Below are 72,089 nucleotides of genomic sequence, written 5' to 3' on the forward strand. Positions count from 1 at the left end.
ACAGATCAGGGAACTGAGGCCTAGAGAAGTGAAGTGACTTACCGAAGGTCACACAGCGGACAAGTGCAAGAGTCTGGATTAGAACCCATAACCTTTTGACTCCCAAGCCCAAGCATGGTGTGGTAGATAGAGCACAGGCCTGGGAGTCAGGTCATGGTTTGTAATTCTGCCTCCACCACCTGTCTGTTGTGTTGCCTTGGGCAAATCTGTTCACTTTTTGGACTACAGTTCTCTCATCTGTAAAATGGGGATAATTGAGACTGTGAACTGGACATGGGACAGGGACTATGTCCAACTCAATTTGCTTGTGTCAACCCCAGTACTTAATACAGTATCTGGTACACAGTAAGCACTTAACAAATACCATCATTATTATTATTATCATTATCCATTAGATCATACAGCTTCTCCAGCACTTAAATCTGTGCCTGACACATAGCAGCGTGGCTGAGAAGCAGCGTGGCTCAGTGGAAAGAGCACGGGCTTTGGAGTCAGGGGTCATGAGTTTGAATCCCAGCTCTGCCACTTGACAGCTGTGTGACTGTGGGCAAGTCACTTAACTTCTCTGTGCCTCAGTTACCTCATCTGTAAAATGGGGATTAAGGCTGTGAGCCCCATGTGGGACAACCTGACTCCCCTGTGTCTACCCCAGTGCTTAGAACAGTGCTTGGCACATAGTAAGCGCTTAACACATACCAGCATTATTAAACGCTTAAAAAATACCATCATTATTAATATGAAGGACAACGTGTCATCAATCAATTGTATTTATTGAGCATTGTTGTGTCCAGTGCTCTGTACTATGTCCTTGGAAGAATACAACCATAGCAGAGTTGTGTTAGGCCCCTTCTCTGTCTATAATGGCCATCAGTTACAATAATAATCATCTTCATTATTCTAATAATTTAAATTTATAGAAGACCTTTCTTCAGAATTCAGGCAGGTTAAAATCTGCAAATTACTAAATCCATTATAATACAGTTGAGACATTATCATTTTAACTCACTTTAGCATAGGGGCTTAGTTATGTGACTCCAATGAAAATTTATTCTTAAAAGGAGAAACACACATGGAAATCTTTAGGCAGTGTAAAATATCCATCGATTCTGACATGATTTTTATATTTTGAAATGCACTGAACAATAATAAAATATGTTTGTGGGGTTGGGGAGGCGATAGTGACTTACACTTAAAGAGTTACACTTTAACCCCCAGGTTTGGCTGGTGTTTTGTTTTTTTTTTGTAAAGATGTTTTTTAAGGACTTACAATGTGCCAGGCTCTCTACTGAGCACTGGGGTACAGTATAATTGTGTTGGACACAGTCCCTGTCCCACATTGGGCTCACAGTCTTAATTTCCATTTTACAGGTGAAATCATGGAGGCACAGAGAAGTTAAGTGATTTGCCTAAGGTCATACGGCAGATAAGGATGACCGAGGCAGGATTAGAACGCATGTCCTCTGACTCTCCGACCCACGCTTTTTCTACTAGGCCATACTGCTTTTCAGCTATTGCTTTGAAGAGGCTGTATCCCCAAATTATGTAGGTTGACAATACTTCCTAGAATAAGAAAGGAGTTTACTTACTGGAGAGGCCTCAATTATAACTCTCATTATTGGGCAGGGATTTTCTCTCTGTGGCCGAATTGTACATTCCAAGCACTTAGTACAGTGCTCTGCACATAATAAGCACTCAATAAATACTATTGAATGAATGAATAACTCTTTAAAGTTACCCTTAACTTTTCTGATAACAGGGAATTATAAACTCTTATAATTGAGTTCCCTGGGGAATGTTAATGAACTACTCATACAGTCACAGAAAAATACAATGGAATCCAGTGGTAGAGATAGCTGCCGCTCAGAGCACAACTATTTTGGAACAGGCTCAGAATGCCTTTGTGCATGTTTGTTTCCATAAACCTTGAATTTAAAGAAGGTTTGGAATCTGAAGTCTGAAACCCCCTTTATTTTATAATTCTTTGGTCTCACCTAACCTGGGTTTAGCAGCTGCAGATATTTTAAGGATGCGAAATGCCAGTTATTGGCAAACAAATTTGTAATTTTACATGTTTTGCATCATAGTCATCAACACCATCACCTAAAACACTTACTGCATATCTACTACAATGTCTACTCATTATCCTAATATTGTTATATTGCACCCTCCCAAGCACTTAGTGCAGTACTCTGCACAGAGTAAGCACTCTATAAATAAGATTGATTAAATACTTGGAAACATTTAACAGAAATAAAAGACAAAGTCTCTGCCTTCAGGTAACTAACAATCCATTATTGAAATATTTTATTTTATTGGAACATAAATATTTTATGTGATGTTCTTTTGAGCACTTCCCATGAAGGCCTTTCTGATTAAGCAGCATGGCCTAGTGGATAGAGTACAGGCCTGGGAGTCAGAAGGATCGGGGTTCTAATCCTGGCTCTGCCACTTGTCTACTGTGTGACCTTGGGCAAGTTATTTTACTTCTCTGGGCCTCAGTTGCCTCATCCATAGCCCCGTGTGGGAGATAGAGTCCAACGTGATGAGCTTGTATCTACCTCAGCTAAGCTTGTATCTACCTCAGCTATTATCACAGTGCCTGGCATGTAGTAAGCACGTAATACATAAAAGAAATCAATCAATCATATCTGTTGAATCTTACTGGATACAAAGCAAGTGTATTAAGCCTCTGGGAAAGTACAATATTATACAATTTATTTTTTTTTCTATGTTTGAGGACTTTTTTAGACTGATAGAAGTGATCCCTGCCCATAAGGGATCTGTGGGGAGACAGACATTATATTAAATCACAGATAGGGGAAATAGTAAAGTATAAGGACATAGACCTGAGTGCTGTGGGGTTGAGGTGAGTATCAAAATGCTTAAGGGGAACACGGCCAATTGTATAATCAACAGTGAGGGGACAGAAGATATGGGGAAATGAAGATTTAGTCTGGAAAGGCCTCTTGGAAGAGATTCAATTTTAGAAAGGGTTTTGAATGTGGGGAATGCGGCGACCTGTAGGATCTGAAATGGGAAGGAGTTCCAGGCTAGAGGCAGGATGTGGCTAGGGATTCCCGCAGCAGGATAGAAATTCAAAATAATTTCTATGAAGATCGTTTTCAAGGTAAAAATGTAAGTTAGACTCTACTAGATTCTGACCCTTTTCCAGGAAACACCCAATGATCTACACCTATGAAAACAGAATTGGACCACAAATTAGGAGCTATTGAGTCACATTTTTAGACTTGCATTAGAAAAGGTGGTAGCATTAGTAGAAATAGTAATAATAATGATGGCATTTGTTAAGCGCTTACTATGTGCGAAGCACTGTTCTAAGCACTGGGGGGATACAAGGTGATCAGGTTGTCCCACATGGGGCTCACAATCTTCATCCCCATTTTCCCGATGAGGTACCTGAGGTACAGAGAAGTAAAGTGACTAGCCCAAAGTCACACAGCAGACAAGTGGTAGAGCCGAGAGTGGAACCCATGACCTCTGACTCCCAAGACCAAGCTCTTTCCACTGAACCAGGCTGTTTCTCCATGCAGTAATAGTAATAATAATAGTATTTGTAAGAGTGATGACATTTATTAAGCACTTAGAAGGTGCAGGGTGCTAGACTAGACTCTAGGTAGAAAACCAGTGACATGCAATTCAATTCCTACAGGGAACTTACAGTATAGGGAGGGATTCCCATTATTCAGGGAAATAAAATGGTGAAAAACTTTCCATTCAACTCTAAGAACAAAATAAAGCAGCCGATTACTGCTCGGTGAGAAGAGCTTTTCTGGTTCCTCACTGGTCCTGGCATTGGGCTCTTCAAAGCTTTATAGCCTTCCCGATATTTGATTGGTACCTCAGGCTCCATGTCCCTTTCCCCTTTCTGCCCTCACCCATCCTCCAGAAGAGTGACCAGGCAGCCTACCCAGATTTATGGGGAGAAATCCTTTCGTTTGGCAGATTCCCTGAAGATGGACCATTTTAAAGGAGGGTTCACAAAGCAATTATTCCCTTTCCAACTAAGGCTCGATTTCAGGCCTGCTAATGAAGAAGAGAGAGGTCAGGTGGAGAAGGAGGCAGGGAGGGACTCACTGAATAAGCGGATCAGAGGTGGAGGCTCGGGGGGCTAAGAATGGTGTACCCCACATTTCCTAGCTGCTTAACTTGTAGGTCTGCTTCTCTCGATCATATTTATTGAGTGCTTACTGTGTGCAGAGCTCTGTACTGAGCTCTTGGGGAGTACACTACACAAGGAACAGACACATTCCCTTCCCACAATGAGCTTACAATGTAGAGGGGGGAGAGAGATATCAATGCAAATAAATTAGTTACAGATATTTATTTAAGTGCAGTAGGGCTGGGAGTTATGGAAGAACAAAGGGAGCACATCAAAATGATGCAGAAGGGAATGGGAAAAGAGGAAAGTAGGGGCTTAATCTGGGAAGGCCTCTTGGAGGAGATATGCGCTCAATAGGGCTTTGAAAGGGAGGAGAGTAATTGTCAGATTTGAGAAGGGAGGGCGTTCCAGGCCAGAGGCAGAATGTGAGCTAGGAGTCGGCAAGGAGATAAGCGAGGTTGAGGCGCTGTGAGAAGGTTGACATTAGAGGAGAGAAGTGTGCAGATTGGGTTGTAGCAGGAGAGTAGTGAGGTGAGGTAGCGGGAGACAACGTGATGGAGATCTTAAAAGTCAACGGTGAGGAGTTTTTGTTTGATACAGAGGTGGATAGGCAAGCACTGGAGATTTTTGAGGAGGGGGGTGCGTGGCTCAGTGGAAAGAGCACGGGCTTTGGAGTCAGAGGTCATGGGTTCGAATCCCAGCTCGGCCACTTGTCAGCTGCGTGACTTTGGGCAAGTCACTTAACTTCTCAGTGCCTCAGTTCCCTCATCTGTAAAATGGGGATGAAGACTGTGAGCGCCACGTGGGACAACCTGATTCCAATTTGTCTACTCCAGCGCTTAGAACAGTGCTTGGCACATAGTAAGCGCTTAACAAATACCAACATTATTATGTCCTGAACGTTTTTGTAGAAAGAAGTTCCGGGCAGTGGAGTGAAGTACAGATTGAAGTCGGGAGAGACAGGAGGTTGGGAGGTCAGTAAGGAGGTTCATGGAGTAATCCAGTCGGGATAGGATAAGTTATTGGATGGTCTAGTTGACAGCGGCTAGATCGTGGGTCTGGGAGTCAGAAGTACCAGGGTTCTAAATCCCTACTCTGCCATATGTCTGCTGTGTGACTTTGGATGTCACTCAACTTCTCTATGCCTCAGTTACCTCATATGGAATATTGAGATCAATATAGCTTGTTGTCAAACTTGTAATTGTGTATATAGCTTCTATCTACCCCAGAGCTTAGAATGATGCTTGACACGTAGAAAGCATTTAAGAAATTTCATCATCCTCATGTCTGGAGGAGTCTGCATAGGCCTTGTGAAATGAAGGGAAACCCCCTGGGTCCAGGATTCTCTCCTCTCCCCTTCGGCAGCATCACCAGGCTGGAGACAGAGCAAGGGAAATGGGCTGGGTTAGGAAGAGTAGAAGGTTGCCCTGTGGGAAGGACAAAGGAAGTTCAGGGGGGCCCTCAGTTGAGTTATGACTTTTATTATTGTTAGTAACAATAATAATTAGTATTATTACAATTATAATTTTTTGGTATTTGTTAAGTGCTTACTATATGCCAGGCACTGTATTCATTCAATAGTATTTATTGAGTGCTTACTATGTGCAGAGCACTGTACTAAGCGCTTGGAATGAACAAGTCAGCAACAGATAGAGACAGTCCCTGCCATTTGACAGGCTAAGCTCTGGGGTAGATACAAGGTAATCAGGATGAACACAGTTCCTGTCCCACATTCATTCATTCATTCATTCATTCATTCATTCATTCATTCAATTGTATTTATTAAGTGCTTACTGTGTGCAGAGCACTGTACTAAGCTCTTGGAAAGTTCAATTTGGCAACAGATTGAGACAATTCCTACCCAACAGTGGGCTCACAGTCTAAAAGGGGGAGACTGACAAGAAAACAAAACAAATAGACAGGTATCAATAGCATCAAAATATATAAATAGAATTATAGATAAGTACACATCATTAATAAAATGAATAGAATAATAAATATGTACAAATATACACAAGTGCTGTGGGGTGGGTAAGGGGGTAGAGCAGAGGGTGAGAGTAGGGGCAATGTGGAGGGGAGGAGAAGCAGAGGAAAAGGAGGGTTCAGTCTGGGAAGGCCTCCTGGAGGAGGTGAGCTCTCAGTAGGGCTTTGAAGTGGGGAAGTATGCTAGTTTGGTAGATGTGAGGAGGGAGGGCATTCCAGGCCAGTGGTAGGATGTGGGCCAGGGGTCGTCAGCGGGATAGGTGAGAACGAGGCCCAGTGAGGAGGTTCAGCGGCAGAGGAGCGGAGTGTATGGGCTGGGCTGCAGAAGGAGAAATGGGAGGTGAGGTAGGACAGAGCAAGGTGATGGAGCTTTAAAGCCAAGAGTGAGGAGTTTTTGCTTCATGCAAAGGTTGATAGGCAAGCACTGGGGATTTTTGAGGATGGGGGTGACATGCCCAGAGTGTTTCAGTAGAACCAAAATCTGGGCAGCAGAGTGAAGTATAGACTGAAGTGGGGATAGCTGGAAAGATGGGAGATCAGAAAGGAGGCTGATGCATACAGCTCACAGTCTCAATATCCATTTTTCAGATGAGGTAACTGAAGCCCAGGGAAGTTATATGACTTGGCCAAGGTCACATAACAGACAAGTGGCAGAGATGAGATTAGAACCTTGGACCTCCTGACTCCCAAGCCCGTGCTCTATCCATTAGGCGACACTGCTTCTCACACTACTTTTACTGCTACTTTTCTAGAGTCCTCAAACCCTATACTCTCCTTGACTTTCCCGTCACTTTGGATGGCACTAATAATAATAATAATGTTGGTATTTATTAATCGCTTACCATGTGCAGAGCATCGTTCTAAGCGCTGGGGGAGATACAGGGTCATCAGGTTGTCCCACGTGAGGCTCACAGTTAATCCCCATTTTACAGATGAGGTAACTGAGGCACAGAAAAGTTAAGTGACTTGCCCACAGTCACACAGCTGACAAGTGGTAGAGTCGGAATTCGAACCCATGACCTCTGACTCCGAAGCCCAGGCTCTTTCCACTGAGCCACACTGCTTCTAACTACTATCCTTCCTGTCTCACAAGCCTGCAACCTTGCTGTCATTCTTAAATGCTTAGTACAGTGCTCTGCCCTCAGTTAGCGCTCAATAAATACAATTGAATTAATAAATTATTGACTTAGCTCTCTCATTCACCCCAAATATCCAACTCATCACCCAAACCTGCTGGTCTCACCTTCATAACATTGCCAAGATTCGCCCTTTCCTCTCCATCCAAACTGCTTGCTACCTTGTTACTACAATCACTCATCCTAGACCGACTGGATTATTACATCAGTCTCCTCTCTGATCCCCCACCCTCCTGTCTTTCCCCACTTCAGTCTATACTTCATTCCGCTGCCCAGATTATCTTCCTACAGAAAGGCTCTGGGCATGTCACCCCCCTCCTCAAAAATCTCCAGGGTTGCCTATTAACCTCTGTATGAAGCAAAATCTCACTATTGGCTTCAAAGCTCTCCATCATCTTGCCCCCTCCTACTTCACCTCACTTCTCTCCTTCTCTCCTTCTATAGCTCAGCCCAAAGACTTCACTCCTCTGCCACTGCTAATCTCCTCACTGTGCCTCGTTCTACCCAGTCCCACGGTCTACCCCTGGCCCACGTCCTGCGTCTGTCCTGGAATGCCCTCCCTCCTCACATCCACCAAACTAACTGTCTTCCCCTCTTCAAAGCCCTACTGAAATATCTCCTCCTCCAGGAGGCCTTCTTAAACTAAGCCCCTTTTTTCCTCTGCTCCTTCTTCCCTCCCCATCGCCCCTACTCCCTCCCTGTGCTCTACTCCCCCCCCCCCAACCCTACAGCACTTGTGCATATATGTACATATTTATTATTCTATTTATTTTATTAACCATGTGTATATATTTATAATTCTATTTATTTACATTGATGCTATCGGTGTCTATCCACTTTCTTTGTTTTGTTTTGTTGTCTGTCATCCCCCTTCTTGAGCTCATTGGTAGGGATTGTCTCTGTTGCCAAAGTATACTTTCCAAGCACTTAGTATAGTGCTCTGCACACAGTAAGCGCTCGATAAATACAATTGAATGAGTGAATGAATGAATGAATGAATGAATGAATGATTGAATGAATGAATGAATGAAAAGCTGTGCAAGGCCCTTCCCACTCTGGTACCTCTCGGACAAGCGGCAGTGGGATTTGCCTCAGATACCATCCTGGTCCACACAAACTGCCCGCCTCTCCCCACCTCTCACAGTTTGCCATATCCCCATTTCCAAAGTTTGTGGATTTTACTCTGGGAAGGGCACAGAACTGGAAGCAAGGAGGCAAGAAAGACAGGGTGTCTGCTGCCATGAGAAGCAAGACTTCCCAGAAGTTCTTCATATGTCTTGAGAGTGTTAGATTAGTAAGTGCTTAATTCCCCTCCCCCCCCCCAGTCTATTCTTCATTCCGCTGCCTGGCTCATCTTCCTGCAGAAACGCTCTGAGCATGTCATTCCCCTTCTTAAAAACCTCCAGTGGTTGCCTATCAACCTCCGCATGAAACAAAAACCTCTCACTCTAGGCTTCAAGGCTGTCCATCACCTTGCCCCCTCCTACCTCTCCTCCCTTCTCTCTTTCTACTGCCCACCCTGTACACTCTGCTCCTCTGCCACCCACCTCCTCACCGTCCCCCATTCTCACCTATCCCGCCGTCGACCCCTGGGCCACATCCCAAGGTGAAGCAGCTTGGCGCAGTGGAAAGAGCATGGGCTTTGGAGTCAGGGCTCATGAGTTCGAATCCCAGCTCTGTCATTTGTCAGCTGTGTGACTGTGGGCAAGTCACTTAACTTCTCTGTGCCCCAGTTCCCTCATCTGTAAAATGGGGATTAAGACTGTGAGCCCCACGTGGGACAACCTGATTCCCCTGTGTCTACCCCAGCGCTTAGAAAAGTGCTCTGCACATAGTAAGCGCTTAACAAATACCATTATTATTATTATTATTATTATTAGATTGGGAGGTTGCAAACTTATTGTGTACCCATCTGCAGAAGTAGTGTGGCCTTTTGGATAGAGCAAGGGCCTGGGAGACAGAAGGAACTAGGTTCTAATCTTGGCTCCGCTACTTGTCTGTGTGACCTAGGGCAAGTCACTTAACTTCTTTGTGCTTAGAACAGTTAATGGCAGATAGGTAGCACATAACAAATACCATTAAAAAAAGAAAAGTTATGCGGAGGAGAATGTTTTCTCTTAGCTGCTGTGGAAGTGAAAGTATTCTGGCTATTAAGAGAAAAATCATTTCAAACTACATAATATAAATGGGTTCAAATTCTGGTTCTGCCTTCTTGCCTGCTGCTTGACCTTGGGTAAGTCAGTTAATTTATTTGTGGCTCAGTTACCTCATCTTTAAAATAGCAATTAGGACTGAGTCTTATATGGGACACAGACTGTGTCCAACCCAGTTATTTTGTATTTACTCTAGTGCCTGGCACATAGTAAGCCCTTTACAAATACCATTAAGAAATGGTGACGATATGGGGACCTTCATATATATCACTTTCAGTTAGAAAAGTGCAATAGAGTATATCACTGCTCATCAATCAAGTATATCAATTAATCAATCAATCAATAATGACTCTAGAGCCCCCACTAGACTGCAAGCTCAGTGTGGGCAAGAAACCTGTCTACCAACCCTCTTGTACTGTACTCTCCTAATCACTTAGGAGAGTGTTCTGCACCCAGTAAGTGCTCAATAAATTTGATTGATTGAGTACTTAGTGAGTGCAGAGCTCTGTCCTAAGCAACTGAAAGAGTATTCATTCATTCAATTGCATTCATGGCTCAGTGGAAAGAGCACGGGCTTCAGAGTCAGAGGTCATGGGTTCGAATCCCGGCTCTGCCACTTGTCAGCTGTGTGACTTTTGGAAAGTAACTTAACTTCTCTGTGCCTCAGTTACCTCATCTGCAAAATGGGGATTAAGACTGTGAGCCTCACATGGGACAACCTGATTACCCTGCATCTACCCCAGTGCTTAGAACAGTGCTCTGCACATAGCACTTAGCAAATACCAACTTTATTATTTGCCATAGACTATATAACTATTCATACCCAAATATATAAACCCGACAATCAGTGGTATTTATTGAATTCTGACTGTGGACAGAGAATTTAATAGATGTGAAAATTAAAAATAACAAAGCCCTCCTTTCCTCTTCTCCCACTCCCTTCTGCATCACCCTGACTTGCTCCCTTTGTTTTTCCCCCCTCCTAGCCCCACAGCACTTATTTACATATCTGCTTTTTATTAATTTATATTAATATGTCTTCCCCCTGACTCCAGACTGTAAGCTCACTGTGGGCAGTGAATGTGTCTGTTTATTGTTGTATTATACAAGTGCTTAGTACAGTGCTATACACACAGTAAGCGCTCAGTAAATATGATTGAATGAATAAATATATATCACATCTTTTTTATAATCTTTTAATGCTGTTGTGAAAGGTATAATACTTGGTGAACAGAACAGTTATCTCCAAATGACAATTTTATAATAATGATAGTGTTTGTTAAGCTTTAAGGTGACTTTAAAAATCTTCCTTGAACAAGAGCACTCTGCTAAGAACTTTACACACCCCTATATTTGAACTCTTATGAACTAATACTTGTTTAAAGGGAATCTCTGCACATTTTTCGAGTCAGGTACTCTTGTTAAATATAAAAAGAAACACACCAGTGGTTGAAGAAGCACTTTCTTATAGTAGTTTTTCGGTGCTGAAACAACTCATTTATGCCTCTAGGGTTATTCTGCACACGAGAAGTGCTCAATAAATTCCAATGATTTATTGATTGATATGTAGAATGATTACAAATTTTAGGCTATGAAAATTTAGGCTGTGAAGAAGGAGCCTGAGGGCCAAAAGGTCCCAAAGTATCTTCCACAAAGCATGTGGTTGAGATTTGACTTCAAAACTAAATACTACGCATATTGCCAAAAGCCATAAAGTATGCAATAGAATGCCTGTTTGTGGACAGGGATCCTGCCTGCCAACTCTGTTGTACTATGCTCCCTCAAGCACTTAATACAGAACTCTCCACACAATAAACACTCAATATATACCATGGATTGAGTGAGTTTCAGTCTTCAAAAGAAAAACATGGCCTAATGCTTAGAGCATGGGCATGGGAATCAGAAAGACCTGGGTTCTAATCCTAGCTCTGCCAGTTATCTGCTACGTGACCTTGGGGAAATCATTTAACTTCTCTGTTCTTGTTACCTCATTTGTAAAAATAAGGATTAAGACTGTGAACGACCTGAATATGTCCAACCTGATTAGCTTTTATCTACACCAGTGCTTAGTACAGTGCTCATAGTAAGGGCTTAGCAAACACCATTTAAAAATATTATAAAAAATACCATAAAAATGCCATAATACCACAAAAATACAATGAAAATACCATAAGAAAAGTTAACTTTTGCATTGGGAAGAATTATCCCACTCATTTGTGAGTTTTGGCAGAGAGAGGGTTCAGAAGGCAGCTACCCCCAGGTGTGCTCATGCCGTGAATGCTACTGGCTGTTGCAAGCTGATCCGGTACCACAGGGTTGCTGCTGTGTTCTTTGTACTTTTACTAATTGCTCCCCATTTTAGGGACCCTGTCAGCTGTTTTGTCGAATTAAAATGTGAGGCAAAATAAACAGCCTTCATTCTTCCCAGAAGGATATTGTTTGGGGCAAATTTCAACACCAGGAAAAGGAGTTTTGTTCTTGTGGATATTTCTTTCCAAGCCAGCCTCTCTGGGAGCTGATGCAGAGAATTTTCTCCTGCATCAGTCATTCAGTGTGTTTCTTTGTTATATTGTACTATCCCAAGCACTTACTACAGAGTTTTGCACACAGTAAGTGTTCAACTGTTTGTGTGGTATTTGTTAAGTGCTTACTGAGTGCCAAGCACTGTTCTAAGTGCTGGGGTAGATACAGGGTAATCAGGTTATCCCATGTGGGGCTCACACTTTTAATCCCCATTTTACAGTTGAGGTAACTCAGGCACAGAGAAGTTAAGTCACTTGCCCAAGGTCACACAGCAGACAAGTGGCAGAGGAAGGATTAGAACCCACATCCTCTGACTTCTAAGCTCATGCTGTTTCCACTAAGTCACACTACTTCCCTAATAAAGATGATTGAATGAATGAATGAATTTAATCACTGGTATTTATTGAAAACTAACCTTGTGCATTCATTCATTCAATCGTATTTATTGAGTGCTTACTATGTGCAGAGCACTGTACTAAGCACTGTGAGAAGCAGCGTGGCTCAGTGGAAAGAGCATGGGCTTGGGAGTCAGAGGTCATGAGTTTGAATCCCAGCTCTGCCACTTGTTAGCTGTGTGACTGTGGGCAAGTCACTTAACTTCTCTCTGCCTCAGTTACCTCATCTGTAAAATGGGGATTAAGACTGTGATCCTCACGTGGGACAACCTGATCACCCTGTATCTACCCCAGCACTTAGAACAGTGCTCTGCACATAGTAAGCGCTTAACAAATACCAGCATTATTACCAAGTGTTTAGGAAAGTAGAACAGAGTACAACATTACTAATGTATTAATCAATCATCTATGATATCTACCGAACTCATAGAGAAGCAGTGTGGTCCAGTGGATAGAGCTCGGGCTTGGGAGGCAGAAGAACCTGGGTTCCAATCCAGGTTCTACCACTCATCTGCTATGTGACCTTGATCATGTCACTTTATTTCCCTATGCTTTGATTACCTTATTTGTAATGATGATGATAATAATTATGGTGCTTGTTAAGTGCTTACTGTGGTGAGCCCACAACAAGGTGCCTTGTTACAGAATGGATGTGATCCTGTGAACAACAACAAGGGAGAGACTTTGCTAAAACACTGATGGGCTGTACCTGGGACAGGTGATTGCTGGTCTGTGGAGGTGGGACATGGAGGGAGGCGGGGCTTTCTCTCCCTGTTCTACCTGGTAATAGGCCTGGACTAATCAATGACTGCCACACAGGCCCACAGCTCTGCCATTTAAGGCAGATAAAAGGCAGTTGTGGTGAATCACAAAAGGGCATATTAAGGTACACACAAAAGACATGTGGAGAGAAGCTGCAGGTATGCAGAGGAGCAGGAGAGTAGCACTGGAAAGCAGCAGCACTTGGAAGCAGGAAGAAGCAGGATGGGCAAAATGGGCTTCTCTGCCAACAGAATGGTTTTGGACTCTTGGTAAAGTAAGTGTGTGAATGTGTCACTCCCTTGCATGTTGGTTAAACTAAGTAAAAAATTTTCCACAGTAACCTTGGTGATGAGAAGTGTGGCTTGGATTCTCCTATGTGTCACTGGGGTTCCCCCAGTTCACGAAGGTCCAGGTTGGTATGAACTGGAAAGGGGCCTTGTGACAGTTAGTATGTCCTAAGCACTGTTCTAATCACTGGAGTAGATATAAATTAATCAGGTTGGACACAATCCCTGTACCACATGGGGCTCAAATTCTTTTTAATCCACATTTTACAGGCAACGTAGCTGAGGCCCAGAAAAACTAAAGGACTTGCCTAAGGTCACCTGGGAGCAGAGCCAGAGAAGAACCCAGGTGCTTTGGACTGCCAGGCTTGGACTTTTTCCACTAAAATATGCTATGGGGCTTAAGACTGTGAATCCCATGTGGGACAGGAACTGTGTCCAAATGGATTATCTTGTATCTACCACAGCTCTTAGTACAGTGTCTGGAACATAATAGGAGCCATTAGTTTTAGTGGGTGCAGAGCACTGTACTAACCCCTTGGAAGAGTGCAGTATAGGAGAGCAGGAACAAACAATCTCTACTCACAAAGAGCTTTCAGTCTAGAGAGGGAGGCAGGCATTAAATTACAAATGTATATAAGTGCTATGGGGCTGGGGTAGGGGTGAATATCAAAGTGTTTAGGGACAACCTACCTAAGTGCTTAATTTGACAGAGATCATAAGGGCTTAGATGCGGAAGTGAAGATGTAGTCGGTGAAGGACTCTTGGACCAGAGAATTTCTTGGCAACCTGTGGCTTTACCATTTTTCTCACACATTTCTACATGATCACCCCATAAACCCTTTCACATCTTCTACACTTGTTGTCAGTGGCTGTTTCTATCTGTATCTTTGAACTTTAACCCTGCCGAAAACTTTAGACTGCATTGTTTCTCAGAGCACCACATGGTCAAAAACCTCCAGAGGAAGAAACATCATATTAAAATAATAACGATGATATTTAAGTGATCATTCATTCATTCAATAGTATTTATTGAGCACTTACTATGTGCAGAGCACTGTACTAAGCGCTTGGGATGACCAAGTCGGCAACAGATAGAGACAGTCCCTGCCGTTTGACAGGCTTACAGTCTAATCGGGGGAGATGGACAGACAAGAACAATGGCAATAAATAGAGTCAAGATTACTATGTTCCAGGCACTGTACTAAGTGCTGGGATGGATACTAGCAGATTGGGTTGGACACAGTCCCTGTCCCTTGTGGGACTTAGTCTCAAATCCCCATTTTACAAATGTGGTAACTGAGGAATGGAAAAATAAAATGACTTGTCCAAGGTCACACAGCAGAAAAGTGGTAGAGTCAGGATTGAAACCATGGCCTTCTGACTCCCAGGCCCGTGATCTAGCCGCTATGCATAATGGTACAGCACTCTGTCCCCTGGCCCCACCCTCTGTGCAAAAAACAAAAATAAAAAAAATACAACAACAAAAATCCTCCAACCCTTTGTGAACACTTAAGGAAGCGGGATAGGGATGACCTAGTGGAAAGAGCACGGTACTGGCAGAAGACCTGCCTCTGCCACTTGCCTATTACGTGACCTTGGACAAGTCACTTACCTACTCTATGCCTCTGTTAACTCATCAGAAAACAGGCATTCAATACCTATTCTCTTTTGACAGTGAGACTGTGTGGTACAGGGATTGTGTCCGATCTAGTTTGCACATAGTAAGTGCTGAATAAATACCCTAATTATTCGACATCCAGTGACTTTCAGCAGTCTGAAAGGTCAATTTGTATGACCTGCCAATAGCTGTGTGCATAGAGGGAACAGAGAAGGAGTTACAGGATTGACTAACTTTGCAGCTGAGGGCAAGGGAGGAAATGAAAAGACAACTCAGATTTCTCCCTTTTGGCATGTTTATGTTCCCAGCTTTAGTCAGGGTAGCCAAAGACACTGAATGTGTGTGTGGTGTGTATGTAGGTGTGTGTGTGTGTATACACACACATTCATATATCTAAAATTCCATTCATCACACAACGATGTAAATGTTTTCCTGAGTCATTTATTAGAGAGCAGTCCTGATTCCAATAACCAGATGATGTCTTCAGAGGTTATGCTCTCCAATACTTGAGTTAAGGTTTTTAAAAAAATTCAATTACATTGACTTTATGAAGTAGCAAATTAAGGTTCAGTCAGTAAAAGTGACCCATGGCACCCAGGGCAAGGGATGTGAGGTGACCTTGGAGGAAGATGACATGTCCTGAGGGTAAATTAGCTGTTAAGGAAACAATAGCTGCAAATTACTTTTGGCCTTAGTGACTGCTTGGAGATTAGCTCCACTCTGTCAGCATCTCAATGCAATGAAGTGCTAAAGACACCATGGAGACTCCCCTGGAGGGGAAAAAAGAGGAGCAGAGTAGCCTAGTGGATAGAGCACGGGCCCGGGAGTCAGAAGGACTTTTATTCTAATCTGGGCTCTGCCACTTGTCCGCTGTGGGATCCTGGGCAAGTCACTTCACTTAATAATAATGATGATGATATTTGTTAAGCACTTACTATGTGCAAAGCTCTGTTCTAAGCTCTGGGGTAGATACAAGGTTACCGGGTTGCCCCATGTGGGGCTCACAAGTCTTCGTCCCCATTTTACAGACGAGGTAACTGAGGCACAGAGAAGTGAAGTGACTTGCCCAAAGTCACACAGGGAACAAGTGGCAGAGCCAGGATTCAAACTCATGAACTCTGCCTCCCAAGCCCGTTCTCTTTCCACTAAGCCATGCTGCTTCTCATTCTCTCAGCCTCAGTTACCTCATTTGTAAAATGGGGAATAAGATTGTGAACTCCATGTGGGATGTGAACTGTGTTCAACTTGATGATTTTGTGGCTCAATGGAAAGAGCATGGGGTTGGGAGTTGGAGGTCATGGGTTCGAATCCCAGCTTTGCCACTTGTCAAATGTGTGACTGTGGGCAAGTCACTTCACTTCTCTGTGCCTGTAAAATGGGGATTAAGACTGTGAGCCTCACGTGGGACAAACTCTTTACCCTGTATCTACCCCAGCGCTTAGAACAGTGCTCTCTGCACATAGTAAGTGCTTAACAAATACCAACATTATTATTATTATAATCTATTCCACTGTTGACAACACTGCCTGGCAAATAGTAAACACTTATTCTACATATAATAAAAAAAAGAAGAGGCAGGGATAGCTCATCCAATTAAATCTTTGGTGACATCAGCAACCATCAGGTCCTTAGAGATGGAGGAGGAAGCAAAAATCACCAATGTGTCAAGTGGCAGGAGACCGAAGTCCTCAAATCTCTCTGACTGCTTCTTCTCAGTCATGTAGGCACTTCCTCTGCCTCCTACCCTCTGACAGAGGGGGTCCCCAACAGTTCATTTCTGGGTCCCCTTCTATTCTCTACTTAGACTCACTCCTTGGAGAACTCATTCATTCCCATGGCTTCAGTTAATAATAATAATAACAATAATAATAATAATGGCATTTAAGTGCTTACCATGTGCTAAGCACTGTTCTAAGCACTGGGGTAGATACAAGGTAATCAGGTTGTCCCACGTGGGGCTCTCAGCCTTAATCCCCATTTTACAGATGAGGTAGCTGAGGCACAGAGAAATTAAGTGGCTTGCCCAAGGTCACACAGCAGACAAGTGGCAGAGGAGAGATTAGAACCTATGCTCTTGCCACTAGGACATGCTGCTCCCAAATATCAAGTCTACCAACTACGATGATTCCCAGATTTACCTCTCCAGCCCAGACTTCTTTCCTCTGCCATCTGTCATTTCCTTCTGCCTTCAGGACATCTAAACCGGGATGTCCCACCGACACCTCAAACTAAACAAAACAGAACTCCTCATATTCCTACCAAAGCCTGGCCCTCCCCATATCTTTCTCATCAATGTAGACAATACCACTATCCTCCCTATCCATGTGGGACATGGAGCCTACATTATCCTCAACTCATCTCTTTCATTCAACCCACATATTAATTGGTTATACCTTCACTATATTACTAAAATCTGACCTCCCTTCTCTATGCAAACTGCTCCTCTACTGACACAAACACTTATCCTATCCCACTTATGACCACCAAATCAGCCTCTTTTCTGACCTCCCTGCTTCCTATCTATCTCCACTCCAGTCATGGCTCAGTGGAAAGAGCACGGGCTTTGGAGTCAGAGGTCATGGGTTCGAATCCCGGCTCGGCCACTTGTCTGCTGTGTGACCTTGAGCAAGCCACTTAATTTCTCTGTGCCTCAGCTACCTCATCTGTAAAATGGGGATTAAGACTGTGAGCCCCACGTGGGACAACCTGATTCCCCTGTGTCTACCCCAGCGCTTAGAGCAGTGCTCGGCACATAGTAAGCACTTAACAAATACCAACTTTTTTTTTTTTCTGCCTGGATCAATAAGGGTTCAATAAATACCACTGATTGATTTTAATCTCTTCTACAGGAAATACTTCTAGAATGTGGGGATTGAGCTGTCAAACTGTGCTATGGGAAAATCAGTTTATATTTATCCATGATTTAATAGGAATGAATGAATTAGAAGTTAGGTGATTCAAAGATACCATCATAAGCACATATTTCCAAAATTTTCTACATTATCATTACATCCCCCACTAACATAATGTTTTACACTCTTGTCACTGATAGATCTTTTACTATATTCTGTATCTCTTCTTGAGCTACTTCTGGGGGGAAGTCGGAGAAGGGGAAAGAGAGAGACCCTGGGGATGACCTGATGATTTCAATTTTCTCAGTACAATACATGGCCAGGTCACTAGAGGAAATAGGTGATGGAGGGAGAGACAGGTGGATTGTGGAGGTTAAGTCTGAAACAGCTGGTGAGGGAAATGGGCATGGGAATTAATAAGGATGGAGAAATAATATTATTGGTGGAGAAGAGGGCAGATTTAAAGCAGGGGAGGAATAATTTAAGATGGATGAGGTCAGTCTGCTATCTGTGCTTTTCACCAGCAGTGCTCAGCAGTTTGAGCCCAGGAGCTGAGTAAGTGGACTGAGGAGATGATTCAGGGACTTAGCTCAGCCCCATTATCTACTTATCTTTAAACACTGTTGTTTCTCTACCTGGAATTGATTTCAATTGTTTGTCCTCCCAACTAGATTACAATTTTTTTTAAGGGTAAGGATCATGTCTCCCAGTGATACTGTACTTTCCAAATCACTTACCATAGTAGTTTGTACAAAGTAAATGTTCTAGGAATTATTTTAAGTACTCTGCTATTCACCCAAGCCCCATAGCAATTATGATGCACATCCTTACAATCTAGTTGTTTCTATGTAATTTAATTTATTTTTCTATCTTCTTCCCCCTTAGACTCTAAATTATGTGTAGGCAGGGATTATGTCTACTAACTCTATTGTATTTTAATAATAATAATTATGGTATCTTAAGTGCTTAGTATGTGCCAAGCACTGCTGTAAGGACTGGGATAGATACAATAATAATAATAATGTTGGCATTTGTTAAGCGCTTACTATGTGCAGAGCACTGTTCTAAGTGCTGGGGGAGATACAGGGTCGTCAGGTTGTCCCACATGGGGCTCACAGTCTTAATCCCCATTTTACAAACGAGGTAACTGAGGCACCGAGAAGTCAAGTGACTTGCCCAAAGTCACACAGCTGACAAGTGGCCGAAGGTAATCAGGTCATCCCATGTGGGGCTCACAATCTTAACTCCCATTTAATAGGTGAGGGAACCAAGGAACAGAGAAGTTATGTGGTTTTCCCAAGGTCATGCAGCAGGCAAGTGACAGAGGTGGGATTAAAACACAAATCCTCTGACAAGCCCATGCTCTTGTCACTAAGCCACGCTGCTACTCATGCTTGCCCAAGTGCTTAGTGCAGTGTTCTGCATAATAATAATAATGTTGGTATTTAAGCGCTTACTATGTGCAGAGCACTGTTTTAAGCGCGCTGAGATAGATATAGGGTAATCAGGTTGTCCCACATGAGGGTCACAGTTAATCCCCATTTTACAGATGAGGTAACTGAGGCACAGAGAAGTGAAGTGACTTGCCCACAGTCACACAGCTGACAAGTGGCAGAGCCGGGAGTCGAACCCATGACCTCTGACTCCGAAGCCCAGGCTCTTTCCACTGAGCCACGCTGCTTCCCAGTAAGCACTCAAGAAATAGCATTAACTGATTGATTAAGTGACCTCATCTACCTGTGCTAAACTGTGGATTGTATTATGGGCAAAGAAATCCCTATTTTTTCCAACATGGATCCAAACTGTGTAATGAAGACTCATTTTATGGAAGAATTGGATGAATTTGCTTCTCACTAGGGAACAAGTGGGTTGAGGGTATAGTAGCCATATTACAAAAATATAAAGGAAAGGTTTAGATCAAACTATTAATTCTTATCTTTGCTGGATTAATAATACTTGTATCATTTTTTTTGTCTGGATATGAGTATCCCAAACAGAGTGCATGGGAGAGGTGTCAAATGACAAGGTTTGGAAGGACCAGGTAATCAGTCACTCAACAGTCTGTGGTGTTTGAGACATTTCTGAGCACAGAGAGCTTGGAATTATACAACAGATGCCTAACACATTCTTTGACTTCATGGAGCACATAAACTAAGGGATCGATGGGGTAAGCCCACAACAAACTGCCTTGTTAGTGACTGTTTGTGATTCCGAGAACAAGAAGGAAGAGACTGGGCGAAGACACTGATGGGCTCTACCTGAGACAGGTGATTGTGGGCCTGTGGGGGTGGAACATGGTGGGAGGAGGGCCTTTATCTCCCTGTTCTAGCTGGTAATGGGCCTGAACCATCGATGATTGCCACGTAGAATCCCAGCTGCCACGCCTAAAGAAGATACAAGGTGGTCATTTTTAATCATCAGAAGACATGCTGACTGCAAGCAGAGGGAAGCACCTGGAACAGAGCAGCACTGGAAAGCAGCAGAAGACAACAGCACTTGGAAGCAGGAAGAAGCAGCATGGGCAGAATGCGCTCCTCTGACTATAGACTGGTATTGGACCCGTGGTATGAGTGTGTGAATGTGTCACTCCTTTGCATGTTGGTAAAAATAAGTAAAAAAAAAAACTTCCCACATTAACCTTCATGATCAGAGGTGTGATTTGATTTTAGTATGTGTCACTGAGGCTCCCCCTGTCCAGGAAGGTCATGGCTGGTATCATTCAGAGGGCTCGTGACAACCCCTATGTCCACTTAGCTGAGAAAGAAGCTAGACAACACATCAGTCTTATGAATGACCAGAGATATTACGTAGTCACAACTGATCTCATATATTGGCACGCAGACTCACTTGCAGTAATTACCCATACTGAGAAGTGTAAGCTGGTTGAGCTCGGCATTCATTGTATGAGTTAAAGCTTATTTGGATGGATGGTTTGCCAGGGGGAGAGAACTACACAGACACTCGAAAATGCATCTGGAATCTGCATATTCCACAGAGAAATCAGGCCAGTGTATTTTCTATAAAACACATCATTTCAGTGATCATTTAATTCTAGATGACACACATTAGCAAAATGATTTACCTTCCTTCCAAGAGGTCATTTAATATGTCCTAAATGCAGCATGGCCAAATGTACAAATGATAGGCCTGCTGTGTAACCTTGGAAAAATCACTTAACCTCTCTGGACTGCAGAGCAGCAATGTGGTCTAATGGATAGAGGCCAGGCCTGGGAGTCAGACCCAGGGTTCTAATCCCAGATCTGCCACTTGTCTGCTGTTTGACCTTGGTTAAGTCACCTCTTCTCTGTGCCTGTTACCTCATCTGTAAAATGGGGTTTAAAACTGTGATCCCATGTGTGTGTGTATATGTGTACATATTTATAATTCTATTTTCATTAATAATGTGTATATTTAATTCTACTTATATTGATGTTATTGATGCATGTTTACTTGTTTTGATGTCTCTCTCCCCGCTTCTAGACTATGAGCCTGATGTGGGCAGGACTTCTCTTTATTTGTTGCTGAATTGCAAGTTCTATGCCCTTAATACTCTGCACACAGTAAGTGCTGAATAAATGCAATTGAATGAATGTGGAACATAGACGGTGTTCGAACTGATTAACTTGTATCTTCTCCAGTGCTTAGTATAGTATCTGGCACATAGGAAGTGCTTAACAAATACCATAAAAGAAGTCCAATTCCATGTGGCCACCCTGTGACGCCATGCTAAATGGACCCTGGTTACATTTTTAGACTGAATGTCGAAAGCTAGTTTCTCTACTGTTTTCAGCGGAGGACTATAATAGACTGGAACAATTTTAAGAATTTCAGAAGAGCTTGACAGTTGCAACATGTTTTTGCTCAGATGGCTGCAACAGATTGACATATGTTTTCTGCACCCACACTCCACTCAGTTCCCCTTGCCTTGGTTTTTGTCATTATTCAACTGGGAGCCATAACAGCCAAGCCGAGTCAGTTCCAGAAAGTTCCCCCCAGAGCTCATTATTATGTGATTCACTCAGTTCAGAGATTATAATAGTGAGAATACACCACAGGCTGAGAGAGAAGGAGAGCATCTGTCAGAAATCAGGAGAGGCTGCTAGTTAAGTGGGGAAAGCAGAGACGGCCCGACGAGTTGGGATTTTGCGGTATATCGAGGATACCCATCCTTACACAGTTGAGAGTGATTATCTCTAATGCTACTGAAAGATACACAAACACACACATGCCATGTATTTGAATCCATTTGAATTTGCTACTCTCTTAATTATAACTGTTCACCTGACTGAAAAATCCCCACCATTAATATGTCTACATTTGTCAGGAGATTGAGGTGTCAGAGCCAAAGATAGCCACAGAAGCGGAGGGCGAAGCCGTCGGCCTGATCGTGGAAGCTCTGAATGGGGAGAGAGCACGGATATGGGAGTCAGAAGACCCAGCTTCTAATTGTGAATAAGTGAAACATCTTCTTGGAGGAGGTAATTTCAGAAAGCAATTAAAAAAAAAAAACAACTTTGGTTAGAGAGCACTACCAGGAGAAAGGAGTGATTCTCTGTGATGGTGGTGAGTAAGGAGATGGGGGAGGATTAGAGTGGAGTAAAATCCTGCATATGGGTCAAGAAGGAGGTCACTGATGATTCTGGAGACAGTGGTCTCAGTGGAGTGAAGGGAGCAAGAGCCAGATTGTAGAAAGCCAACAAGGGAGTTGGCTGTGAGCTAGTGGAGACAGTGGGTGAGCTAGTAAAGTAGCATAGTCCCTTCCTGGCTTGCAGATCTCAGCTGGAGTCCTGTCAGATCCCAGAACTCTGCAATTCTTTAAGTTTCTGATTAGAAAATAAGGTATATTATTGACTGCAGTACAGTTAAACATTTTTGGCACCATTAGCCTTGTGGTCAATGCGATTGACCCAAAAAGTTATCCAAAATGCATATTATAAAGTGAATTTGTCTAATAAAATGAAATAATAAAATACTAAAAGTATGTTTAACTGTAGTATTTTTTTAAGCACTCACTCCTTCTGGACTGTGAGTTCATTGTGGGCAGGGATTGTCTCTATTGCAGTATTGTACCCCATCCCGGCTCCATCACTTGTCAGCTGTGTGACTGTGGGCAAGTCACTTCACTTCTCTGTGCCTCAGTTCCCTCATCTGTAAAATGGGGATTAAAACTGTGAGCCCCACGTGGGACAATCTGATCACCCTGTATCTACTCCAGTGCTTAGAACAGTGCTCTGCACATAGTAAGCGCTTAACAAATACCAACATTAAGTGGCAGATCCGGGATTAGAACCCATGATCCTCTGACTCCTAGGCCTTGAGTATATTGCTATCAATCAATCATTCTCTTCAATATTCTCCTCACTTGTACCACCTGATATAGCTGTGATGAGATGAGTAGAGCTCCTGTGATAGAAAACTGATTGAGATCCTGATAACACTGTCTGGTCATCCCTTCTAATCCAAATTATATAACTTTGCTGTTTGAACTTTTTCTCTCTCTCTAATGAGAAAAGCCAACCCTCCTATATTTTGTCCACATCCATTTGCTAAAATCTTGGAGAAGCTAGAAACTCCAGGATGTGACAAAGAGAAAACTGAAAAATCATTTACAACCACCCTCAGCACTCATGTAGTATTTTTTTTCAATTATTTATTTTGACCCTTCTAGTTTGAAATATTTTCATGTTTATCTCCCCCATTAGAGTGGAAGCTCTTTGAGGACAGGAAACATGCCACTTCTTTGTTTTATACTTTCCAAACCCCTAGAACTGTGCACTGAACCAAGCGAGTGCTCAATAAATATTTGTGTTAATAATAATTGTGGTACTTGTCAAATGCCTACTATGTACCAGGCTCTGTACAAAGCGCTGGGATAGATAAAAGATAAAGTCCCATGTAGTGCTAAAAGTCTAACTGGGAGAACAAGTACTGAATTCCCATTTTACAGATTAGGTGAGCCACAGAAAAGTAGTGAAGTGAATAGCCTAAAGTCACACAGCAGACAAGTGGAAGAGTTGAGATTAGAACACAGTTCTCTCCTAGACCCCCTCCAATCTGGCTTCCGTCCCCTCCACTCTACCGAGACTGCTCTCTCTAAGGTCACCCATGACCTCCTTCTTGCCAAATCCAATGGCTCCTACTCCATTCTAATCCTCCTTGACCTCTCTGTTGCCTTTGACACTGTCGACCATCCCCTCCTCCTCCATACCTTATCTCACCTTGGCTTCACGGACTCTGTCCTCTCCTGGTTCTCCTCTTACCTCTCTGGCCGGTCATTCTCGGTCTCCTTCGCTGGAGCCTCCTCCCCCTCCCATCCTTTAACTGTTGGAGTTCCTCAAGGGTCAGTTCTTGGCCCTCTTCTGTTCTCCATTTACACTCACTCTCTCGGTGAACTCATTCGCTCTCACGGCTTTGACTACCATCTCTACGCAGATCTACGTCTCCTCCCCTGTCCTCTCCCCCTCCCTTCAGGCTCGCATCTCCTCCTGCCTCCGGGACGTCTCCACCTGGATGTCGGCCCGCCACCTAAAACTCAACATGAGCGAGACTGAGCTCCTCATCTTCCCTCCCAAACCCGGTCCTCTCCCAGATTTCTCTATCACCTTTGATGGCACGACCATCCTTCCCATCTCTCAGGCCCGTGATCTCGGTGTCATCCTTGACTCGTCTCTCTCGTTCACCCCACACATCCTATCCGTTACCAAGACCTGCCGGTTTCACCTCTACAATATCGCCAAGATCCGCCCTTTCCTCTCCACCCAAACGGCTACCTTACTGCTACGGGCTCTCGTTATATCCCGGCTAGACTACTGTGTCAGCCTTCTCTCTGACCTCCCTTCCTCCTCTCTCACCCCGCTCCAGTCTATTTTTCACTCCGCTGCCCGGCTCATCTTCCTGCAGAAACGATCTGGGCATGTCACTTCCCCTTCTTAAACAACTCCAGTGGCTGCCTATCAACCTTTCATTCATTCATTCATTCAATAGTATTTATTGAGCGCTTACTATGTGCAGAGCACTGTACTAAGCGCTTGGGATGAACAAGTCGGCAACAGATAGAGACAGTCCCTGCCGTTTGACGGGCTTACAGTCTAATCGGGGGAGACGGACAGACAAGAATAATGGCACTAAACAGCGTCAAGGGGAAGAACATCTCGTAAAAACAATGGCAACTAAATAGAATCAAGGTGATGTACAATTCATTAACAAAATAAATAGGGTAACGAAAATATATACAGTTGAGCGGACGGGTACAGTGCTGTGGGCATGGGAAGGGAGAGGTGGAGGAGCAGAGGGAAAAGGGGAAAATGAGGCTTTAGCTGCGGAGAGGTAAAGGGGGGATGGCAGAGGGAGTAGAGGGGGAAGAGGAGCTCAGTCTGGGAAGGCCTCTTGGAGGAGGTGATTTTTAAGTAAGGTTTTGAAGAGGGAAAGAGAATCAGTTTGGCGGAGGTGAGGAGGGAGGGCGTTCCAGGACCGCGGGAGGACGTGACCCAGGGGTCGACGGCGGGATAGGTGAGACCGAGGGACGGCGAGGAGGTGGGCGGCAGAGGAGCGGAGCGTGCGGGGTGGGCAGTAGAAATAGAGAAGGGAGGAGAGGTAGGAAGGGGCAAGGTGATGGAGAGCCTTGAAGCCTAGAGTGAGGAGTTTTTGTTTGGAGCGGAGGTCGATAGGCAACCACTGGAGTTGTTTAAGAAGGGGAGTGACATGCCCAGATCGTTTCTGCAGGAAGATGAGCCGGGCAGCAGAGTGAAGAATAGACCGGAGCGGGGCGAGAGAGGAGGAAGGGAGGTCAGAGAGAAGGCTGACACAGTAGTCTAGCCGGGATATAACGAGAGCCCGTAATAGTAAGGTAGCCGTTTGGGTGGAGAGGAAAGGGCGGATCTTGGCGATATTGTAGAGGTGAAACCGGCAGGTCTTGGTAACGGATAGGATGTGTGGGGTGAACGAGAGGGACGAGTCAAGGATGACACCGAGATTGCGGGCCTGCGGGACGGGAAGGATGGTCGTGCCATCCACGGTGATGGAGAAGTCTGGGAGCGGACCGGGCTTGGGAGGGAAGATGAGGAGCTCAGTCTTGCTCATGTTGAGTTTTAGGTGGCGGGCCGACATCCATGTGGAGACGTCCCGGAGGCAGGAGGAGATGCGAGCCTGAAGGGAGGGGGAGAGAACAGGGGCGGAGATGTAGATCTGCATGTCATCTGCGTAGAGATGGTAGTCAAAGCCGTGAGAGCGGATGAGTTCACCGAGGGAGTGAGTGTAAATGGAGAACAGAAGAGGGCCAAGAACTGACCCTTGAGGAACTCCAACAGTTAAAGGATGGGAGGGGGAGGAGGCTCCAGCGTAGGAGACCGAGAATGATCGGCCAGAGAGGTAAGAGGAGAACCAGGAGAGGACAGAGTCCGTGAAGCCAAGGTGAGCTAAGGTATGGAGGAGGAGGGGATGGTCGACAGTGTCAAAGGCAGCAGAGAGGTCAAGGAGGATCAGAATGGAGTAGGAGCCATTGGATTTGGCAAGAAGGAGGTCATGGGTGACCTTAGAGAGAGCAGTCTCGGTAGAGTGGAGGGGACGGAAGCCAGATTGGAGGGGGTCTAGGAGAGAATGGGAGTTAAGGAATTCTAGGCATCGATTGTAGACGACTCGTTCTAAGATTTTGGAAAGGAAGGGTAGTAGGGAGATAGGAGGATAACTGGAGGGGGAAGTGGGGTCAAGAGCGCTCCAAACAAAAACTCCTCACTCTAGGCTTCAAGGCTCTCCATCACATTGCCCCTTCCTACCTCTCCTCCCTTCTCTCTTTCTACCACCCGCCCCGCACACTCCGCTCCTCTGACGCCCACCTCCTCGCCGTCCCTCGGTCTCGCCTATCCTGCCGTCGACCCCTGGGTCACGTCCTCCCGCGGTCCTGGAACGCCCTCCCTCCTCACCTCCGCCAAACTGATTCTCTTTCCCTCTTCAAAACCCTACTTAAAACTCACCTCCTCCAAGAGGCCTTCCCTGACTGAGCTCCTCTTCTCCCTCTACTCCCTCTGCCACCCCCCCTTTACCTCTCCGCAGCTAAACCCTCTTTTTCCCCTTTTCCCTCTGCTCCTCCACCTCTCCCTTCCCATCCCCACAGCACTGTACTCGTCCGCTCAACTGTATATATTTTCATTACCCTATTTATTTTGTTAATGAATTGTGCATCGCCTTGATTCTATTTAGTTGCCATTGTTTTTATGAGATGTTCTTCCCCTTGACTCTATTTATTGCCATTGTTCTCGTCTGTCCATCTCCCCCGATTAGACTGTAAGCCCGTCAAATGGCAGGGACCGTCTCTATCTGTTGCTGACTTGTTCATCCCAAGCGCTTAGTACAGTGCTCTGCACATAGTAAGCGCTCAATAAATACTATTGAATGAATGAATGAATGAACTCACGTCCTCTGACTCCCAGCCCATGCTCTTTCTACTAGGTCACACTGCCTTCCTACTACTACTATTTCTACTTTTAAAGTGAACCCCAGATGGAACACTGTTGGTAGAGATGTGGAATTTTTCTCCAACATAGCTGAAGAAAATTCCATTTCCATAATTCAATATTTGTCACATTCCAATCAAATTTCCTTGTTGACTGATGAGAAAGCTGAGATACTTCAAAGAAGGTTAAAGACTTCCTCAGAATCACATAACTATCCTCACAAGGCCCCTCTCAGGATGGCACCTGGGTTGTTTCCAGTCCTTTACCAGTCTAGGCCAAGGGAGGGAGAGTCAAGCAGAGACCCACCTGGTCCATTCCTAGACTGGGCAGTGGCTACCGAGTGGAAGGAAATCTGCTACAAGTCAAAACCCCCCTGTGCTGGACAGCAGTGGCATAAGAGAGAGTCAAGGGTGGAGACTCAAGTTTACTGCACAGAAGAAAACAGTGATAAACCACTTTCTTCTTGGTTTTTACCAAGAAAACTCTCTGGATCCATTACCAGAACAATTGCAGATGGAGAGTGGGGCGTTCCGGGAGAGCTGTGTTCATGGAGTCACTCTAGGTCAGAGGCAACTCAGCAGCACAGGTCTGAGAGTCAGAAGGATCTGGGTTCTAACCCCACCTCTGTCTTGTCTCTATTGTATGACCTTGGGCAAGTCACTTCACTTCCCTTGCCTCAGTTACATCATCTGTAAAATGGGGCTAGGATTGTGAGCCCCAAAGTGGGCCAGGGACTGTGTCCAACCCGATTTACTTATATCCCACCTCAGTGCTTAAAACAGTGCAAGACATTATGTAAGAGCTTAACAAATACCTTTATTATTATCAGCACTAAAACTACTCTTAAAATTCAAAACCCATATTTGTCGGATACTGTTTAGTCTACTGGTCCTCATGGGTGGTTGTATTTTGAGATGATTAATATGCCCAAATAGGAGAGAAAAGAGGAATCCACAAAAAACTTATTGGATGAGGCAGTGTGAACAGCAAACTAGATAACAAAGCCTTAGTCTTGGAATTATGGGAAATATGATTTTAAATTATGTTAGAAATCCATATCACACTTTGGGATCCAAAATTAAATCACAGAACGCAAGTTTACTCTCCTAACTGAAATGACCAATGCAGATATGTGTTCCAACAGTGGAATGGAAAGAAAATAAATTCATATTTTCCTTCACTCTTCAAATATTTTAACACCGTGCCACTTCTGTCGATGTATTTGCTAAAGCAGAAAAATTTGTTTAAATTTTTTACCAGGAAAAAGTGGATTTTTATTTATTTATCAGCTTTATCCACTTTCAAATATAAGTTTTTGCATTGATTCTGCCTGTCCTTTATCAACTTTTTTTCATTCTTTATGTCCTCATGTCCAGATTTGCTTATCTCCAAGCTTTCTCCAGTACATCCTCATCTCCCTCTCCCTTCTGCATCACCCTGACTTGGAGAAGCAGCGTGGCTCAGTAGAAAGAGCCTGGGCTTGGGGGTCAGAGGTTGTGGGTTCTAATCCTGGCTCCACTGCTTGTCAGCTGTGTGACTTTGGGCAAGTCACTTCACTTCTCTGTGTCTCAGTTACCTCATCTGTAAAATGGGGATTAAAAAAGAAAGCTGTGAGCCCCACGTGGTACAACCTGATCACCTTGTATCCCCCCAGCTCTTAGAACAGTGCTTTGCACATAGTTAGCGCTTAACAAATACCACCATTATTATTATTATCCCCTCTCCCTACCCCACAGCACTGATGTATATATCTGTTTATGAATATATGTGTATATTTATATTGGTGTCTGTTTATTTGTATTGATGTTTGTCTCCTCGCCTCCCCACCCCCACACACATACAGACTGTGAGCTTGTTGTGGGCAGGGATTGTACTTTCCCAAGTGCTTAGTACAGTGCTCTGCACACAGTAAGCACTTTTAATAAATACGATTGAATGTATGACATTTTTGAAGGTGACACTGCTGTAGTTGAATTGTTAACTAAGTGTGAGTGTGGCTGAAAAGACTAATATGTGGCCAACAGTCTCTTTCTCTTTGCTTAGAAAAATCCTTCCTCCCTATGCTAATAAGTTTGTTTCACAAAGGTCCTGTCTTCTTTTTTGAGACTCTTGGGTACTCAACCTTGGGAAACTTTATTTTCTCAGAGAACAACCTGTCTCCCTCTTGCTTTCTACAAAACCAGTCTGCCTTTTACGGCGAGATCCCTTGCTATATAGGTATGTTTCATTGGCATGTAATGATGCATTCTGTTCTTCCAGTTCATGCGTCCATTTAGCTCACCAAACAGAATTTGGTTGAGTATCCTGCTGTCACCCATTCTCCTCAAATGTCTTGCCCAGTGAAGCTGGGTTGCCAAGAGTATAACTTCAATGCTGGTGAGCTGATTTTATTCTTGCACTTGATTATTCGTAACTTAGTCTACCATCTGATGCTGGTTATGGTTCACAAGTGATGCTGGATGTTCCATTTTTAATAGGGCCAAATCTCATAGTGATCCACTCCAACCTTAGAAGTCGTCATCCTCATATGGAGCTCAGTGACCCAGTGTGGCAACCTTATTACTCTCAGTCTGCTTTAAGCCTGTCTTTTTTTTAAGTATATTTTCTGTCTCTTTGACTATCTGTGCATCATTAGGCTATCGTCTCACTGCAGTTTTCTTTAGACCTACTGGGATTCTCTAATGCCTCAGAATCATTCTTGGCCATTTGAAAGCAGGTGATGGCAAAATTCCCCATTAGTTTCCAGTGTCAGCTACCTCCCTTTTCTAAAATCATGATAATGAAATGTTTACTTTCTGCCAAGCATTGCAGTAAGTGCTGGGGTAATACTAATAGTAACTGTGGCACTTGTTAAGCACTCGGTATGTGTCAAACACTTTACTAAGCATTCATTAATTCAACAGTATTTATTGTGCACTTACTGTGTGCAGAGCACTGTACTAAGTGCTTGGGATTGTGGAACAATAAACAGACACATCCCCTGCCCAAAAGAAGCTGACAGTTTAAAGAGGGAGACAGACAACAATGCAAATAAGTAAATTACAGATATGTACATAAATGCTGTGGGGCTGGGAAGGGAGACAAGCAAAAGGAGCAGGTCAAGGTGAAGCAGAAGAGAATGGGAGAAGAGGAAAGTTCATCAGGTTGGACACAGTCCCTGTCCCATATGGGGTTCACATTCTAAATCCCCATTTTACAGTTGAGGTAACTGAGGCCCAAAGAAGTTAAATGACTTGCCTAAGGTCACACTGCAGACATATGACAGAGCTGGGATTAGAACCAAGTGCTTCTGTCTCCCAGGTTGATGCTCCCTCCCTCCCTCCATTAATTAATTCATTCATTCATTCAATCGTTTTGGTGGTTTTTTGCGTGATTACTGTGTGCAGAGCACTGTTCTAAGCACTGGAAATATTCAGTTTGGCAACAGATAGAGACAATCCCTGCCCAACAATGGGCTCACAGTCTAGAAGGGGGAGACAGACAAGACTACCGTCCCGGTCCCTCAAGGAACTCACGGTCTAAGGAGGGAGGTTGAAAAGGTATTTTATCCCCAGTTTACAAATGAGAAAACTGAGGTACTTGCCCAAGGTCATTCATCAAGCAAGTGGTGGAGCTGGAATTAGCATCCAGATCCCCTGACTCTGGGCCTGTGCTGTCTACATTAAGTCTTTAGAAAATGGTGATGATCACCTTAGAGTCTTGTGGCATTTTCTTATTGTTTTGTTTGTGGAGAAAAGGATCACAGAGGAATCACAGTACTAGAACCTGTCCTTCTTCCTAGATTTTTGCAGGAATGCCATTATATACACAGGCTTTTCCAATTTCCATGGCTTTAGCTGTACAGATATGTACAGATATGTAGCATATCTGACAAGGTCTTTACTAGACTGAGGCTATATGAAACTGAGTTTATAAATCTATTCAAGCTATTAATTTGTGTAACATCATGTTCTCAAGGATGTGAAAGCACCTCCTATATTATAATAAATCATCTTCATATCCTTGGAAGGAAAATTAGGGTAAGTAGGATTCCATTATGTGCATGTATATATAAAAAGGTGATTTCTTTTATGCTACCTGAAGATTTTTCAGACTTTAGAATTCCATCTTCCTTCTCACTAGGTTGTGTCTGAGGGCAGCTTCTAACATTCGTAGCAAATCCACAAACATTTCCCACTCAAGTTCTCTTGCAATGGAAGGTGAAGGAAAAAAAAAAAGTGAGCCACCCCAAAGCTGAATGTGGATTGTGATTGTATTGAAATACGACCAACTCTGGCCAAAGAAAGAGCAATAAGTATGAATTATGAGTCTTATCACAGCAGTTATTATAATATATTTGTTAAGCACTTACTATGTGCCAAGCACTGTTCTAAGCTCTGGGGGAAATACAAGGTAATCAGGTTGTCCCACATGAGACTCACAGTCATAATCCCCATTTTCCACATGAGGTTACTGAGGTACATAGAAGTTAAGGGACTTGCCCAAAGTCATACAGTTGACAAGTGACGGAGCTGGGATTAGAACCCATGACCTCTGACTCCGAAGCCCGGGCTCTTTCCACTGAGCCACACTGTTTCTCTAGTTATAAAGGGGTGAGAAAAGAATGAGTGTTAAACAAGTAGATGACATTTGGAATTAGGTGTGGACTCTTAATTTACTACTAGAGAAATCTGGAGTAACAAAATCCAGAAAAACCACATAAATCTGGTCCTCATCCCTCCTGCCTCAGCTTCCACTTCTATTCTTAGTTTTGATTTGCTTTTGTAATTCCCCTTCTTATTCCCAACTAACCTGGTGATGCTCTACATTTTACCATTCACTGCTTTTTAGGATAAACTTATTTTTACCACTTCATTTGGAAAAGAATTAAGCCTTTTTTTTCTACCTAGGAAAATTTATCTATCACTTATTCCTCAAACTACCTGACAGACTTTGTTGTAATTATCACCATCAGCATCCAAAGATAGCATTTTTTTTATTTTATCTTAACACAATGACTAAAAGAAATGAATAAAACCACTGACTGCATTATCATTTACTGAATTTGTTGCTAGAATCCTTTTACCAGATGCAGAAATGTGCAATAAATAAATATGCATAAAAGGTGAAAAAGAACATGAAGCTAGTTATAACTTTCATTTTCTGCACTATTCATAGAAAAGAAAGATTCATTCATTTAAAATCATTTTTAGAGCACTTGATGTGTGCAAAGCACTGTATGAAGAGTTTGGGAGAGTACTGAGAAGCAGCATGATGTAATGGGTAGAGAACGAGCCTGGGAGTCCAAAGGTCATGGATTCTAATCCCAGCTCCGCCACTTGTCTACTGTGTGTCCTTGGGCAAGTTGCTTCACTTCTCTGGGCCTCAGTTACCTCATCTGGGAAATGGAGTTCAGACTGTGAGCCCCACTTGGGAGAGGGACTGTATCCAACCCGATTTGCTTATATCCACCCCAGGTCTTTGTAGAGTGCTTGGCATATAGTAAGTACTTAACAAATACCATCATTAATAGTATTATTATTATTACACTATAACAATAAAGAGACACATTCCCTGCCACAATGAGCTTTCTAAACTATAATTTCTCCTTATATGATAAAAATCATTCAAGTCATGGACAGTGCTCTCATTAGGGTTTACTTAATTTTGTGGCTCTCAAAATGTGCAGAGAATTACCAGTGTACTTAACCTTTTAGCCACCTGCTCTTGAAATATAAAGAAACTTCTTGAGGGAAGAATTGTATGTACATATTAACTATTGTATTCTCTCAAGAGCTTAGTACCATGCTCAATACATATCATTGATTAAGGTGATTTGTTTATTGAAATGGCAGAGTAATAATACTAATAATAATGATGGTATTTGTTAAGTGCTTACTATGTGCCAAGGACTGTTCTAAGCACTGGAGTAGATACACGTTAATCACCTTTTCCCACATGAGGCTCACAGTCTTAATCTCCATTTTATAGATGAGGTAACTGAGGCACAGAGAGGTGAAGTGACTTGCCCAAAGTCACACAGTTGTCAAGTGGCGGAGCCGGGATTAGAACCCATGACCTCTGACTCCCAAGCCCGGGCTCTTTTCACTAAGCGACACTACTTCTCCAACCATAAAGATATACTGGGCAATGGTATTTGTTAAGCACTTACTATGTGCAGAGCACTGTTCTAAGTGCTAGGGTAGATACAGGGTAATCAGGTTGTCCCACATGAGGCTTACAGTCTTCATCCCCATTTTCCAGATAAGGGAACTGAGGCACAGAGAAGTGAAGTGACTTGCCCACAGTCACACAGCTGACAAGCGGCAGAGCTGGGATTCGAACCAATGACCTCTGACTCCCAAGCCTGGGCTCTTTCCATTGAGCCACGCTGCTTTCCATATTTCTTAAGTACTATGGAGATGCAAGTTGGGTGAATATCATGTGCTTAAGGGGTACAGATTCAAATGTACAGGTGACAGAGAAGGGAGAGGGGTTAGGAGAAATGAAGGCTTTGTTTGGGAAGGACTCTTAGAGGAGATGTAATTTAGAGAGTGTGTTGAAGGAGGGGAAACTATTAATCTGTTGGCAGCCAAAGGAGAGGGAATTCCAGCCCAGAGGGAGGACATGGGCAAGGGGTTGACGGGAAGATAGACTGTAGTACAGAGAGTAAGCTGGTGTTAGAGGAGTAGAGTGTGCAGGTTGGATTGTAGAGATCAGCAAAGTTAGGTAAGAAGGAGAGAACTGTTTGCCTTAAAGCCAACGATAAAGTGTTTCTTTTTGCTGCTGTGCTTGGACAACGACTGGAGATTTTTTGAGGAGTTGGAAAACTTGGAATAAATGTTTTTTTCCCAAGGAAAATCACTCATTTATTGAGTGCTTACTGTGTGCAGAGGATTGTACTAAGCACTTGGGAGAGTATAAAGAATACAGTACTCTAAAGAATACAGGCAGCGGAATGAAGCATGGGCTGGAGAGGGGAGAGACAAGATGCAGGATGGTCAGCTAAGAGACTGATTCAGTAGTCAAACCCTGTCCTCTCTTGACTTTCCCATCACTGTAGATGTCACCACCATCCTTCCTGTCTCATAAGCCCATAACCTTGACATTATCCTTGACTCTTCTCTTTCATTTAACCCACGTACTCAATCCATCACTAAATCCCGTTGGACCTACCTTCAATCACTAAAATCCACCCTTTTCTCTCCATCCAAGCTGCTACAATGTTAATACAATCACTCATCCTATCCGGCCTGTATTACTACATCAGCCTCCTTTCCAACCTCCAGGCCTCTTGTATCTCCCCACTCCAGACCGTACTTCACTCTGCTGCCCAGATCATTTTTTCTACAAAAGGGTTCAGGTCATGTCTCCCCACTTCTCAAAACAGTCCAGTGGTTGCCCACACACCTCAACATCAAACAAAAACTCCTCACCATTGGATTTAAAGCAGTCCATCACCTTGCCCCTTCCTACCTCACCTTACTACTCTCCTACTACAACACAGTCCACGCACTTTGCTCTTCTAATAAGAACCTTCTGACTGGGCCTCGATTTTGTCTAGCTTGCCTCCAACCCCTTACCCACATCCTACCTCTGGCCTGGAACTCCCTCCTCCTCAAATCTGACAGACATTGACTCTCCCCATCTTCAAAGCCTCATTGAAGGCAAATCTCCTCCAGGAGGCCTTCCCTGACTAAACTCCCCCTTTCTTCTTCTCTAACTCCCTTCCGCATCACCCTGATTTGTTCCTCCCCCTTCCCAGTCTCACAGTACTTACGAACAAATCTGTACTTTATATTAATATATTTTTCCCTCACTGTTTACTGTAAGATCACTGTGGTCAGGGAATACATCTGTTCATTGTTATACTCTCCCAAGTGCTTAGTACAATGTCTCCACAGAGTAAGCACTCAGTGACTATGGTTGACTGAATCTGAGCTTGGATCAGTGATGTAGCAGTTTGAATGGGGAGGAAAGGGCAGTCTAGACAGGTGAAGGAATAAACAACAGAATTTGGTGACAGATTGAATATGTGGGTGACAGACAGATAATGCCAAGGTTAAAGGCTTGTGAGACTGGATGGGTGGTGGTGTCTAAAATGATGAGGAAAACTAGGAAGAGGATAAGGTTTAGTTGGGGATTCTTTTCTTTTTATGGGTACCTGTTAAATGCTTACTCTGTGCCAGGCACTATTCTAAGCACTAGGGTAGATACAAATTAATCAGGTTGGACACAGTCCATCTCCCACATGAGACTCACAGTCTTTATCCCCATTTTACAGATGAGGCACAGAATAGTTAAGTGTCTTGCCCAGAGTCACCCAATGGACAAGTGGCGGAGCCGGAATTAGAACCCAGGTGCTTCTAACTCCCAGGTTTCTTGGGAGCATCTTGAAAATGAGAATCTTAAAAATGACCCCCTACCTCTACCCGCCAAATAACTACACATCTACGATAACCATCCATCTCTTACTCTAGTGAAATGGAACTGCTCTGAAATGGCTGCCAAGACAACCTATATGTGGATAAATTTTGTGGCAGAGTCACGTAAAACATTTGCAGTAACTGCCATTGTAAATTCGCCAACTGTTTTTTTTTTTAATTTTATTTTATTTCTAGAGACTAGGCCATCTTCCGTATATCAACATTTTGACACATTTCCAACAATGAGCATTTCCTCACCAAGTAATAGTTAAAAACTTTTGCAATCGATTTTTCATTTGTGAATCAATTTGGGGTTTCTGCCAAAATGAATGACCTAGATATAAATTTCAAGACATTTTCTGTTCAAACAAAAATTTTCATCAGAAAGGAAGATTTTAACTATTAAGATATTGCCAAATATGGGCTGATAGAAACATAGACTAGAAAAACGGGGGATTGATTACTTTGTAGTTTTTCAGGAGATAATTCTAGCTTATGTTTTTAATACAGTTTGAATTTTCTTGAATTATTTCCAATTATAACTCTGATTAAAGTATTATTTGAAAGCAGATATGTGCAATCAGAGTTTTATAGTTCTTCAAAGTCCTCAGGCAGAATTTGCTTCTGAATTCTGGTAAAATTCCAATTTCTAATTCACATTCATTTGTTTTTAATGCCTGGTTGCTAAAGGGCTACTAAATTCTAGGTATTTTAGCAAGGGGTCCAATTTAAAAGTTTTACCATTTTCTGAAAATGAGAAAAAGAAAAAGAAAACAGTACCTAGTTGTGAGAATCAGTTCCTCTGTCCTCCACACTTAAGGAAAGGAGGAAGTCAGGGGAGTCTTCCTGAAGACAAAGTCAAATGAGTCAATCGAGGAGGAGTATTGATGTAGAGATCTTGAAGAAAGGGTGTGAACTGTGTTCCTGGGAGAATAGGAACTGGATGGGTGGTGGTGTCTACAATGATGAGGAAAGTTAGGAAGAGGATAAGATTTGGATGGGTTTTTTTTTTTAAGGTTATAAAAAATGGGGTTTTTACTGGGAGAGCTCTTTCTGTGGACCCTGGGTAGGCAAGAGCACAGGGAGGAATTGGAGAGTATCACTAGCAGTTCCGTGGCCAGGATTTTAGGAGCAGGGACTTCTGCCTCTGAGAGAGAGAGAAGAGCATGAACCCTGGGACGCTACAGGGATGTATGGAAGGTCCTGGACGGAACTGATGTTGATCCAGGGACAGGCAGTTTGAACTGAATTTGTTTCAGTTTTTACCGGGATAAGAACTTATTACATAAATTTAGAGAAGCAGCATGATGGTAGTGGACAGAGCACAGGCCTGGGAGTCAGATGGTCCTGGGTTCTAATCCCAGCTCTGCCATTTGCCTGCTGTGTAACTTTGGGTAAGTCATTTCACTTTTCTGTGCTTCAGTTACCTCATCTGTAAAATGGAGAATGAGACTGTGAGCTCCCCTTGGGACAGGGACTGTGTCCAACCTGATTCGATTGTATCCACCCCAGTGCTTAGTACAGTGCCTGGCACATAGTAAGGGTTAACAAATACTTTTATTACAATGATTATTATTATTAATAATAATAAATATTGTTGAATCTTCAGATCTTGGTGCCTGCCTGCAGTAGGGGCTGGGCACTCCTAAAGTGATTCCAGGGACTCTTTCAGTTGGGGATCAGGGCTGAGAACCCTATTAACTCTATGTACAGGAAGTGAATGTTATCAATAGTGATATCGAAAGAGTATCATAATCTTTCCTGAAGACCAATTCCTTTGGTTTATTTAAGAAAGCTGATATGCTCCTCAATCCAAGAATCACTCCTTTATACAGTAGAAATTTCCAAATATGCTTTTGTACTCCTTGTCTTGTGCCATCGAGTCATTTCTGACCCATAGCAACACCACAGACATGTCTCTCCCAAAATGCCCCGCTCTCCATCTGCAGTTGTTCAGGTAGTGGATCCATAGTTTTCTTGGTAAAAATACGGAAGGGGTTTACCATTGCCTCCTTCCATGCAGTAAACTCAAGTCTCTTCCCTCAACTGACTCTCATGCCACAGCTGCCCAACATGGGTGAGTTTTGCCTTGTAGCAGATTGCCTTCCACTCTCTAGCCACTGACCAAGCTAAGAATGGAATGGGTAGGCCTCTGCTTGACTCCCCTTCCCATAATTGAGAGTGGTAGAGTACTGGAAACTCTCCAGGTGTGACCCTGAGAGCGGTTTTGTCCTCCACTCCCTGAATTTTTTCTCTATACAGCTATCAGTTTGTGTGTTCCTCAACAGGCCGAGAGGTAGCCCCTTCACTGAATCTTTACTCACTCATCTGGAAGGTCATATGGCCTTGTGAAGATTGGGCAGGACTGGAAATGAAGAGAGCTGGTTCTGATCCCAGGTCTGCTGAGAGGCCTCGGGCAGATCACGTAACTGCTCTGAGTTCCAGTTTCTCATTGGGAACGTGGGGAGAAAGCCCCTGCTCTCCCTTCCTCCTAGATTGTGAGTCCCATGAGGGGCATGAGAAGTAGTGTTGCCTAATGGTAGAGCACTGGCCTGGGAGTCAGAAGGTTAGGGGTTCTAATCCTGGCTCTGCTATTTGTCTGCTGTATGACCTTAGGTAAGTCTTCTCTTCTTTGTGCTTCAGTTCCCTCCTCTGTAAAGTGGGGATTAAGACTGTGAGGCCCTTGTGGGCCAGGGACTGTGTCCAACCTGATTGTGCTTAATCTACTCCAGTGCTTAGAACAGTGCTTGGCACATAGTAAGCACTTAATAAATATCACAATTATTAAGTCCAGGGGTAGATGCAAGTTAATCAGGTCAGACAGTCCCTATCCCTCATACATTTGTTCAATCATATTTATTGCATGCTTACTGTGTGCAGAGCACTGTACTAAGCGCTTGGAAAGTACAATTCAGCAGCAGAGACAATTCCTACCCAACAACAAGCTCAAATGGATCTCACTGTCTAAGGGAGAGGGAGAACAGGTATTGGATCCCTATTTTACAAATGAGGAAACTGAGCCACAGAGATATCTGGAGATTCTGAAGGTCACATAACTGGCAGGTGGCTGAGCTGAGAAAATAATCCAGTTTTCCCCAGGACTCTAGCCATGTAATCCGTACTGAAGGTTTTTGCAAGTAACCCTTTGACTTGTCAAGTCTATTTTCACCCTTGTAAGGTTGTTATGGGCAGGGAAGGTGTCTGCTAATTCTATTGTATTGGACTCTTCCAAGTAGTTAGTGCAATGCTCTGCAGATAGTAAGTGCTCAATAATTACCATTGATTGATTTCCCCACTCCCCTACTGTCCTCCTGTCAACAGTCTTTGAGACTGTGAGCCCTTTGTTGGGTAGGGATTCTCTCTATCTGTTGCTGAATTATACTTTCCAAGCACTTAATACAGTGCTCTGCACATATTAAGTGCTTAATAAATATGATTCAATGAATGAACTGTCACACAAAGTCCCTGCCTATCTGGTCAGCAGGTTCACTGTGCTGGTGAAATCCTGCTGCTTCTGTTTGCTTCTGCTTTGGCCGACTTGGAGAACTGCTGAAGCGGCTGAAGTGGAAACATAACTTTGCTACTGACTCTTAATTTTCTCCCTCTGCTATTACTTTCCTTAGTAGCTGCATTATTTAATATGATAAAACATTTAGGTGTATGGTATAGTGAGCCTCCAACAAGCTGCCTTGTTAGTGACTGTTTGTGATCCCATAAACAACAACAAGGAAGAGACCAGCAAGTCACTGATAGGCTCTACCTGGGGCAGGGGATTGCTGGCCTGTGGGGGTGGAGCATGGAGGGAGGTGTGGCCTTCTCTCTCTGTTCTACCTGGTAATGGGCCTGAACCCATCAATGACTGCTACGTAGAACCTCAGCTGTGACACCTAGGGCAGATAAAAGGTGGTCATTTTGAATCACACAGGGCACCTGGAGGCAATATGGAGGTGTGCTGGGATGCAGGAAGAAGCAAGCTCTGGAGCATCAGGAGAGCAGTAGTGCTTGGAAGCAGAAAGAAGAAGCATTGGCAGAATGGGCTTCTTTGCCCACAGACTGGTATTGGACCCTTGGTGGAAAGTGAGTGTCAGCGTATGTGTCATTCTCTTGCCTGCTGGTAAAACTAAGTAAAGAAACTTTTCACAGGAACCTTGGTGATCACAGGTGTGGTTTAACTCTTACTATGTGTCTTCCCCCGATCCAGGAAGGTCTTGGTTGGCACGAACTGGGAGGGTGGGCTTGTGACATGCAGTATGAAGTATGCCATAGAAAGTAATGTCCTCCTATATACAGAATGGCAGTGCACGTGTAGCGTATGTGCTAGAACAGATACACTGGGTAGAGAAGGGTGATACCCTGGTGTGGTCTTTTAGTATAACCTGGGTTCTTTAACATCTCTTCTCCATGGGGGCCATCTTGTCACTGTTGCTTATCTTCCCTGACCTCCAAATTAAATGACCCTAGTATGTGCTAATTGGAGTAAAGGCCAATTTGAGCTGGAAAATAGTGGCACAGCTGTGAAGACTCCAAAAGAATGAGATTATTATTAATAATAATTGTGATATTTAAGTGCAATGTTCTAAGCCCTGGGGTAGATAGAAGACAGTTGGTTTGGACAGAGTCTCGGGCCTCCCAGTCTTAATCCCCATTTTACAAATGAGGGCACTGAGGCCCAGAAAAATGAAGTGACCAGGGTCACACAGCAGATATGCCACAGAGCCGGCATTAGTGTTCTCATACTCTGACTCCTATTCTCGTGCCCAGGGAGTAGAGGCTGCATTTATTCACAGGGCTGAAGGAGCCCAGGTGATGTTAAAAAGAGCATGATGTCGACTCATCACTGGATTTGTCACACTTGTTTGTGAGTTTCTTCTGTTTTTAGATGGGCAGGCTGCTAGGCCTAAATGCAAGATCTTGGGACTAAGAGTCAGGGAAGCAGCATGGTCTAATGGAGAGAGCATGGGCCTGGGAGTTAGAAGGACCTGAGTTTTTATCCCCGCTCTACCACTTGTTTGCTCTGTAACCTTGAGCAAATCACTTCTCTGAGCCTCAGTTACCTCGTATGACAAATGGGGATTAAGACTGTGAGTCCACGTGGAACAAGGACTGTGTTCAACTTGATTGGCATGTATCTACCCCAGCTCTTAGAATGGTGCTCAATACATAGAAACCACTTAAGAAATGCCATTATCAATACTATTATTACTGGAAGAACCAGCTGCTATTCCCAACACGGCCACTACTGGTAGGTTATGTAACCCTTTACCAAGTCACTTAAACTTTGTACACCTCGTTTTCCTAATCTGTGTAATGGGAATGAGCTACCTTTTCAACTTCCCTCTTAGACTGTAAACTTCATGTGGGATGCGGCTGTGGCCGATCAGATTCTCTCATCTTCCCCAGGGCTTAGTGAAATGCTTTGGCTCATAGTATGCAATAAATATTGTTTAAAAGCTAAACTGGGCATCCCGGTGGGCCAGAGACTGGAGCCGAATCTAGGTCTTGGTATTTTTCCCAGTCCAGTACTTGACATTTTGCCTAACTAATATAAGCACTTCTACTACTAGAATAATAAAGAGAATATTCTATAATCATGCATTGAGAGTTATATGGATCCTGCAACTCAGCAATATCCGCTACCACTCCCGGGAGGAGGATAGCACAGAAAACAACCCAACAACAGCTCATTCTGTCCAGAGAACCTTTGTTTCCATTCCCTCCTAGGACATCCTAACACGTGTCCAGGTTCCAGGCACTGAATATGTGTTGCCTGCAATTTTGGCCGCTTTTTGTTTGGTGCTGGTGGTATTTAAATGCTTACTATGTGCCAGGCACTGTTCTAAGCACTAAGGTAGATACAAGCTAATCAGATTGGACAGAGTACCTGTCCCACGTGGGGCTCAAATCGTAATATCCATTTTGCGGAGGAGGCAATCAAGGGCCAGAAAAGTTAAGTGATCTGAGCAAGGTCACACAGCAGACAAGTGACAGATCTAGGAATCAAACCCAGGTCCTTCTGACTCCCGGGCCTGGGCTCTATTCACTAGACCTCACTCTTTCTTGTTAAATCTCTTGTAGCTTTCTGTCCATTTCCCTAATCTCACCCACTCCTGAAGACAGGCACATCAGCCCAATACTCCCTGGGCTTCCACTGACTGTTGGACTGTATTTGTTAAGTGCTTATTATGTACCAGGCACTGTTCTAAGTGTTTGGGTAGGTATAACATAATCCGGGTAGACAGAGAATGTCTGTCTTCCATAGGGCTCACAGCCTTAATTCCCATTTTACAAATGAGGGAACCGAGGCTCAGAGAAATGAAGTGACTTGCCCAAGGACACACAACAGTCAAGTGGCAGAGCTGGGATTAGAACCTGTGACCTTCTGACTCCCAGGACCATGCTCTATCCACTAGGCTACGCTGCAGCCAGGGTCTGAAGCTTGGGCACTGGGCAGAGGCGAATTTGGGCTTGAGCACTGGGTTGGGATCCCTGTCCGACTCCAGAGTGTCGAGAGTAGAGACCGGGTTCCCCACACTGGAAGAAAGGAGGCACCGGGGAGAAATGGATCTCCTCTGGACACCAGCCCATGGAGGATGGACCTAAGGCCACCATCCCTCCCTGCCGCCCGTGGTACAAAGTGCTGGGGAGTAGTGGAAGGAGAAGATGATAGCGAAGGTCGAGCTGAGCTCAGCCCACCATTCCACTCCAGAATGCGTGGGAGGAGGGGACCAAAGCAGGGTTGAATGAGGGCTCCGATCTCTGAGGAGAGCAGGCAAGGAATACAAACTCCACGGCAGCCCAAGCTCTCTGTGAGGTTCCCAGGCTTGGCCTGGCTCCCGTCCACGCCCCAAAGAAAAGGCAACCTTCCCTGACCCCTGCAGCAGCAGCCTGAGCCGCCTGTATGTGGCTCTGGTCCTCCCTGGGACCGTGACGACCGATGGGGAGGTGCGAGATGGAGCAGAGACCAATGTCTTCTCCAGGCTGGGAGTGGCACGGTGCTCGCCTCTCTCTGCCACAGAGCCCTAGCCCGGGAAAGGCGAGGGGAAACTCTGTATTGGTACAGTGGGGGTGGTCTATGGAAAATTTTCTAGTTGTGTGCTTTATCCAAGGTTTCTGGCTCTGGAAAAAGTCTTGTACTCCCTGTTAAGCTTTCATTGTTTTCCTGCTGATTTTTGATATTGTTGATCAATTATATTAATAATGGTGGTATTTAAGTGCTTACTATTTGTGAAACACTGTTCTAAGCGCTGGGGGGGATACAGGGTGATCAGGTTGTCCCACGTGGGCCTCACAGGCTTGATCCCCATTTTACAGATGAGGTCACTGAGGCACAGAGAAGTGAAGTGACTTGCCCAAGGTCACACAGCTGACAAGTGGTGGAGCCGGGATTTGAACCCATGACCCCTGACTCCCAAGCCCGGGCTCTTTCCACTGAACCATGCTGCTTCTCAATTACACTGAGTGTTTACCTTGTTCAGGGCAGTTTATCTACATCAATCATCTAATCGTTTGCATTGTTGAACATCTACCATGTGGGGACACTATATTCGACACTTGGTAGAATTCAATGATATTAGCCATGAACCCTGCACTCAAAGAGCTTAGATTCAGTGATGATCTTACGCCCTTTTCTACTGGAAAAATATCTTCCAGTCATAGGAAAAATACCTTGTTCTCCTTTAGGCTGATCATAATTTATATTGTGCCTATCTCACAGCTTAGTACTGTTCTTAGCCCTTAGTAAGCACTTGTTTATGATATTTATTAAGCCCTTATTATGTGCCAGACACGGTATTAAGCACTGGAGTAGATGCAAATTAATCGGTTTGGACACAGTCCATATCTTAATCCTCATTTTACGGATTGAGGTAATCGAGGCTCAGAGAAGTGGTGACTTGCCCAAGGTCACAGCATGGCTCAGTGGAAAGAGCACAGGCTTGGAAGTCAGAGGTCATAGATTCGTATCCCGGATCTGCCACTTGTCAGCTGTGTGACTGTGGGCAAGTCACTTAACTTCTCTGTGCCTCAAGTACCTCATCTGTGAAATGGGCATTTAAATTGTGAGCCTCACGTGGGACAACCTGATGACCCTGTATCTATCCCAGTGTTTAGAACAGTGCTCTGCACATAGTAAGCGCTTAACAAATACCAATATTATTATTGTCACACAGCAGACAAGTGGCAGAGACAGGATTAGAACCCAGGTTCTCTACTGATTCTCAGGCCTAGACTTGATCTACTAGGTCATGCTGCTTCTCATGGCCTAGAACTTTACAAATACCAGAATATTAATTATTCTTATCATTATAACTTTTGTTCAAGATTATAAAATCTTCCAGAATCTCATAGACATCTATATCTTCAAGGAGAGTTACAACTTTTCATAGAAATTAATTTGGCTTTAACTGCTAGGCTGATTTGAGGGAAAATTCTCCATCAGTCGTTCTGGACTATATCTGGCTCTGCCGTGAGAATCAGCATGGTGTAGTGGATAGAACACGGGCCTGGGAGTCCAAAGATCATGCATTCTAATCCCACTCTGCCACCTGTCTGCTGGATGACCTTGAGCAAGTCACTTCACTTCTCTGGGCTTTAGTTACCCCATGTCTAAAATGAGGATTGAGACTGTGAGCCCCATGTGGGGCAAGGACTGTGTCCAACCAGATTTGTTTATATCCATCCCAGTGCTTAGTACAGTGCCTGGAACATAGAAAGTGCTGAAAAAATACAATTATTTTTATTGTTATTACTGGCTCCTGACTTGCTCAGGACCTAGCGCTGTCATGGAGCGCCCGAGGCCTATTGGTAGTTTTATGAGCAGCAAGAGTAAGTGGAGGAACCTCAGCTCCCCCAAACCCCACCCCCACTGTGTAGCATTCCTGCCGGGAAAAGCTTAACCCACACTGATTTCCTGGTAATGTTTCTGGAGCCAGTCCAATCCTGATTGTTATTGTTTTTCTTCTATAGATTGACTATTATGCAGCTCTTTGATAGAATGGTTCTTTTTTTTTTTTTTTCAGAGAGCGCCACCAACAGTCTTTACCCAACAGCCCTTTCCAGAGAGAGATAGAATCCAGTTAAATTGCATTAACTCGGATGGCCTCCTCACCGTCGTAAATCTGTAAAAGCCAAGAAGCGGAAATCCCCCCCAACCTTCCCAAGAGGTAGCTTTCCAATAGCTCCTATTTCACAGTGAAATCTATCTTGCTGATTTCCACCGCCAACTGTGCTGGCTTCTTGGTAAGAAAAACGAGATCAGAGGATCCAAGTGGTCCCCAGAGGAGGTGATTCCCTCAAATGTACTTTGAGAAGACGTTCGCTCCTCTGCCTTCCCCAGGTGCGGCTGGAGAAACAGAGGGCACAGGGGTGCCAGAGAGCCAGAATAACCTGTCAGAGACACATGGCAGGCATTTGTTTTTAAACTGTGAAATTGGAAGGGGCATTCCCGATTTTGATGTCTCAAGCTGAGATAGTTTTCTTCTTGAGAGAAAAGGGAAGTTAAGTGAAAAAATAATAAAATGAACTGCCCCTCCATGTTTAAAACACTCATTCATTGGTATGACTTTTTTTTTTTTTTGCTTATCTGTAAGGTCTCCTTTCTAAGATGTTTTCTTTATATATATGTAAACGGACATAATGCATAAATTTATCTGGGTGGATGTAAATACATGTATTTATGTGTGTGTATATATATATTTGTGTGTGTATATATATACACACACATATATATATATATATATATATATATATATACACTTAGGTGGATGTATACAGATTCTTCGTTACCTATTAATCCGGGCTCTACCATATCACTGCCGTGAGACCATGGGTTAAATCACTTAATTTCTCTGGTCCTCAGTTGCCTCCTCTGTAAAATGGGGAATAAGAGTATGAGCCCATGTGGGACAGGGACTGTGTCCAACCTAACTTTTAACTACCCCAGAACTTAGTATAGTGCTTGGCACATAGTAAGCACTTAACTAGTATTATAACCCCACAGCATTTGTATACATATCTGGAATTTACTTATTGATATTAATGCCTGTCTCCCCGTTCCTGAGTGTAAACTCACTGTATCAAGCGGTCATGAACACCAGCTCTCTTGTTCTGTGCTCTTCCAAGAACTCAGTACAGTGGTCTGCACAATGTAAGCACTCAGATATCATTGATTGAGTACAGTGAATGCCTGGGGAATAACTACAGAATCTTCAGACAAGTTTGCTCCGAGCAAGGATCAATTAGCCACATTTACTGAGCCCTTATTCTGGGCAGGGCCCTGTACTAAGTATTTGAGGGAGTGTATGAGAGTTAGTAAACATGATTCCTGCCCTCCAGAAGTTTAAAATTTAATAGGTGAGGGGAAGGAAAGATAGAAAATAAAATGCATTTCAGGGAGGAGGAAGGATTAGAGTGAAATAGAGGTGCAAAGTGCAACATAACATAGGTAGAGATTGAAGGGAAACCCCAAATGCTTAGGTGAAGCAGAATAAATAAGAATTATAATCCTTATAATACTGACTGCCCAAAGGGAAAACCCAGTGGGTGTTCCATAAATACCAATGTTATTTTGTTTGGATGGAGCACGGGCCTGGGAGACGGAAAGTCCTGGGTTCTAATTCCAGCTCTGCCACTTGTCTGCTGTGTGTCCTTGGGCAAGTCATTCACTTATTAGTACTATTTGTGTAGATGATTCTATCAAATGTAAGACCAGATTCTGGTGCATGAGTTTGACTGAAATACAGATGCAACATTGAAATACTCTGCCACGTTGTTTGTGTTGAAGGATAGATCTTTGCTGTGTAACAAGTTTGTTCCCAGAAAGAACCTTTTGTTGCATTTGGGCTAATGTCCAATGCTGTTACTGCTGGCCACAAGGGGATTGGGTAAGAGAGTGTGGATGACTTCACATAAACCATCACAACTACTGGAAGTGCATCTCAAGATAAAGGCCTTTTCTTTTTACGAAAGAAACCTATTTGAAGTTTAATGGAATGCGATAAAGATGTGACTGAATAGTGAATAATTCTTAAAGAAAGGATTTGTAGTAAAATGTGTAAATGAATCAGAAATTTATGGATTTGGTTTCCCTCATCTTGCAAATGGCTTTAAAAATTTATGGAAGATGTATTTGTCAACATCCATTCCGGATGTTGAATATTTGAGAAAGACGTTGAGCTATCTGAGAGGTTCCAAATTGCAGCCAAGTTTGCTTTTAGTGCTAGGTTTGAGCCTCTGCTATATGAAATGGCCATCATTAAGATGAAATACCAAATAAGACATGTTTCACACAACTTTGCTGAGATTTCCATTTTCAGAATCATTGAGAAGTACTTCTAACACCGCTTTTACATTGATGGACTGGAGTGGAATGTCTCCAACAATTTTGGACTGATGTTTTTCAGGTGAGTTTATTTTTTGCCTCGTATGTCTCATATGATGATGCAGGACATTAGAGAGAGCTCTACATTCAGATACAGCTGTCGTGTAAATTGTAAGCTTCTCAAGGACAGGGACTGTTCCCGCTATCTGTTGTACTGTCCCAAGAGCTTGATAGATGTGAATAGGGGCCAGTGAGGAGGTGAGCATCAGAGGAGCGGAGAGTACGAGGTGGGCAGTAGAAAGAGAGAAGGGAGGTGAGGTAGGAGAAGGCAAGGTGATGGAGAGCTTTGAAGCCAAGAGTGCAGAGTTTTTGTTTCATGTGAAGTTTGCAGAGTGTGCGGGCTGAGCTGTAGAGGAGAGAAGGGAGGTGAGGTAGGAAGGGCAAGGTGATGGTAGCTTTGAAGTCAATAGTGAGGAGTTTTTGCTTGGAACAGAGGATGATAGGCAACTACTGGAGATTTTTGAGGAGGGTGGTGACATGCCCAGAGCATTTCTGTAGAAAGGTAATCTGGACAGAGTGAACTATGGCCTGAAGTGGGGAACTACAGGAGATTGGGAGGTCAGAAAGGAGGCTGATGCAGTAATCCAGTCGTGATAGGATGAGTGATTGTACTAACATGGTAGCAGTTTGGGTGGAGAGGAAAGGGCAGATCTTGCCGATGTTGTGAAGGTGAGACTGGCAGGTTTGGGTGACAGATTGGATGTGTGAGGTGAATGAGAAAGCAGAGTCAAGGATGACACAAAGGTTGTGAGTTTGAGATGGGAAGGATGGTAGTGTCATCCACAGTGATGGAAAAGTCAGGGAGAGGACAGGGTTTGGGAGGGAAAGTAAGGGGCAATGTCTTGGACATGTTGAGTTGTAGGTAGCTGGCAGACATCCAGGTGGAGTTGCCCTGAAGTCAGGAGGAGCTACGATCCTGGAGGGAGAGAGAACAGGGGATGAGATGTAGACTTGGGTGTCATTTACACAGAGATGAGAGTTGAAGCCGTGGGAGCAAATAAGTTCACCAAGGGAGTGAGTGTAGATGGAATATATATACAAATATATATACATAACGTATGACACATACCCATAATACACTCATACATTATGGAGATCTATGCACACACATATAGATCTATGTATTGTATGTGTATAAACATTCATTGTCATATTTATTGAGCTTACTGTGAGCAGAGCACTGTACTAAGCACTTTGAAAGTACAGTACAACAGTAAAGAGAGACAATCCCTGCCTACAACAGGCTTACAGTCTAGAGGTAGGGAAGACAGACATCAAAATAAGTGAACAGACATCAATATAAATAGAATTATAGATATATGCATAAATACTGTGTATCATGTCAGTCGTATTGAGCGCTTACTGAGCACAGAGCACTGTACTAAGTACTCGGGAGAGTACAATAAAACAGATATATTCCCTGCCCATAATAACCGTGTGTGTATAGATACATATGGATGTGTATATGTGTGCTTGTGTTCCATCCAAAAAATTATCCCTCATTTTGTACAATTATTTTGTTTCTACCATCTTTCAGTCATATTTATTGAATGCTTGCTGTGTGCAGAGCGCTGTGTGCATAGCACTGTGCAAAGCAATTGGGAGAGTACAATATACCAGACACATTCCCTGCCCACAATGAGCTTGTGTTTGTGTTGATGATCCACACAAGGTTGGATCCTTGTTGTATTGTATAATTATTTGATGTTTTCAACATCAGTCGATCAGTGGTATTTATTGAGCAGTTACTGGTTGCAGAGCAGTGTACTAAGTACTTGGGAGAGTATGATATAGCAGTAGACACACACATTCCCTGCCCACAAGGAGCTTACAGTCTAGGAGAGACAGACATTAATATAAATTACAGAGATGTGCATAAATGCTGTCCCTCTCAGACTGGCACCTGGAGAGTTTCCAGTACTCTATCAGTCTTGGCTATAGGATGGAGAGTCAAGCAGAGGCCTACCCATTCCATTCCTAGATTGGTCAGTTTTTAGTGAGTGTTGGCAATCTTCTACATAGGGAAGCAGTGTGGCTCAATGGAAAGAGCGTGGGCTTGGGAGTCAGAGGTCATGGGTTTGAATCCCGGCTCTGCCACTTGTGAGCTGTGTGACTGTGGGCAAGCCACTTAACTTCTCTGTGCCTCAGTTACCTCATCTGTAAAATGGGGATTAAGACTGTGAGCCTTGTGTGGGACACCCTGATTACCCTGTATCTACCCCAGTGCTTAGAACAGTGCTCTACAAATAGTAAGCACTTAACAAATACCAATATTATTATTATTATTACAAGGCAAAGCTCCCCTTTTCTGGACAGCAGAAGCATGGAAGAGTAGAGGATGGAGACTCAAGTTTATAGCTTGGGAAGGAGGTGGTGGTAAACCACCTTTGGATTTTTAGTAAGCGCTTAACAAATACCGTAATTATTGCTATTAGTCTTCAGCTGGGATGCAGCACTGTTTATGGCATTGTTTTACTGTGTCCTTAAAACACTTCCTCTCTCCACCCTACTTTTGGTTTCCCAATTTCAGCTCTCTTACTAGCTGCTTTTAGGGTACCCTGCCATTTATTCATTAGCCTCACCTGTGCCACCTTGAATAGCTATGTGAAAGTAAATGTAGTTTTGATGTTATATAACATGGAAATTACAGAGCAATGGAAAAAAAAAAATTTTTTTTTCATTCCTCTTCTGTACATTTCAATTCAACTTTCCATTTTAGAACCGATTCTTATTAATCTTCACTGGCTGTAAATCGTGAGAAGTTGGGACTCAAAGCTAATAAGATTATCAAACAATGTAATTATGAATGCTCTCTCTCTCTCTCTCATGGTAAAGTAAAAACTAGCTCTTATTAAAAATTCTGGATGAAACTGAGGCAATTTCAAGTAGAGCCTATAGGCCCCTGATATAATCTCATTTCCAGAAATAATGAGGCCGTGATGCATACGGATGGATTCAGATGAGCAGCTGAGAAGACCCTCACACCGTCAGTTAATGGAAAAATTAAAACAGCAAGGTGTCCTGTGCCCCAGAGAAAACATATAATAGATATGAGATGTAAAAAAAAAAAAAAAAAGAGTATATAGACTATCAGATCCAAAATCTCCAGATTCAGTTCATTTACTGGAGTCAAAAGTTCTTAGATTTTAATGCTTCCTTTGTCACATTTTCTACTTTTTTGGGGTCTGTATCCTGTACTTGGCTCTCTATCCTTTGGGCAGTTGGTATTCACCCCACCCTCCACCACACAGCAATTGTGTTCTTATCCATAATTTCTTTCAACAAATATGATCCATGTTTGTCAACCCCATCAGAGTGTAAGCTCCTTGTGGCCAGGTGAAGTGTTGTGTTTATTCTGAACTTTCCAAGCACCCCAGTGTAGGGCACTGTAGCAGTGGATGATCAATACATGCTACTGTTCCTACTACTGAGAGGATGATAATTATTAGTCCTACTACATTGTTTGAGGCAGTCACACATTGAGTGCTTGGGGCTCTCCCCTGGCCCGAAGGCTGGTGGACCAGTAAATCCCTGCTTTTGGCCATGGAAGAGACCGTAGCAGCAAACATGAGAAGACCTTAACAGTAAAAGGGAGCTACAATTGTGAAGTGGAACAGAAAGCTGGATTAATAGACCTCAGCCAAATCCATTCCAGAGGGACATCTGTGGTAGAAGCTGCAAGATTTTTTTTTTGGTTTTTTTAGTGGTATTTAAGTACTTCCTTTGTGCCAGGCACTGTACTAAGCACTGGGGTAAGATACAAGCTAGTCAGGGTTCATCTCTGTTATCTTCTGTCCAGACTAACACATCCAGAATTGAACACAAAGTGCTTTCAGGAGCCCGAGGCTGGGAGACAACAATTCAATCATATTTACTGAGCACTTACTGTGTGCAGATCACTGTACTAAGTGCTTGGAAAGTATAATATGGCAATAGGTAGAAACAATCCCTCTCCAACAACAGGCTCACAGTGCCAAGTTTCTCATCCCGACCCCCCTCCACTTGCCTGTTGTGTGACATTGGGCAATCTATAACTTCTCTGTGCCTCAGTTTCCACATCTGGAAAACAGGAATGAAGTACTCAGTCTCCCAAATAGATTGTGAACCCCATGAGGCATTGTGTCCTTTACTCTCCATCCGAACTGCTACCACATTAATTCAAGCATTCATTCATTCAATCGTATTTATTGAGTGCTTACTATGGGTCGAGCACTGTACTAAGCAGATAGAATGTACAATTTGGCAACAGATAGCGCCAATCCCTGCACAACTATGGACTCACAGTCTAAAACGGGAGACAAACAGCAAAACAAAACAAATAGGGATTAATTCCATCACAAAAGATAGAGTATAGATATAGAATAGAATATAGAATATAGTATATAGAATAGATATATACACATTAATAAAATAGAGTAAAAAATAATATATGCAAATATACACAAGTGCTGGGGGGAGGGGAAGGGGCTAGAGCAGAGGGAGGAAGTAGGGGCAATGGGGAGGGGAGGAGGAGGAGCAGAGGAAAAGAGAGGGCTCAGTTTGGGAAGGCCTCCTGGAGGAGGTGAGCTCTCTGTAGGGCTTTGAAGAGGGGGAGAGAGTTAGTTTGGCAGATTTGTGGAGGGAGGGAATTCCAGGTCAGAGGTAGGATGTGGGCCAGGGGTCAATGGCGGGACAGACAAGAACGAGGAACAGTGAGGAGATGAGCAGCAAAGAAGTGGAGTGGAGTGTGCAGGATGGGCTGTAGAAGGAGAGAGGTGAGGTAAAAGGGGGCAAGGTGATGGAGAGCTGTGAAGCCAAGAGAGAGGAGTTTTTGCGGCACGTGAAGGTCGATAAGCAACCGCTGGAGGTTTTTGAGGAGGGGAGTGACATGCCCAGAGTGTTCCTGTAGAAAAATAATCTGGACAGCAGAGTGAAGAATAGACTGAAGCGGGGAGAGACAGGAGGATGGGAGATCAGAGAAGAGGCTGATGCAATAATCCAGTCGGGATATTTTGAGAACTTGTACCAGCAAGGTAGCAGTTTGGATGGAGAGGAAAGGACGGATCTTGGCGATATTGTGAAGGTGAGACTGGAAGGTGTTGGTAACAGATTGGTTGTGTGGGGTGAATGAGAGAGCTGAGTCAAGGATGACACCAAGATGACAGGATGACACAAGATGACACAAGACAAGATGACACAAGATGACACGCCTATGAGACGGGAAAGATGGTAGTGCCGTCCACAGTGACAGGAAAGTCAGGGAGAGGACAGGGTTTGGGAGGGAAGATAAGGAGCTCATCACTTACCTTACCCCTAGCTTGATTACTGTATCAGCCTCCTCGCTGACCACATCATCACATTGCGTTCTCAGTCACCTCATGTATCACTCCAGTATTGTTGCACTTGTAATCCCATGTTGCATTTTTGTGCAACTTTTAAGTCCTCGGAGTAGTATTCTGCACATAGTAAGCATTCAATAAGCATCTTTGGTTGATTTTGCATGTTCTGTCCAACTTTGATTTTATTGAATGCTTACTATGTGCAGAACATTGTATTCAACACTGACGAGAGTACAGTAGGGTTGGTAGACATGATTCCTGCTCTCGAGGAGTTTATAGTCAATCAATGGTATTTATTTAGTGCTTACTGTATGCAGAGCACTTTACTGAGAGCTGGAGAGAATACTATATGACAGAGTTGGTAGATAGGTTCTTTGCCCCAAATAAGCTTACGGTATAGAGGATGAGACAGACATTAATATAAATATATCATGGATAGGTACCTAGGTGCTGTAGCGTTGGTTGAGGGAAGGGTGAATAAAGGATGCAAATTCAAGTGCAAGGATGACACACAAGGTGGGAGAAGAAGAAATGAGGATTTAGGAAGGCCTCTTGGAAGAGATGTGCCTTCATTAAGGCTTTGAAAGTGAGGAGAGTGATCATCTGGTGGATATTAAGAGGGAGGGTGTTGCAGGCCATAGGAGGGTGTGTACCAGATGGGGTGATGAAGTAGCCAAATTGATATCAGTGAATAGTTTGGCATTAGAAGAACAAAGTGTGCAGGCCGGGTTGGAGTAGGAAAGTAGCAAGAAGAAGTAGGAGAGGGTAAGGTGATTGCTTTAAAGTCGATGATAAGGAGTTTCTGCCTGATGCAGAGGTGGATTCAATATATGCAAGTGATTACGTGCCCACAACTTTACCTTGTTCCTAAATGGGGATTTTCTACCATAGATTAAGACCTTCTTCCTCCTATCTGCAAATTCTTTGGTCTATCTCCCCCATTAGATTGAAAACCTCTTATGGTTAGGGATTTTGTCATCTATATCTTTTGTACTCTCAAGTACTTAATACTCTGCACTCTGCAGATGCCAACTAAATGTTATTGGTTGATTGACATAGAGTGCCCTGGAGACAAGTGATAGTAAAGAGTCAAGGGGTTGCCTGGAAGGAATTTGGTTTGGGCTGTTTTTGTATGTAAAAGGAAAAGAAATAAAATTAGGAAGGCCTATGTCGCAAGGTTTAAGCCAAAGTCTCCCACAGCAAATTTTTCTGATGGATTATGAAAAACTAAAAAGATGCATTCCAAAAACGTAGGGAAAAAAAAGCAGATTCTGAAGGCTATTCCCTTCAAAGATTAAGCCAGGATGAGAAGATTCTCCCGAAACACTTTACTCCCCCAATAAAAATTTGGCCAGTGGCCCATCCAAACTTCACAGGCACTATCCACTATTCATAGAGAAACATTTCTTTGTGTGTTGACTTTCTAGGAAAAAGTGAAACATAAAGTTTCCAAGGAACCCTTCACTTACAGAGTTCTGCCACAACTGATGGACAAGCACAGCTGCCACTGATTCCTGGAAGGGAAAGAAAATGATACACAAACAAAATCAGGCATAAGGAAAAGAACATTTTAGTCCCATTGTCTCCGCATCTCTGACCAATGAGCCTTGCAGTGAAGCTGTTTCCTACTAAAGGGAGGGAGTTTTTTCTCCCCTTAAAAGAAAAAAAGAGAAAAAAGAAAGCACCAGGGAAGCAACTAGCATGTAGCCAAAGGCACAAAGCCTGAGAAAAATAAAAATGGGGAGCAAATCTAAAGAAAATCCAATGAGCAAATAATAGGAAAAGCAGCATGGCAAAGTGGATAGAGTATAGGCCTAAGAGTCAGAATAATAATAATAACAATGTTGGTATTTGTTAAGCGCTTACTATGTGCTGAGCACTGTTCTAAGCGCTGGGGTAGACACATGAGAATCAGGTTGTCCCACGTGGGGCTCACAGTCTTAATCCCCATTTTACAGATGAGGTAACTGAGGCACAGAGAAGTGAAGTGACTTGCTCACAGTCACACAGCTGACAAGTGGCAGAGCCGGGCTTCGAACCCATGACCTCTGACTCCAAAGCCCGTGCTCTTTCCACTGAGCCACGCTGCTTCTCTAAGAAAGTCATGGGTTCTAATCCTGGCTCAACCACTTGTTTGCTGTGCTACTTTGGGCAAGTCACTTCATTTCTCTGGGGTCAGTTACCTCATCTGTAAAATGGGGATTGAGATTGTGAGTCCCAGGTGGGACAGGACTGACTGGGTCCAACCCTATTTGCTTGTATCCACCCCAGGACTTAAAACAGTGCTTGACACATAGTAAATGCTTAATAAATACCATGATAATAATAATGTTTGCATTTGTTAAGCGCTTACTATGTGCCGAGCACTGTTCTAAGCGCTGGGGTAGACACAGGGGAATCAGGTTGTCCCACATGGGGCTCACAGTCTTGATCCCCATTTTACGGATGAGGGAACTGAGGCACCGAGAAGTTAAGTGACTTGCCCAAAGTCACACAGCTGGGAAGTGGCAGAGCTGGGATTCGAACCCATGACTTCTGACTCCAAAGCCCGTGCTCTTTCCAGTGAGCCACGGATAATAATAATTATTAATAGCATTCAATAATAATAAGAGCAAATAATATCTCAAAGTGTCACCTACTGGAAAGGGCACAGTCTTTGGAGTCAGAAGATCTGGGTTTTAATTCCAGTTCCACCACTTGGTTGCTGTGTGACCTTGGGCAAATCACTTAACTTTTTTATGCCTCAATTTCCTGAATTGTAAAATGGGGATTCAATCCTTCTCCTTCCTACTTAGACCATGATCTCTGTGTGAGAAGAGACAGTGTCTAATCTGATTATCTGGGGTCTATCCTAGTGCTGGGCACAAAGTAAACACTTAACATGTACCTCATTTGTTATCAGTAGAAGTGGAAGTAGTAAATAATGTATTTATGGTGGGGGTTATGTTTTTTATTTCCATTGGACTCTTGCAAAATCATACCAGTGCACTCTTCTTCTTCTTCAGGTGAATCATTTCTGATCCAAAGCAGCTCCATGAACACAGCCTCTCCAGAGTATCCCATGTTCTGCCATAAAGTCATTCTTGTATGTGCATCCAAAGAGTTTTCTTGATAAAGATATTCATTGATTCAGTAATATTGAACATTTACTGTGTGCACAGCAATGTACTAAATGCTTGGAAAGTATGATTCAGCAACCAGTAGAGACAATCCCTACCCAACAATGGGCTCACAGTCTAGAAGAGGGCGGGGGACAGACAACAAAACAAGTAAACAGGCATCATGGAAGTGGTTCACCATTGCCTTCTTCCGCACAGTAAAGAACTTGAGTCTCAGCAGTTGTCAATGTTTTGATCACTTGATTATCTGCCTTTTGCCTCTTTCCCATGCCACTGCTGGTGAATCAACTTTGATGCTTTGGCTCAGACTTTTCCATTATGGGTAACTCTCTATGCCATAGCTCTAAACTTCATCGGCGCACAAAAACTCTCCTGCCACGATAGTGTCAGTTCATAGGAGAGGACCTCTATGACTACTATTCAATGAATGACATGAATCCTAATTTAAAAGGTAACACTCTTTCATGACACCATTCAGTTACTAACATAACTTGAATGATTTTCAGATTATGCCCATATTATGATACTAACAGGTATGTAAAAAACAATATTAATATATAGGGTTGAGGATCATTTTGGTTTCCTAGGACATTCTTTCACTGTATCTATGGAATATGGGAATGTGTTGAAGATACATATTTCCATAATAAGTCCCATGTACAACTATATACTGTATATATCTGGGAGACTTGATCTGAGAGTGGAAAGAGCAGGGGAGGTATAATCAGGAGTCTTGGGTTCCAATTCCAGCTCTGCATCTGGCCTGGTATGTAACTTTGGGCAAATCATATAATCTCTCTGGACATCGGGTTCCTCTTCTGTAAAACAGGGATAAGACACCTATGGAAATAATGTTGCCTAGAGGAAAGAACACTAGGAGTCAGAGGACTTGGCAGACCTAATTCATTTGGTTGCTTGCTAGATGTAAATCCTATTTCATCCACCAGTAAATGTCAGCTTGGGCCATTTCACCTTCTTCCGTTATATCATAAAATGACAAGTGGCTTGACAAATGCAACCAGCTTTTGGAATATATGTCATTCAGATCATGGAAATACAAATAGCCAACTGGAGCTGATGTTTATGTCTTCTAGAAAACCAGACTGTCCTTGAACTGTGTTTTGAACAGGTGCTGCTGGGTGCTGATTTTTATAAGCCAGAAATAAGGATCTAGGTAGAGAAGGAAACAGAAAATGTTAGACCTCTGAAGAGAAATAATCCATTTGTGAATCAAACTAATAGAGGAATCAGACAGAAATTACAAACTTGCCATTGAAAAAAGCCATATTAATAATCATGGTATTTATTAAGCACTAAATAATCAAAATTGTGGTATTTATTAAGTACCTACTATATGCCCAGTACTGTTCTAAATGCTGAAGTCTTGACTTAGGCTGCCGAGTTGTTTCCGACCCATAGCGACTCCATGGACACATCTGTCCCAGAATGCCCCACTCTCCATCTGCAATCGCTCTGGTAGTGTATCCATAGACTTTTCTTGGTCAAAATCCGGAAATGTTTTACCACTGCCTTCTTCCTCCCAGTCAACTTAAATCTCCGCCCTCGACTGTCCCATGCCACTGCTGCCCAGTACAAGTGAGTTTTGACTTGTAGTACATCGCCTTCCACTCACTAGCCACTGCCCAAGCTAGGAGTGGAAAGGGTAGGCCTCTACTTGACTCTCTTTCTCATAACCATGACTGATAAGAATCCTTGAAAATCTCCAGATGCAATCCTGAGAGGGGAATGCTAAAGTATATGCAAGATAATAAAGACAGACACCAACCCTAAACCCACGTGGAGCTCAGTGAAGAAGGGGTGGAGGAATGGATATTTCTTCCCCATTTTACAGATGAGGAAACTGAAGTATAAAACTGGCCAAAGGTCACACAGTGGGCAAAGTGGTGGAGCTGGGATTTGAACACAGGTTCCCTGACTCACCCTGGGCTCTTTCCCTTAGGCCCCTTCCCTCAATTATGTGCCAAAGCAGCCGGTGAGATACAGTCAGATTGGAAACAATTTCTCCCCATCATGGAGAAATTTAGGGAGAGTTAGGTATCACTCCCATTTTACAGATGAGAAAAACGAGTAACAGAAAAGTTAAGTGATGTGCCTCTTAGCATCCCAACAGCATCCCAACATAATTGGGACTAGATTGCCAAATATGCCACTCTGTATTATCCTTAGTTTACAGATGAGGAAACTGAGGCCCCAGGAGGTTAAATAACGTAAGATCTCCTGGCAGGCCCGAACTGGAACTAGAACTCAGATCTCCAGATTTTCAGTCTTCTGATCTTTTAACTAAGTTGCAATATCTCTTTATGTGAATGAATTAACTACAGTTTTCTTTGAAGATTAATGATTGCAACTTACATGTATTTGGAGGTGAGAGTTGCGGTGATCATTAGAATGTTTGGTAATTCCCCCAAACATATCAGTATCATTTGGATGTGGCAAATCATATTCAAAGGAACTATCATCTGTCAAATGGATCCAGAATCTGCCCCGTTGTACTGTCACCAAAGGTTAGTCAGCGTGTCTTAATACAAAGAGCACGGGCCTGGGAGTCCGAAGGGCCTGGGTTCTAATCCTCACTCTGCTACTTGTCTGCTACTTGACCTTGGGCAAGTCACTTTACTTCTCTTTGCCTCAGTTAATCTCATCTATAAAATGGGGATTAAGGCTGGAAGTCCCATGTTAGACAGGGACTGTATCCAACCTGTTTACTTTGTCCTGACCCCAGTGCTTAGAATGGTGATTGGCACATAGTAAGTGCTTCAGAAATACCATTATCATCATCATTATTATTATTCCCTTCTCCCCCATTCTTTCCTCTCCTCTTCCATCCTTTCTTTTCCTCTCTTCTCCTCTCCTTCCCTCTCTTCTAGTCTGCTTTTTTCTTACCTTTGCTCCTCTCCTAGACTCTTTCCTCCTGTTCTCATTTCTCGTAACCTTTTAGCTCCATTTCTGCTCTCTTCTCTACACTATCTCAATTTCTAAAAAAAAAAAAATAACCATGTGACTATGCTTAGGCTTGCTCTGACCCTTGAACACTTCACCCCCTTCTTACTTTGAGATCCAAACAATATTGTCCCTTTAAAGATTTACTACTCAGATTTTGTGTGTGTGTGAAATGCCTATGATTTCTTGATTTTTTTGGCCTGAATGGAAATCCTGGTCTCATTTTTTTTTTTTCCTCACATCTGGAATTTTGGAATTAGACATGCAGAGATGGAGAAAAAGTTGGAAAAAGTGTCTATGCTATATCTGTGAGTTGCAGATTAATATAATCATTCTGGAATTACTCTGTAAAGTTGAGATCAAATTATGGGGAGTGTCTTGAGATTTCAATTTCCAAATTAAAGCATTTCTGCACTTTCAGCTATCCCAGGTTTGGAGCCAATTTTGAGAATTCTTGATGCAAAACATAACATACTCTGAAGCTGAGAGAAGTTATGAATGCACTTTCAATATGCTCTTTTGGGGGCCTGTAGTCATTTGCATGACAACGGGATTCTTGCTTGTAGCTTATCCTACTTGAAATCACATTTTCTATTCATAGCATCAAAATGTTTTCCCAGAAACCATCTGGATGGTCACAACCTCAAAATGTAAAAAATGTAGTTGAAGAAAATGAACCCTTTAGAAATGAATTTTATTGTTATATCAGTTTACCATGTGATATGTGGAAAGACAACAGTAATAAAAAAAATAAGATATGGAATTAGAATTGATCCCTAAGGAAATCTTCTCATTATGAAAGATAACTCTCTGATTCCAGCAACTCTTTAAAGCTTTTAGGATAACCATTAAAGAGCATATAATTGCTTGTTTTTCTCAATACCTTAAAGCTCTTCAAGACCCTGCCAAGAGGGATAAGAAGTTAAGCCTGTGTTATGGTATGTAAAAGAAATTAAGGAAATTGTGTGAGAAATGGACATCAGTGAACAAATCTGTCATATTGATTGAGCACTTGCTGTGCTCAGAGTAATGTACTAAGCACTTAGGAGAGTTCGGTGTGTCAGAGCTGGTAGACACATTCCCTGCCCACAGTGAGATGGATCCAACCACATTACCACAGAACCATTCGCATCACAACTAAGGAAGGAATTTCCAAGTTATAGCAATTCTTCATTGATCTCATGAACCCTTCGTTTATGAGTTCTTTGCAAGAGTATTTCAGTTACTACCATGAGGAGAATGGAATTGCTCCCAGACCTGACAGCGTCCCTGACACCCATAAGCAGAGAAGGAGCAACCTGCTGGGTTCATGATATGCATACTAACTGCCTTAGGTACATCAATCAATCAATCAATTGCATTTATTGAGCACTTACAGTGTGCAGTACACTGTTCTAAGGGCTTATGAGAGTAATTCATTCATTTATTCTTATTAATGTCTATCTCCCCCTCTAGACTCTAAGTGTGTTGCAAGCAGGGATATATCTGTTTATTCCCGTAATCTACTCTCCCAAGTGCTCAGTACAATGCTTGGCTCACGGTAAGTGCTCAGCAAATAATATTGATTGATACAGTATCACAGAGCTGGTAGACACATTCCTTGCCCACAGTGAGCTTACAGTCTAGGAGATACAGATATTCGTAAAATAAATAATGATTCTGTACATAAGTACTGTGGGGCCAAAACAGGAGTGAATAAAGTGTTCAAAGCCAGGTGCAGGTACATCTGAAGGAATTATGGCCATCAGTGGGCATCCCAGTTGGATCCTCTCTTATTATTCTGAATGGGAGGTGTGGATGATGCAATATAATCAATCCATCAAGACTAGTTATTGAGCATCTACAGGGTGCAGATTGCTGTACTGAATGCTTGAAAGAGTACAGTAGAGTTAGTATAAATGGTCCCTGCATTCAAGGAATTTACAATCCAGTGAGAGAGACTGATATTAAAGTAACTTAAAGATAGGCTGAAGAAGGAAAAGAAGATATAGACATGAGGCAGTGCTTAAGTAATACGATATGTAAGATATGGGCACCTGTGCAAAGGACAGATAATTATGATGATAACTGGTATTTGTAAGCACTTATTATGTGCCAAGCACTGCACTAAGCACTGGGGTAGATACAAGGTAATCAGATTGGAACCAGTCCCTGTCCCACATGGGCTACAGTCTTCGTCCCTATTTTACAGATGAGATAACTGAGGCACAAAGAATTTAAACAACTTGCCCAAGGTCCCGCAGGGGACAAGTGGAAGAGCAGGGATTAGAACTCAGGTCCTTTGGACTCCCAGAGGTGTACTCTACCCACTAGGCCACGCTGCTTCTCTTCAGTTGTGTTGACACAAGAGCTTGGGTGACACAGAAATGTTGTAATGGCATTTGGTGGGGTGGCAGATGTAATTTGTGAAAACAAAAATGACTTGGGAAAGGCCCCTTGGAGAGTATATGACTTTAGAAGGATTTTGAAGATGGGGGAAGCTGTGGTCTGTCAGATGTGAAGGGGGAGGGAATTCTCAGGAAAGGGGTAGTAAAAGCAGGAGGTTGGAAGCAAGAGAGAAGAGGCACTTTGGCAGGTTTTCCTAGTGTTAAGGGTGAGGGACGAGGGGATTAGCCAGGGCATAGAGAGGTTCCCCTGGGGAGCAGGGCCTCTGTCCCTAACTCCAGGGACATCTAACATGCTTGAGTTTTCTGGTCACTCAGGTGAACTTGGGGTCCTGCACATGACACACGACAAACCAAAGGAAACTTTCAAATGAACAATTGCATCAGAGTTTCCTACTTATTAGGGTGAAGGGAATGTTCCCCCCATTCACTTGTAGCGGACATAAAATTGTATTAAGGATTTCCAACCCCACTGGGGTTCCACTTCATCTCCCCTCTACAGCCCCAGAGCACATATGTATATAATTGAAATTTTTTTTTTTGTATTAATGTCTGTCTCCCCCTCTAGACTATAAGCTCTTTGTGGACAGAGAATGTGCTTATTGTTATAGTCTACTCTTCCAAGTGCTTAGTTAAGTGCTCTGTGTCCAGTGAGATCTCAATAAATATGACTGAATGAACGGATGAATGAATGAATGAATGAAAGAAATACAAGGAATTCCAGCCCATAGAAATTAGATACTTCTGCCCCTCTAGACTGTAAGCTCTTTGTGGGCATAATATATATCTACCAACTCTGTTTTATTGCTATATTGCCTTCTCCCAAATGTTTAATACTTTCATTCATTCAGTAGTATTTATTGAGTACTTACTATGTGCAGAGCATTGTACTAAGTGCTTGGAACGTACAATTCGGCATCAGATAGAGACAATCCCCGTCCAGTGACGGGCTCAAGGTCTAAACGGGGGAGACAGCAAAACAGAACAAAGCAAAAATAAGACATCAAGATAAATATAATCAAGGGGATGTACACCTCATTAAGAAATTAAATAAAGTAATAAGTAATATATACAAATGAGTGCAATGCTGAGGAGTGGGGAAGGGAGAGGAGCAGAGGGAAAGGGGGGCTCAGTCTGGGAAGGCCTCTTGGAGGAGGTGAGCTCTCAATAGGGCTTTGAAGAGGGGAAGAGAGTTAGTTTGGCGGAGGTGAGGAAGGGGAGGGCATTCCAGGACAGCATAGGATGTGGACCAGGGGTCGACGGCGGGATAGGCATGAACAGGGAACAATGAGGAGATGAGCGGCAGAGGAGCGGAACATACTGGGTGGGCAGTAGAAAGAGAGAAGGGAGGTGAAGTAGGAGGGGACAAAGTGATGGAGAGCTTTGAAGCCAAGAGTGAGGAGTTTTTGTTTTGTGCAAAGGTTGATAGGCAACCACTGGAGGATTTTGAGGAGAGGAGTGACATGTCCAGAGCGTTTCTGTAGGAAGATGATCCGGGCAGCAGAATGAAGAATATACTGGAGTGGGGAGAAACAGGAGAAAGGGAGATATGAGAGGAGGCTGACAATAATCTAGCTGGGATATTATGAGAGCTTGTACCAGAATGATAGCTGTTTGGATAGAGAGGAAAGGGCGGATCTTGCCAATACTGTAAAGGTGAGACTGGCAGGTGATGGTGACAGATTGGGTGTGTGGGGTGAGTACTCTGCATACAGCAAGGGATCAATAAATAGAAGTGATTTATTGATTGAAGTCTTCATGCCTCCTAGAGATTCCTCATCAGCACATGCTTTCAGGGGTAAAGGAAAAGTAATTTCTTCATTCAATCTTGTTTATTGAGCACTTTATGCAAAGCACTGTACTGAACACTTGGGAGAGTAAAACACAACAACAGACACATTCCCTGCCCACAACAATCTCACAGCCTAGAGGGGAAGACAGAAATTAATATAAGTAAATACAATTACAGATATAGACATATGTGCTATGTGGATGGAAGGGAGGATGAATGAAGGGAGCAAATCAGGTTGAAGCAGAAGGGAGTGGGAGAAGAGGAAAGGAGAGCTTAGTCAGGGAAGGCCTCTTGGAAGACATGGGCCTTCAGTAAGGCTTTGAAGGCAGAAAGTGTAATCGTCTGTAAGTTATGAAAAGGGAGGGTGTTGCACCCCAGAGGGAGGCAAGAGGGAGGTAGCGAGATAGACAAGACTGTATTATACTAAGAAGGTTGGCAATAGAGGAATCAAGTGTGCGGGTTGGGTTGTAGTAGGAGAGTAGTGAGGTGAGGTAATAATAATGTTGGTATTTGTTAAGCGCTTACTATGTGCAGAGCACTGTTCTAAGCACTGGAGTAATCAGGTTGTCCCACGTGAGGCTCACAATCTTAATCCCCATTTTCCAGATGAGTTAACGGAGGCAAAGAGAAGTGAAGTCACACAGCTGAGAAGTGGTGGAGCTGGAATACAAACCCATGACCTCTGACTCCCAAGGCTGGGCTAAGGTGATTGACTGTTTTAAAGCCAGTGGAGAGGATTTTTGTTTGATGTGGAGGTGCATTGGATTTATAGGTTGAACTGCCCTGATTGGTAGGATTCAAAAAGTCGACTATAGTCAGTCACTCAGTCAATCGTATTTTTTGAACACTTACTGTGAGCAGAGCACTGTACTAAACTCTTGGGAGGGTATAATATAACACTAAACAGACAAAGTCCCTGCCCACAACAAGATTAAAAAGAGGAATCACTCTAAAACTAATTGACAGGAAATGTCTATACACAGATGTGCTCTCTTTAAGGTCTCTATCAGTCATCTGGAAAAAGAGTAACTAGAAGTGATGCAGAGGACAGGAAAGAAAGTGCTACATCTGTGATCAAGAACTGGGAAGTGTTGGATACGGGGTGGCCTAGTGGATAGACCACAGGCCTGGGAGTCAGGGGGCCTAGGTTCTAATCACGGCTCTGCCACTAGTCTGCTCTGTGACCTTGGGCACTTCACTTCTTCTCTGGGCCTCAGTTCACTCATCTGTCAAATGAGGATTAAGACTATGTGGGACAGGGACTGTGTCCACTCAAGTATCTTGTATCTACTCCAGTACTTAGTGTAATGCCTGACACATAGTCAGTGCTTAACGAATACCACATTTATCATTATTCAGGGGGCAGAAAATACAGCATAAAAGGCAGGAGAACGGAAGAAATTGAGGTCAAGCTTCTGGGTGGAGTATGAGGCTTTGCGAGGCAGAGCCCGGTTGCCCACTGAGAGCTCATTGACCGACACAAATAAATACTGATTATTTCAGCCTGAGAACCCATTTGATATCAGCAAGATAGGCGTCAGCTCGGCCCGGCAAGATCTGGTGTCCAATACAATGTTGCCGTATTTTGGTCCAGAGGGCAACAGTCCAGTAGGTTGAATATCAGCCTTGTGGCTTTCTGGGACAGGCAGGAGAGGTGGGGTCGTTGATTGAGATGGGAAAGTTAGGAGCAAGAGATTCTGTGGGAAAGGTGAGTTCCTTGCATTTGTAAATAAGTTGGAGGTGCTGGTGGGACATACGAGTGAAGATATCCTGGAATCAAGAGGAGGGGCTGTGTTGTCATTTTTATGAGCAAGCATTTAGTACAGGGCTCTGCACAGGGTAAATGCTCAACCAATATCATTAATAATGATGACAGGAGGTACAGGTACAGAAAAAGTCCATCCCAGTTTTAAGTTATCAACAGAAACCCACCCTACCCCAATTCACTCATTCAGTCATATTCATTGAGCATTTATTATTCATTCATTCAATAGTATTTATTGAGTACTTACTATGTGCAGAGCACTGTACTGAGTGCTTGTAATATACAATTTGGCAACAGAGACAATCCCTGCCCAATGATGGGCTTACATGTGCAGAGAACTGTATTAAGTGTTGGGAGAGTACAATACAACAATAAACAGACCCATTCCCTAACCATAATGAGTTTACACAATTTAGCCACACAGTTACATAATCCCGGTATTGTCTACACACTAGCAAGCACTGGAGAATATAGGCTAAATAACTTGATATAATTCCTAGCCCACCCAAAGTTCACAAGTCTAAGAATTAGGGAGGTCAGACATTGTATCTCCACACCAAAGATGAAGAAACTGAAAGAAGCAGTGTGCCTCAGTGGAAAGAGCCCAGGCTTGGAAGTCAGAGGTCATGGATTCGAATCCGAGCTCTGCCACTTGTGAGCTATGTGATTGTGGGCAAGTCATTTCACTTCTCTGTGCCTCAGTTACCTCATCTGGAAAATGGGGATTAAGACTGTGAGCCTCATGTGGGACAACCTGATTACCCTGTATACCCCAGTGCTTAGAACAGTGCTCTGCACATAGTAAGCGCTTAACAAATACCAACATTATTATTATTATTATTGAGAAACTCGAGAAGCAATGCGGCTTGTACTCAAACCCAATCGTACATCTGACAGTACTGGAAAGATTCAAATCCTTGGTCACATGTCAGTTACCTAGAAGAGTTGTCCAGTCCTCCCTGGCAGTGACAACACTTGGCAGTCAACCTAGGGAAAATTGATCGAATGCTTACTCTTTGCAGGGGACTGTACCAAGCTCTTGGGAGAATAGGATATAACAAAGAGAGTGGACACATTCCCTGCCCATAAGGAGTTTGCAATCTAGATGGGGAGATAGATGTTAAAATGTGAGTGGGCAGAATTCAACTGGCAGGAGAAGCCATGGGTCATCAGCACAGGACTAAGAATCAGGAGACCTGGGTCTTATTCCCATCTCCACCACTTTGCCTGATGTGTGACACTGAGCAAGTTACTTAATTTCTCTGCACCTCAGCTTCCTCATCAGTTCAGTAGGGATAAAATAGCTGTCCTCTGTCCTACTAAAGTGTAACCCCCATGTGGGAAGGAGAGTGTGTCTGATCTACTTCTCTGTGTTTGGCACAGAGTAAGAGCTTAAATGCCTTGGTTACTATTATTATTACCATTAATATGTAATGCCAACAATAGTAGTATTACCAGTCATGATGATGATAATAATAATAATGATGATTAAGGCCCAAAGAGGTTAAATGACTTGCCCAAGGTCACATAGCCAGCCAGTGGTAATAATAATAATAAAAGTGGTATTTGATAAGCACTTACTCTGTGCCAGACACTATACTGAGCTCTGTGGTAGTTCCAAGAAAATCAAGTTGGAGACAGTGCCTGTCCCACATGGGGCTCACAGTTTCAATCCCCATTTTACAGAGGAGGTAAGTGAGGCATAGAAAAGTGAAGCATCTAGCCCAAACTCACACAGCAGACAAGTGGCAGAGTCAGGATTAGAACCCACTACCTTCTGATTCCCAGGCCTGTGCTCTACTACACCAAACTGTAAAGCAGGAATAAAACCCAGGTCTCAGAGTCCCAGTGTACTGCTCTTTTACCTGGGACCGCATGGTCTCCTTTCACGTTCTAGCATATTGCACTGATCAAAATTTGTTACAGTGCTTGGACATGTGGAAGAGTGGCTACTTGCAAACTAACTAGAATGTCATTCATCTGAGCAGCTCAAGGGTTGTTACAGATATAAAAGCCTGCTCGCTTTTATATGGATCAGAATTCTAAAGGTATGAGAAGGTTAAACGATTTTCCAAAGAGCTTCTAATGGGGGTCCCTTTTTCTCTTCCTATGCATGCATTCAGCAACTCACTGTTTAATTTAGAAAGGAAAGTCTCGGAATTAAAGGAAAGAGGCCCCTGGTTGAGTGTGAGCATAAAAGCACTGTAGCAACACAAGTGTGAGCACAGTGTGTTATTATCAGCACCATTACCCGTAACAACCTCCAGCTGAAAGAGGAAACAGCCGAGAATCGTTTGAAAAGAAAGAACATATTTTCCCTAAGTGGTGTCATGAATGCAAAAAGCAGTGCACACAACAGTAGAATAACACTTTTGATTTTCACCTGCCCAGTATGATGAAACACAGAGTAATTTATCAGGGCTGGATTTCACTACTCCACTGTTTGTTTTCCTAAAAATGGGGAAAACTGAAAGTCATCTAAAGGCAGTTTCTATTATTTAACCTTCAAAATGGAGAGTTTTTTTTTTTCCCTTGGTGTTGAACATTCGTTTTCTCGTAAGTGCTCAATAAATATGATAGAATGAATTGATTGTACTGTATCTACCCCAATGCTTATAACAGTGCTTGACACAGAGCAAGTGCTTAACAAATACAATAATTTTTATAATTATTGCTATCATTTGGTTATCACAATTCTGAACCTGATAAATGTTTTCCTTTATCAGTTTCCTCCGTGCATTGTTACTCAAAGATAGGACAGGGCATCTGTTTATTGATTCTGCTATAGAAGAAGTTATAATAAAGCTTCTTACGAGCTTCCCTTGTGCAGAGCACTGTACTAAGCACTGGGAAAAAATTCACAGGTGGGAGTTAGAGATCCTATCACTCGAGGGACTTTGATTAAGAATTTTTTCTTGAACAAGAGAATGAGACTGAGAATGGTACCTTTCCTTTAGTGGGCTGCTGGCTCTTGGTCAGTCCCAGCTAGAGGAGAGAGATAGTGATGCAGCCTCTTCAGTAATCCCCAGGAAGTTCTGAAAAAAAAGATGTATGTGGGTGGGTGGTGAGGTATTTGTTAAACATTTACTATGTTCAAAATATAGCATGGCATAGTGGATAGAACATGGCCCTGGGAGTCAGAAGGTCATAGGTTCTAATCCCAGATCCAACACCTGTCTGTGTGACCTTGGGCAAGTCATTTCACTTCCTCTGTGCCTCAGTTATCTCATCTGAAAAATGAGGATGGAAACTGTGAGCCCCACATGGGATAGGGACTTTGCTCAAAGCAATTTGTTTATATCAGCCCCAGCTCCTACGACAGTGCCTGGCACATAATACATGCTTAACAAATATCATAATTATTATTATTATTATTACTAAACAATGAGATGGATAGAGAACAATCAGGAATACTTGGTCCCTGTCCCACATTAAGCTCCCAGTTCAAGGGTAAGGGAAAAGATGTCTTGAATCCCCATTTTACAGCTGAGGAAACAGGCATGAAGAACTGAAGTGGCTTACCCATGTTCACAGAGCAGACAAGTGGCAAAGCTAGGATGAGAATCCAGGTCCTCTGACACTCAAGCCCATCCTCTTTTCACTAAGCCACCCTGCTTCTCATAGGATAGAATGGTTGGACAGCCCATAAAGTTCTCACCTACTTCTCCCTAGTTAACCTCGATGGAAAATTCACCAATCAGCCTACACCTGTGCTCTCTCATGCCACTCACCCACATACTGATGTCCCTCTTACTAGAAGAAAACACTGCTCACTGATGATAAAGTTCCTCTGTGAGTGTGTGTGAATATATGTTTGTGTATGTATGTGGCTGAAAAGGTCAATGTTATCCTCGACTTCTCTCTCTCTCATTCAACCCACATATTCAATCCTTCACCAAATCCTCTCAGTCCCACCTTCACCACATCACTAAATTGCACCCTTTCCTCTTCATCCAAACTGCTACTATGTTAATACCATCACTCATCCTCTCCCGCCTAGATTACTGCATCAACCTCCTTGCTGACCTCCCACTCTCCTGTCTCTTGTCACTCCAACCCATACTTCACTCCGCTGCCCGGATCATCTTTCTACAAAAGCGTTCAGGAGATGTCACTCCCACTCCTCAAAAGTCTCCAGTGGTTGACAATCCACCTACGTATCAAACAAAGACGCCTTAGCACTGGCTTTAAAGCGCTCCATCACTTAACACCTTCCTACTGTTTTCCTCCTTCTACAACCCAGCCCACATGCTTCGCTCCTCTCGTGCTAACCTTCTTACTGTGCCCCAATCTCATCTGCCTCTCCGCCTACCCCGGCCCACATTTTGCCTCTGACCTGGAACGCCCTCCCTCCTTAATCCAACTGACAATTACTCTGCCCCGCCTCAGAGCCATATTGAAGGTCCATCTCCAAGAGGACTTCCCAGACTAAACCCCGCTTCTCCTCATCTCCTACTCCCTTCTGTGTCACCCTGACTTGCTCCCTTTGCTCTCTTCCCCTTCCCTGCCGAGCCACACAACACCTATGTCCATATCTGTAATTTTATTTATTTGTACTGATGTCTGTCTCCTCCTGCTGTAGACTGAGCTCATTGTGGGCAGGGAATGTCACTTTATTGTCAAATCATGCTATCCCACGTACAGTGCTCTGCACACAGTAAGATCCTAAGAAGTATGAATGAATGAATGAATGAATGTGGGACCCCCGGTCCCAGCTATACAGTGTGCCCGCAATAAAGCTGCCTCTTGTTGTGTTACTATGTGTAACATTGGCAACACCAATATAATGGCAAATATGTAGGGAGAGAAAAAATTGGGAACTTTTGAAGCAGCATGGCCTAGTGGAGAGATCACAGGCCTGGGGGATCAGAAGAACATGGTTTCTAATCCTGGCTTCACCACTTGTCTGCTCTGTGACCTTGGCCAGTCACCTCACTTCTCTCGGCCTCAGTTGCCTCATCTGAAAATAGGGATTAAAACTGTGAGCCCCATGTGGGACAGGGACTGTGTCCAACCTGATTAACTTGCATCTACGCCAGCACTTAATACAGCGTCTGGAACATAGTAAATGATTAACAGATATGGTTAAAAAAGAAAAACAAAACTTTTTGCTCCCGTCAGTTTGTAGATCTAGAAAATGAATGTTTATTTGTTTTACAGTAGTTGTTAAGCACTTACTATATGTCTAATGTTGTTCTAAGCCCTGGGGTAGCTACAATTCATTTAGGTCCGACACAGTCTCTGTCCCACGGTCTTAAGTAGGAAGGACAAGAGGTATTGAATCCGCACTTTATGTTGAGGAAACTGAGGCAGAGAAAAGTTAAGTGACATGCGCAAGCTCATACTGCAAGCAATCACACTTCCCCCCTTCAAAGCCCTCCTGAAGGCTCACCTTCTCCAGGAGGTCTTCCCAGATTAAGCCCCAATTTTCCTAGGCTCCTCCTCCCCCTCCATCACCCCGACTCTCTCCCTTTTCTCTACCCCTCTCCCCCTACCATAGCACTTGTGTAAATATGTACATATTTATAATTCTATTTATTTATATTAATGATGCATATAGACCTATTATATTGATGCTACTGATGCCTGTTTACTTGTTTTGATGCCTGTCTCCCCCTTCTAGAATGTGAGCCTTTTGTGGGCAGGGTTTGTCTCTATTTGTTGTTGATTTGTAGTTTCCAAGTGCTTAGTACTGTGCTCTGCACACAGTATGCATTCAATAAATACAATTGAATGAATGAATTAAGTAATTGGCCAAGCCCGGATTAGAACCCAGTTCATTTGATTTCCAAGGCCTTGTCCTTTCCCCTAGACCATAGGGGACCATAGACTTCTCTAAGCTTCAATTTTGCTTCCTTACTGTCATATCGGGGTCATCAAAGATCTTGCCAAACATTTCAGTTTAATAAAACATACATATAATTTAGTATTTGTTATTTAGTATTTGTTTAATGCTATTTGTCAGGTACTGTACTAAATGCTGTGGTAGATATAAGATCACTAGGTTGGACCCCATCCCTATCTTACATGGAGCTCACAGTCTTAATCCCCATTTGACAGAAGAAGTAGCTGAGGGACAGAAAAGTAAGTGACTTGCCCAAGGTCACCTGGTAGACTAGTGGCAGAATTAGGACTAGAACCCAGGTCCTCTGACTCTTAGACCTGGGCTCTTCTCTTCCTCGGTTTGGGGTCCAGGAAGGTCTCTGGTTGAATTGAGGGCCCCTTTCCTTAAAAATCAGTGTTTCTCTACAGCCTGATTTAAGTACATTCTTAAGCACCTAGTTCAATGTTCTGCTCACAATAGATAGTAAATAGAGATGACGGTGCATGATAAGAGTCATGAGACTTAATTTCCTGAACAAAATTCACATGGATAACACAGTCATTGTTTTTATTTTAAATCCTGTGAGAGAAACTGTATGAAATTCAATTTCACTTGAATCAAAACCCTGATTCTGCATGACTTTTCAGTGTCCAACATTCAAATAAACTTTCATGCAACCTGAAAAGGGCAGAAAGCTGTAAGATGTTGAGTTTTCTTCTGCTACACTTCCAGGGTGTATTCTGTATTCCTCTCCATCCATAAGGTCACTATGGTGGTCCGGTCAAGGGTCACATCTTAGCTTGACTGCAACATTTTCTCTCTGGTCAGTTACCTCTTGCTCAGATGTCCCCCACCTCCCCAGACCCCGCCTCCTCTCCTGCGACTTTTCCCTGCTTTATGTCCACTAGAAAACAGTTTCCCAATCTCCAAAGCCCTTCTGAACTCCCGTCTCCTTCAGAAAACCTTCTGTGAATTATCTTTGATCTTTCCTTCAAAACACCTTCTTGTCAAAGTCCTCATTTCCTCTATCTTTCCTCCCCTCATCTTTAACTACACATTTGGCTGTTCAAACACCCTTTAAATGCTTTGATATTCACCCCAGCCCCATGGTACTTATGTAAATACTCAGCTATTTCCCTTATCTGTAATTAGTAATAATAAAAATAATAATTGTGATATAAGTAAAGCGCTCTTTTTTTGCCAGGCACTGTACTAAGTGCTGGGATGGATACAAGCTATTCAGGTTGGACACAGTCCCTGTCCCATGTGGAGCTCACAGTCTTAATCCCCCTTTTACAGATGAGGGAACTGAAGCACAGAGAAGTGAAGTGACTTGCTCAAAATCACATAGCAAAAAAGTGGTGGAGCTGGGATTAGAACCCAGGTCCTTCTGATTCCAAGGCCCATGCTCTAACCATGCTTCTATTTATTTCACTGTCTATCTCTCCCTGTAGACTATAAACTCCTTGGGGGAAATAATGTACCTACTCTATTATATTGTACTTTCCCAAGTGCTTTTTACAGGGCTCTGCAGTGTAAGCACTAAAAAACTGCCATTGATTGATTCCTGCCTTATATTCCCAACTACACCTCTATCATATACTATTGATCATTATACATATCTTTGTACCCTCTTAATGCTCTCCATCTGTAATATAATTAAATGTCTGTCTATCCCACTAGAATCTAAGTTTCCCTAAGATTAGAGATTGTATCTTCAAACATTTTAGATATACTGCAAAAGAGATGAAGCAGCCTGGCTTAGTGGAAAGATTCCCAGCTTCGGAGTCAGTCATGGGTTCCAATCCCAGCTCCACCACTTATCAGCTGTGTGACTTGGGGCAAATCATTTCCCTTCTCTGTACC

At 43.2% G+C, this 72,089-nt stretch overlaps 1 long non-coding RNA gene across 1 annotated transcript; it reads left to right on the plus strand.

Moving 5' to 3' along the window:
* The first annotated feature begins 22,171 nt into the window (after window positions 1–22,171).
* LOC114814995 lies at window positions 22,172–45,229 on the plus strand. The gene is made up of 3 exons (XR_003762784.2): window positions 22,172–22,307; window positions 39,609–39,760; window positions 44,701–45,229. It is a non-coding gene; the product is annotated as an uncharacterized LOC114814995 (long non-coding RNA).
* Window positions 45,230–72,089: the final 26,860 nt, after the last annotated feature.

The sequence above is a fragment of the Ornithorhynchus anatinus genome, chromosome 1 (assembly GCF_004115215.2).
Source record: "Ornithorhynchus anatinus isolate Pmale09 chromosome 1, mOrnAna1.pri.v4, whole genome shotgun sequence".
Lineage (NCBI taxonomy): Eukaryota > Metazoa > Chordata > Mammalia > Monotremata > Ornithorhynchidae > Ornithorhynchus > Ornithorhynchus anatinus.